General features: G+C 41.2%; 1 protein-coding gene across 1 annotated transcript; it reads right to left on the reverse strand.

Moving 5' to 3' along the window:
• Positions 1–18,463: 18,463 nt before the first annotated feature.
• Positions 18,464–58,423, reverse strand: fbxl16 (F-box and leucine-rich repeat protein 16). Its single transcript, XM_088344816.1, has 7 exons — positions 57,925–58,423; positions 37,606–38,329; positions 35,000–35,242; positions 31,824–32,089; positions 27,814–27,898; positions 27,659–27,722; positions 18,464–27,107 (listed from the first exon to the last, which is right to left on the reverse strand). The coding sequence occupies exons 2-7, from the start codon at positions 38,320–38,322 to the stop codon at positions 26,959–26,961; spliced, it is 1,524 nt and encodes a 507-aa protein (XP_088200942.1). The 5' UTR covers positions 38,323–38,329; positions 57,925–58,423; the 3' UTR covers positions 18,464–26,958.
• Positions 58,424–70,008: the final 11,585 nt, after the last annotated feature.

Raw genomic sequence — 70,008 nt, forward strand, 5'->3', positions numbered from 1 at the left:
AATCTAAGACTCGGGACTTGACTTGTGACTTGACTTGCCCAAGAAAAAAATACTTGGGACTTACTTGGGACTTGAAGGTGAAGACTTGAGACTTACTTGAGACTTGCACATGTGTGACTTGGTCCCATGTCTGGGACAAATGAAATCACAACCTCCCCATGGTTTTTGTGGAAAAGCAAAGAAGTAGTTTAGTCAGCTCTCAGTGTCTCAAGGAAGTGAAAAATTACTCATTGTTTGAAATTATTCAGCTTGCCTCATAATCTTTATTTCCTCTTTTATTCCTTTAGACTTGCAAACCAACAGACCACCAGATCGACAGACCGACAGCCAGCCAGACGGACAGACGGACAAATGGACAGACGGACGAATGGACGGATGGACAGATGTATAAGCCAGCAGACCGACAGACAGACCAGCGGTCTGACAGACCGACAGCCAGATGGATGGACGGACGGACAGACATACAAACAGGCGGACGGACTGGTAGACCGACAGAAGGACAGACGGCTAGACAAACAGACAGATAGACAGTTAGACAGACAGACAGGTAGACCGACGGACGGACGGACAGGTGGACGAACTGACAGACGTACAAAAAGGTGGACGGACCGACGGACAGTCAGAAGGACAGACGGCTAGACAAACAGAGAGACAGACAGAAAAACAGACAGACGGACGAACTGACGTACAGATGTACAAACAGGCGGACGGACCGATGGATAGTCAGAAATACAGACAGCTATACAAACAGACAGATGGACAGACCGACAAATACACACAGAGACAGACGGCTAGAAAGACAGACAGACAGACAGAAAGAAAGACAGCAGGACAGACGGCTATACTGACGGCTAGACAGATAGATATAAGGACCAACAGACTGCCAGACCGACGGATAGACAGACCAGCAGATGAATATATATATATATATATATATATATATATATATATATATATATATATATATATATATATATATATATATATATATATATATATACATACATACATACATATACACATATATACACAGTAGTTTGCGAAACTATTTGGCCCCCTTGAACTTTGTGACCTTTTGCCACATTTCAGACTTCAAACATCAAGATATAAAACTGTAATTTCTTGTGAAGCATCAACAATAAGTGGGACACAATCATTAAGTGGCACACCGTTTATTGGATATTTTAAACTTTAACAAATAAAAAACGAAAAAGTGGGTTTTATTTTTTAGCCACAGCATATTTCAACAAAATTCAACAAAACGGTGACGCTTGATGATTTAATAAAATCTATGAAATAATAATAATGCCAGAGCCTGTTTTCCATTTCAAAATAAATATATCACTTAAAATTTGTCTCCCTCCTGCAGTTGAGAATTTTGAGGCTCAATTTTGTCCTAAATAATGATTTCAAAAACAAACTGCAAGCAAATACTTTTGCAAAAATATAAACCCAAAAAAATGCATTTTATTGCTCTTGGTGCTTTGCTGGAATTTTGGGATGTTTAAAGTTTGTTTTGTGGGTTTTCATCATAATGTGTCTCAACAGTGAACATAGATTGTTTAATGAGTTTTCATAAAAAGGATTCCTTAGTCAGGGTTGGGTAGGGTTACTTTAACTGGATTCCTTTCAATTACTTTTGGATTACTCTAATACCAATTATGCTAATAAAAGACAAAAGAAACTAAATATGAATACAATTATGACTCGCAACACGTGGTAAGCTTTCTCTCCTGGCTTTGATCTCTTTGATCTCCGTCAAAACTAACTTAAAGTGCGACAGAAACAAAATGAAAATAAATCCAAACAGCTTGCCAACATCATTTTTGCCGTTCCATGTATTCCGTTACTCCCCAAACCTGCACAAAATGAAGTCATTTTATTCATATTTAGTTTCTTTTGTCTTTTATTAGCATATTTGGTATTGGAGTAATCCAAAAGTAATTGAAAGTAATCCAGTTAAAGTAACCCTACCCAACCCTGTCCTTAGTAATGTAGTCAAAATCTGCTTTACATGTAGCAATACAGTAAATAACTGCATACGTTGTGTTTTTTCTTCGAGCCGGATGTACTCATGAAAAGAGCCATTAATGGCTCGCAAGCCATAGGTTCCCGACCCTGAGATTAGCCAAAAGCTGGTTAATGACATTCTGATGGTGTTCTCTAAAACATTTTGAAATAAACAGAAGTGACGTGGATAGGAACTAATGACACAGACCCACTAGCACAGTTGTGAGGTTGCCCAAGTGTTCCCCACGTGTATAGTTTGCAGTCAATGATCACGGTTCTCCAAAATACAATTGACGCTTCCGCTTTTTGTGTTGTTCCTCTAATGTAATCGTACTGAACAACACTGACAATACACAAGGTTAATCGAGGTGAGAAATTTTAAATGAGGACTATGCTTTTTTTTCACTCAATGTTCAAGTCTGTGTCATCCAGGCAAGATGGAAGCAAAGAGAAAAAGAAAGATGAATTATTAACAATACAGGCACATGCCTTGCTCGCTCCCTTTTATCCTCTTCCCTTGGCCTACATAGCGAGCACCCGATGCAGGCTTCCAAATAATCCTGTTGACATCCAGCTCAGTGTGTCTGTATTTTGTGGGAGTTTATGTATGACTTTCATTCTGTTACACGCATCAGGATGAGAGAAGAATATAAATGAGACAAAGTATAAAGAAGAACAAACATACACAAATGATAAGAGGCCATTTGAGAAGTCAACCATACTTGCTCTCATGTCTAACATCAAACTCTCACACATGCACAACTATACTCTCATGCAGACACCGCCATACTCATGCACAGATACTACTATTGTCACGATCCTGTCAGTTGCCCGCTGATTGCCTTCACCTGCGCCCCAGCTGCCAGTCGTTTCCTAATTATCCCTCACCCTATTTAAGCGCTTCCTCTCCAATCACTCTTTGTGAGTCCAACAGCAAACCTCGGCGCATACAAGGCAAGCACTTTTGACTCTAGCCTCCGGTTTTATTCCCACCTGTTCCTGCATTCTGCATCCTGCAACCTGCTCCGATAAACGGTCACGCTCTGCTCTCTGACTCCGGCTGTCCACCTCGCCACCTGTTACCGGCCACGAGAGCTTCCTGTTCCACATGCCCAGGGAGCACCAGATTGCTGTTTACTCCTCTCTCCCGGATTCCTCAATTCCTTAATAAAGTGTTGAGTGAACCTTACGCAGTTGGATCCCCCGTTTTTTCTGGTTGTGACAACTCTCTAATACATATTATTATACTCATCAAAACACACTACAATACACACGCATATTGTACACACAGTGCGGTGAAAAAGTATCTGCCGCTTCCTGATTTCTGTGGGGGGGTTTTCCGCATATTAATCACTCAAAACGTTTTCTGATCAAACCAAATTTAATATCAGAGAGGCACAAACCAAGGAAATACAAAAGGTAGTTTTGAAATCTTTATTAAGGCAGAGAAAAAAAACAAAATCTATCTGGCCTTATGTGAAAAAGTAATTTCCCTTGATTCTATTAACAAGTTGGGCCACCTTTGGCAGAAAAATCAAATGTTTACAATAAGTGTTCATGATTCTTTCACAACGCCGGGGAGAAATTTTGGTCCACGCTTATTTGCAAAATTGTTTTAAAACTGCCATATGGAGAATTTTCTTGCTTAAACTGCCTTTTTAAGGTTACACCACAGCATCCCAATTAGATTTGAATCCAAATTTTGACTTGACACTCCAGAACCTTCATCTTAGTATTTGTTTTAGCCATTCAGAGGTGGAATTGCTGGTGTGTTTCGGGACGTTGTCCTGCTGCATGATCCAAGAGCGCTTGAGTTTGAGGGCACAAACTGATGGCCGGACATTCTCACTCTGGGCTTTGCGAAGATATGGACTTTCCTACCCTCATTATGTACTTGTAACAGGATTAATCCTTTAACTAAATGACAGACCATGGCTCAGGGTAAAAAAACAAGTGATTGGGGGTTAGGTAGTAACCAGAGCACTTTCAACGTCATTTTTACTCAACAGCAAGTATCACGGGTGGTCGAACGGACCCAAATGCAAGACACATGGAGAAACAGTAAGTAAAACAGGGATGTGAGCCAATCCCATTAGGGAGTGTTTATTCAGTAAACAAAAAAGGAGTTCACTATAAATCAGGGAGAGTGGAACCGGGACTGCTGAGGAGGACTCGAGAGGAAATCTTAGGGGGGAGAAAGTCTGGAAAAGGAGATTTGGGAGAACCTTTTAAAAAATTCTGGTAAGGAAGGTTTTGGGACAAGAAGGGGACTGCTGAGGAGGGGATACTTGTGAGAATCTTGGTAACGTGGTCTTGGGGTGGCTAAGGTGTTGGAGAGGAGATGTGGGAGTACCTCTAAAAGATGGTTGGTGAAGAAGGTCTTGGGGGGAGAAGGGGACTGTGAAGGAGGAAAGACTTGTGAGAGAAACTTGAGAGGGAAACTTGAAAGGGAAATTTTGGGATTGAATGTCTTCAGGAATCATAACGATTTTGCCACGAGAGGTGGGAGCCCAGGGTATTTATGGTCAAAAATAATGAGAAAGCTAAGTTCAAAATTGTTTATGTATACTAGATATCATTGTTTAGAAAATATAAATACAGTGTATGGGTTTACTTTCTCTTTAATTATGTTGTTTACGATTGTGTACATTTGGGGTACAGAGAGTAAAAACGAGGGATATTCTCTGGTGCATTTTTTTCAGACCAATATCAATACAGAAACTCACTTCTTCATTAGTCATCAATTTAATTTAGTGTTACGCCTAGTACATTATGATTACCTGTTTTCGCCATAAAACCCTGATACCTCTAAATTTCAACATAATGTTTTTTTTTTAATATTCATCATTTTCCTAACGGGGTTCTCTTAGTACTCTTAATGAAAGTGTATTATTCCGTTATTGTCAGTCTTTTGTTTATTAAATACTGCGGCTGCTAAAGGGAAGGTGATACCGAGCGGCCACCATGGGAAGCTCCCTAAAAAAGGCTAGTATCTGCAATGATACTAATAACTAGTACTGTATCGGTTTTTGCTCATTATATTATTAAAAACCTTGATAGCTTAGACTTGGCCTTAAGTACTTTTACTCAACTGACAGGTCAACGAGCTATTGCATAAAAAGGCCTTTGGCTAAAGGTAACTTGTGCAGGGTCTCTTTACTTACTTGGAATTCAGGAACATCACATTGGTGATGGGCATTGCAAAGTAGCATCCATTTGAAGAATCCTGTTTCCATTCGAGATATCACTCTTATTTGCGGGAGATGCATTGAATCGTCATTCAATTAACATTGAGAGGTGCTTCCCAGAAAGGGGATTATATGTCCTGATTCCAACTTGGGAGCGCAAGTAGAGGGAAACGACACCATGAACAATTTCAGTGATGGAAAGCCTTCTTTCCCGTCTTTAGTGCATGCTCTCTTTCGCTCTCTGTATTTCTCTCTGCCCCCCTCCCTCTTTTTTCATTTCCCGGCTGTCGCTGCATCCTTTCATACCTCACCTTAATGAGTCTTTGTGAGGGACAGTAGCCTTTTAGTAGAAAGAAAAGTTAATAGCTTTGATGATGGCCGCGGCTAATGTCTTCAGGCTAATAGCCTTACCCCCGCCGATGATAAGCATGAAATAAATGACTTACATGACCGATAGCTTGCTGCTTTCACAATTGCGTTGTGGATCACGAAAGGATCTTAGTAAAAGAACAAGTCTACCTAAATGTTCCAGCATTGTGAAAGGTCAAGTCAGATCATGAGAAACTGGGCAATATATTCAATGAAACGAAACAACAAGCTGACTATGCCCTGCATTAGTCCTAAATAAATTTCAGATCTTCGCAGAGAGACACATTCACTCAGGGTTTACAAGTGGGAAACAGAAGCTCTTTACATGGTAGCGGGTGGTTGACTCGATTCAAATACCGATATTATCAATCCTAAACAAGTACTTTGATTGGATTCGATACTATTGTCCTGGGATTGATACTCCGCTCTTCCACCAATGCACTGCATCTCTATGTAAACAGCGCAGTCCGTCTGTCTCTCACCCAGCGCCCTTCGCAACTCGGTTTTCCACAACATGGTTCCAGCCTTCCTAGCCCTGCCTCACCTCTTTTGGTTTTCCATTATGAAAAATGTACCTAGTTCTAGGTCCCTGGTACCACCCTTCTTCGTAACTCCTCTGTCGAGGTTCCAAAACACGGTCCCGGGGCTTAAAATGTCATATGGGTCACTGACGACCACTGATTTGTCAGAATGGATCTTCCCGAGACCTGATCTAAAACAAAATCCTTCCATTGTCTGTCCGTGTATTATATTTACAATTTTTTTTCCAAGTTCTAGCTATCCGTAACTCTGCCAGTGGTAAGTTGGCAAAGGAGAGTTGGCGAAAAAAATCCAGCGGGAGGCCAATGGAACAAAATTGAAGTGGTTTCATCCATCCATCCAGCCAGCCATCCATTATCTGCATCACTTATCCTCAGTTGTGTCGCAGGGGTGCTATAGCCCATCCCAGCTATCTCCGGGCAGTGGGCATAGGACACCCTTATCTGGCTGCCAGCCTGCCGCAGGGCACACCTCCGAACAATTTGGAACGGCCAATTAACCAGTCATGGATGTTTTTAAAATGTGGGAGGAAACGGGAGGAATAAAGTGGTTTCAACTGCTGGATATTGAACTATAGAGTGAACTAATGCCCGTTGCTAATATTAGCATGTGTGCTCATTCATGGTAAACCATAAAAAAAAAAAACACTTAGCTTAGTATTCCTTTTTAGTGTTGAGATCCTCTTTGAATGTTTGCCGGATGTTTCATTTACATTTTTAAACACGGATGTGTTGCGATGCAGTGTAAACTATTTCCTGTTTTTTGAAAAAACATTAGTTTGTAAGTGCTTATTAACGGATAACATTTTCTGGTGTAACGTGACAATATAGATGGGTTCTTCAAACTTTTATGTAAAATTTCAAACCACATCCTCTGTTAAAAATGTTCGCAAGTGTATTCCCGGCACCAGTTTTTTAAGCTTAAACTATAAGGTCACTAAAGTTAGATCATAAAAAGTTTTTCTTTATATCATTTTGGTTCTCGATTTTACTGTAATTTTGGATTTTACTACATTTCAAACCTGTTTCTGTCAGAACATGAACAGACAGTGGACCCAGACGTGAAATGTTTTCACACAAGATTTATTTTATGGAAATGGGGCAGTCGTGCACATGAACACAAACGCCAGTGATTCGGCAATCGCTGGGCAGAAGAAATGAGACAGTTAGTCAGGCGCAGGACAACAGGAAGCCAGAGGCAGACGAGATTGAAATGGGACAGGACAGACGGAATTGATACTAAATACAGGATACATGAGTAGATACCAGACAGGACGGGACAGACAGGATCGATACCTGATACTGGATACACGAGCAAGATTCCGGAAAGGACGGGACAGATGGGATCGATACCGAATACACGAGCAAGATACCAGACAGGATCGATACTGGATACAGGGTACAACAGCAAGATACCGGACAGGACGGGAAATACAAGATCGATACCGGATACTTGTTACACGAGCAAGATACCTGACAGGACGGAACAGACGGGATTAAAACCGGATACTGGAGCAAGATACTGGACAGGACGGAACAGAAGGGATCAATACCGGATACAACAGCAAGATACCGAACAGACGAGATCGATACCGGATACTGGACACACGAGCAAGATACCGGACAGGGCAGGACAGACGGGATCGTAACCGGATACTGGATGCACGAGCAAGATACCGGACAGGATGGGACAGACGGGATCGATACCGGATACACGAGCAAGATACCGGACAGGACGGGACAGATATCGGATACTGGAGCAAGATACTGGACAGAGTCAAAATACATGTCTTGCAAGTGCAGAGGTTTGTTGACGGACTGACTAGGAGTGAATGAAAGCACGGAGTTTAAATAGGAGCGGAGCCAATCAGGCAACGAGCCGCAGCTGGCGCTAAACGGGCGGGCACAGGTGAGTGCAATGAGTAATCATGATAGGTACAATGTAAAAGCTTTTAACAGAAAATAAAGCAAACATACTTCACCTGCAAATGAAATACTTTTACTGTCCAAAATGTTTTAGAACCAAAATACAACTTTTATAGGACCATGAGAAAGTCAAGAACATTAAAAAAAAAAAATCTTCCTGCCTAGAAAATAATTGTTCCCCATTCCATTGTGGAAACTTCATACAAAAACAGGAAAAAGTGTATTGAAAGTCAAGTCAAGTCATGTTTATTTGTATAGCCCTTAATCACAAAGAGTCTCAAAGGGCTGCACAGATCAAAGACTATTTCAAACTATTGATACAGACTATTATGACACCATCCCTCATCTAAAACCTACATGAGGGCAGATAATGCACATATTATCAACATTAAATATAGATTATTCATATGCTATAGAGTAGAAGTGTGTTTCAAGCTTAGTTTCAAACATTTCCACTGAAAGCCAACTTGAAGAGAAAGGCTTAAGTGTCTCAAGCCGACGTCAGCCTTCTCGGTCAGCTGACCTACTTGCACCCATCTCGTGTTATCTTGAACCGAAAATAACAGTTTCTTATCATATCGTTCGCCTTTAAGATAACATTAGAACCTCGGGAAAAGTCCACGATTAATGAAATGCCTTCTGCACAAAGAGCTTGCGTTGGAGGGTCACACTGTGGCGGGAGGAAGAAGAGCTGAAATGATGAAGAGTTAAGTGTCCCGCAGAGGCTGAGCAGCCGGATGGAGACGCACCATTACGACGACATAAAGTCATTAGCCACCTCAGCTCTTTGCTGCCAGTGGCTGTTAGTATTCTCTCCGCATTAATGTGATACTTGTCATTCAGCAGAGATAGAAAGCTTATAAGCTATGCATCACTTATAGAGTCTGCTATGTAGCAGCCATGCCCTAATTTCTGCACTCACTCCGGCATTAAACGACACTCAATCTCTGCAAAGAATCCGCCTCCGTTCCTACAACCTCCCCCCTTAACACTCTATCACACCTCAGCGTCACTGATCATAACTCAACCGCGTTCTCAATCATTTCTCCCTCTTTCTTATCTACTTTGCCGCATCTCATTTTGTCACGTCTAACTCCGTGTTCGGATATAATGATTAAAAAAATACTCGGATATGAACATTCTGCTGTTGTGCGTATTTTGGATGAGTTTTATAGCGATTGGGTGGATATCACTGATCATTTGATGAAATCATGCATGAGGTTTTTTGGAGTCATTTTGGTATGTTAAAAAAAAAATGTTCATAACAACAGATATCAAGTAAAGAAGGAAGTCCTGATTGGAATATTAGGGCGATTGAGAAGGTATATTCTTTTCCTGGCCTAAAGCAGTGGTATAAGGTCAAGGTATAGTTTGTTCAACTATAGGCTTAAGTGTCTCATACCGACGTTATTCTTTAACATCCCACAGCCTTCTTTGTCAGCTGACCTACTTGCACCCATCTTGTGTTATTTTGAACCGAAAATAAAAATATGAACTGTATTATTTTATTGTAGCTCAATAGTTTGGAATTTTCAAGATATATCGTCTTTATTTGGTTACACTCCTTCCAGTAGTTTTAGTATAGAGTTCATATCCAAACAGATTTCCGCTAGCCCGTGTCGTCAGCCTGTATAAAATCTGCCCAAGTCCTTCAGGATCAACAGTGCTGGCGTCGGAGCACTGTAAGTGAATGGCGCATGCAGCTTATGGATAGTTGCATTGCAACAATAAGGCCAGCTAGAAGGCCTCATGTTGAACGTGACATGTCCGTGTCCTGTGATTGGATGATCACTTGAGTTTAGCGAAGGCAGCGCTATGCAGATCAACCAAGCTACAGGATAGGTTTTTTTTTTTTAAGTTAAAAATCCTAAAAACGTTCCATGTTAAAAATGCTAATCCACTACGGCTGAAGGAGATGACAACAAAAATTTGGTCACAGATATACTTGCAAAGCCATTTTCAGGACAGACCTTTCAAATGATCTTGTTTAGGAGGTACAACTTTGAGGACAATTAGTCTGAAATCCCTGATTTTTATTTTGTATAATTGATTATAGTGACACATTTTATTTGCTGACTAAGGTTTACTGATCTTTAAAGGCTCCGGAATGACCCTGCTTGTACACAATTAAGGCGATGTGACTCCTAGTCAAGAGCACGTGTGCTCCTGAGTCAGATTTCTCGAACCGTGATGCCATAAATGATGTTTGGATGGATATTTATTCAAGCTGGACTCAGTAGGACATTACTAAAGGCCTGGGTGTAATGCACAGACCTCCACTGTATTGTAGCTATCGGTATCGATCTCTAGAAACAAGATGGTATAGGTTACCCTTACTGGTCGGGGAAAAAACAGTTATAATGCATCCCTTATTTGAATTACCACCTCCAATTTAATCAAAGCAGACTTCTTATTCCCTTTAAAGGATGTGCAATGTCATCCTATATAAAGAAGTTTGGCAGCAATCGTGCATTTGTCGTTGGAGTATTGACACTATTATTTTAGCCAGAGACAATTTAAGCAGAGACCCTAATCCAGGGGTCAGGAAAGTATGGTTCGCTAGCCAAATATGGCTCTTTAACGAGTCCTTTTGGGTCTGAAAAAAATAAGGGTCAGCAATGTGAAAAGCCGTACGTTCGGTCCAAACTATATAAGGCAAAGTCTTTATAGAATACTTGATATGGAAGCAAATAAAACAATATATGTTAATTGTTGACACAGTTTATGATATAAACCAACGGAAAAAAAATGTACATACCTAAAAATGTCGGCCAAGCACCCACAGCAATTGGACTGGGTGAGTTGTAAGGGCATTCCCCTATATACATCCATGTTCTTCTTTTTTGCAGTATTTTGTGTCATTTTTACAAAAGAACACTGCACCTTGTTTCAAGACCATTATTTAGGACAACAATGATGAAAGGAGCCTCAACTCTCCACGTTGGGCGCCATTTAAATGTTGGAGAAATTGGAGGTCCGATAATCGAGAGAAAAGTCTTCTCATATGTGGATAAGGATGGACAGGAGCCAGCCCCGTTCGGAGGGAGATGTCACTTTATTGATTCGTCAATGGAGATCTCACAGAGCTAGGAACATGACAATGTATTTAAAGCTGGTAGTGACGATTAGGCTTCGATTGAGTACACCCCAAAAGGCGGTCCTGTATCACGTATCAAGTACAGAGCGTCCCGTCCCTTGCACGCTATCTTCAAGGAAACTTAATGTCTGCCAAGAGTATCTTCAAGGATGTCTACCCGACCTTTTCCCACTACTGTAAGCAAGTCTTTCTAAATTTCTACATGTATGCAAATCTATTCTACAAATGCAAGTGTATTTACCACAACACTTGCTGTGCCTCATTCCACCAGTGGACGCCAAACACATTTTGAACTGTGCTCAGGTGCGAAGTGATTGGACACACCTGTTCTCAATTAAAAGCACATGTTGTTGGGTCATTCACATTTTTTACATTTGCTGCTACCATGGTGACAGGTTTGTTTCCTTGTCCTGCTGAAAGACAATAATATATTTTAAATTTGATATTTTTTTTCCATTGCTTAGTAAAATACAAGTTTAATACCTAAAATATTGTTTTCCCACTTTTGCAAAGTAAAATTGTTGGAATGAACAAGTTTTAGATCAGGGGACGGTGTCAAGTAGACTGTAGTCTGTGCAGCCCTTTGAGAATTCTTGTGATTAAGGGTGTCACGAATAAACATGACTTGACTTGACCTACTTACTTTAACCCATGCATTTATCCAGTTCCGGGTTTGTTTTTAGTTTCTGGTTTCTTGTCTTTTGTTAGTTGCTTTTTGCCGGCTTGTTTGTTTGGTACTTTAGTCCTGTCATGATTACCGATGCGATTCACCTGTGCCCGCTCATTTGGCGCCAACTGCCGTGGGTGCTGATTGGCTCCCTGTCACTATTTGAACCCTGTCCTGTCAATCCCCTGTTGTCACTCTGTCTGTGAATCTCCTTTTTAACTAGGCAAGCCTTTTTCGACCCTGAATCCCACCTGTCCCGTTTTTGCTCCCGTTTGTCTCCGGCTACAACATGTTTTGATCCTGACCACGTCTGCTCTCCCGTCCCGGCTTATGACCCCTTTTTGTTCCTGACTACATCTACTCTCCCGTCCTGGCTTATGACCCCTTTTTGTTACTGACTACGTCTACTCTCCCGTTCTGGCTTACGACTCGTTTCCGACCCCGACCACGTCTTGCTCTCCCAGTCCCGGCTACCGACCAGTTTTCCGTCCCTGACACCGCCACCGCTCGCTACGGAAGATCCACTTCCGTGTTCGGATCACAATCCGAGTACAAGACTTGCTTCCCGCGCCCAGCAAACACTGAATTGTGGGTGCAGTTCTTCCTCCCTCTTTCAATAAAACTTGTGGTAAACGTCACACAAGTGGGTCCTGTTTCCGTTCCGGTCCTGACAAGTCCGGATTTTGCTCAATAGTACCATCTTTATTTTGAGCACCATTCACTTCAAACTTAACACTCAACGATTTTAAATAAGTGCGGGAGAGAGACTACTCTAATGTGGCATATCTGTTGAAATGGATAACAGGTTCTGAAATTATTGTTATTTATATTTTTTATCAAATCCTTAGATGGCAAACACAGAACTAAAATGTGGTGATGAATAAAATGAAAATATTTTGCTTTCATGTCTCTTGGAGTAAAAAAAAAAATCTTAGCCACTGCTCTAATCGAACACATCCAGACAGGTTTAGTGATGAGTGATAATGCCTTTGTTGATGTTGATCATCCTCTTATGCATCACATTACTATCCTAGGATCCCCACTTCCTGAGGGCATGTTTAAAATGGAGGTTAGACACAGTCATTTTTCTTTGAGTTCATCCCGTGGTTCTCTGCTGGTTTGCCCATCTGTCCTCATCCACATTCAACTCCTCACCCACCTCCTAATTCCCTGCTTCACATCGCGCCTTCTCAGCTGCGCAGGACAGAGAATCCATTTAGTCGGTGTGTGCCGACATGTGTGCATGTAAAACGCTCCTTCTGCATCCATTTTGAGAGGCGAGGTGCGATCAAGCGTGAAGGCTAGCCGTCAGTCCGGATTATTTTCACTCGCTGGACGCCGTGTGGGTGTCGTGAAACACAATGACGTGTATTTACTGATTAAAGGACTTCCATTAATCCCTGGCCGTGTTAATTACGTGTGCGTACGTTTCTGCTTCTTGCAAGATTGGAAAAAGTGTGTTGAAGCAACCGCTTTTCATTCACGCTTCGCTCATCAGACCGCGTGGACACGTCCGTCCTTGCACGCAACCAAGCACATGTTGATGCCATTCTTACACTTTAGCTACTTCTTGTTTTGCAGTTCCTCTGCAGCCACATGACCCAAGGTAACCTATCGCGCTGCAGTATTTTAAACATCTGTATATCCATATCCTTTCTAACAAATATTTCAGGTTCTTCTTTGTTTGGAAGCCAATTATTAGCTATGTTGCTGGAAATTTTGTTTATTACCAAAATCTGTTCATCTTATATGTCAAATAGTTGGAGTCACAGGCCAACATTAGCTTAAAATATTTGGCCATGGAGCCAATCCTGGAGACCTATCCAGTTATTTCATTTAGCATTAAATATACATACAGACATCTAGTCAATTTAAGTCATGTTCATTTGTATAGCCCTTAATCACAAAGATTCTCAAAGGGCTGCACAGATCAAAGACTATTGCAAACTACAGACTTTGATGATGGCATCAGCTGATCAAAAACCTGCTCAGCAAATAATACACAGATATTGTCAACATAAGCAAGGTCGCTCTGAACGCGGAAGTAGGACTTCCGCGGCGAGCGATGGCAGTGTTTTTAAACCAAATTGTGACCAGAGTGCAGTGGGAATTGACAGCTGGGTGGTAAATGTGAAGCAAAGGAGGCCGCCGCCGCAGGATGGAGTGTAAGCGTTGTCACAGGGCTGCGGTGGCAGAGTTCTCTCACCAGCCACTTCCTCAACCTTCTCACGCCATGAGGCTCACTGAGCTGTCAAGATCTCTCTGTGCAGACGAGCAAGTGTCTCTTCTTCATGTTTCCATCCTGCGATTGTTTCTTGAGAAGGGCAAGCAGTATGGTTTGAAACGATAAACGTGATACACTATATACTGTGTTCACAAAAAAATCCTGAAGAACTTGAAGAGACCTACCTAAAAGGGGAAATAAACTGTGATTAAATAGTGAAAGGTCGAACAAGTCTGAAGCAGGCAAGCCTTTGTCTACTACTCTCAGTCTATAGGTAAGCGCTTAAACCCAAGGCCAAACCTGACATGACCCAATCAAGATTTTGGGCCGATCCTGTCAATTATTATGTTTGGGCTGGGCCGAGCCTCTCTTGCGCTGACTTAACAAAAAATATTACTATACACCCATCATTGTTCTTCTTTGTCACTTGTATTCAGTGTTTAACTTAGGTCTTGTTACAAAAGACAGGCTTTACGCGTTGCATGTCTGGGGAGCGTGGGGCCCATTGCACCTCCAGTCCACGTTGCTGGCTCCCAATCGGACCACGCTAAGCAGCGGCAAAGTCGGAACCACATGGGAGTTGCGTGGCAGAGTCTGCTAAAAAATAAAACAGAAAATTCCACTTCTAAGAGCAGGCTCAGAGAATTAGTTAGTTCGAGAATGACACATCACTAATTCAGACTTGAACTGAAGGCCTAGGTGTAGAATGCACAGCCTGGCACTGTTTAAACTCTTAAATAGTAGGCGATAACTTCCTGCAAATCTGAGTTGACACCCGCCACAGAAAAAGACAGATAATGTTTGTTTACACATTTTGAGCATGGCAAAATGCAGAGAGTGGAGAAAATGATAAATGGATTTCATTATCTTCAAGTGAAGTGAAGCTTTTAATTTTTTTTTAAAGATGCTCCTAATTGACATTAAAAATTACCCATTCACACACACACTCACACACCGATAGCGGCACCATTAACCTGCTTATCAGGGGCATAAGGGGTTCAGTGTCTTGCCCAAAGACACTGAACATTTAACTGTGTGATTTCCAAGCAGCACGGCAGCGCAGTGGTTAGCGCGTCCACGGCACAGTTCCGAAGTTATGAGATCGAACTTTTTGGTTTGGAGTTTGCATGTTCTCCCTGTGCTTGCGTGGGTTCCCTCCAGGCACTCCGGTTTACTTCCAAATTCCCAAAACATGCATGTCAGGTTAATTGGCCGGTCCAAATTGTCCCTATGTGTGAAAGAGTGAGCGAATTGTCTGCCTCTGTGTGCCCTGTGATTGGCTGGCAACCAGTTCAGAATGTCCCCTGCCCACTGCCCGGAGATGGTTGGGATGGGCTCCAGCCCCCCCGCGACCCTAATAAGGATAAGCGGTACAGCTGATGAGATGAGATGAGAATGAGAAGGAAATTGTAAACTAATGTATCATGAGCTGCAACCTGAGAAATAATGATATGACAAAAGTTCAATTTAAAAAAAAAGCTTAAGGATATTATTGGCCTTTTCAGTGCAATTTTAGGATGTACTATAACCCAAAATCCACTCAAAGCTTCACAGGTTGACCTTATTTGAAGTATCTCTTTTTACGAAAATATGTTTAGAGAAGGTGGATTCAAGTTTACCTGCAGTATTTTTTGTAAATCCCCAAAATGTCAAATTGTATCCAAAAAATCTCTACCTTTTTGTAAACAGTTTATTACCATTGTGCCTGACGTTGAAGCTTACATTCACAGAGCTCTCTGTAGATTTTTCAGTGCAGTGGTGTCAAACTCATTTGAATTCTGGGGCCACATGATAGAACAAGCATTCTCTTTGGGGCCAGACTAGATAGATAGATAGATAGATAGATAGATAGATAGATACTTTATTCATCCCCGAAGGGAAATTCACTTTTCCAGCAGCATCCCTAAGCTGAGAACAATCGAAAATAACTGAGAACAATCGAAAATAGTAGATTTGAGAGAAATAAAAAGAAAGAGAAAGAAAAAGGAGACAGAAGGGGAGAGGGTGGGACAGAGAAAGGGAGATAGAGCTCTCTATCGAGAGACAGAAGAGAGAGAGAGAGAGAGAGAGAGAGAGAAAGAGAGAGAGAGAGAGAGAGAATGCATACACCATCTTTGTGAGAGGCACCTGGCTTTGGCAACATCAAGTGGATATATTTCAACCTGCAGCTCGTTTTTCTTTTGCGCTTCCCTCAGCATTGTTTCACGGGCCGGATTCAATCCCCTAGCGCACCGGATCAGGCCCGCGGGCCACATGTTTTACACCACTGCTCTAGCGTTTCTGTGGTATGTTTCTTTGTGAAAAGCAGAGGGGCTCAGTCAATACCAGGCATCTGGAATACTCCAAGACAAAAACACCACAGTCATTGTCATTGGTTTGCTGCCGGACATTCTTATTGATCAACACGGTTTACACCGCACAATCCTTTCATTTTATCCATTTAGGAAGTGAAAATGATTTCTTGGTTTGGATCACGGTTGTAATCATCAGGATGCACAGTAATGGTTTTTCCTGGAGTCAAACAATTTGAGAACCACTGAATTAGAGAATAACTGTACTAATACATATTTAAAAAATATATTTCAAAAACTGTCCTTTACTGCACTCTAGTGGTATTATTGCCATACGGCAATAATCATAGCTGAGCTTCGTCATTATCGTCCCTGTGTGTGTCTACTACAAAAATACTACTGAAGAAATCCTACAAAATTTACTATAAAACTAAAAGTTAAATCTGCCTTTTAAAACAGGGACCTAGTATATCAGTTTGCTTTAACTCTGAAAAAAATAAAGAAATCCTAAATAAATGGTACAAAAGTAGTTCAGTTAGATTATACTGAATTACTACAGAAATACTACTATATAAATACTTCAAACATTCTACTTCAGTAAGACAACGGAAATCCTACAAAATTATAATACAGAAACACAACAAAACTGGATATTGAATTGAGTGCTTAAAACAGGGACCTGTATCATTTTGCTTTAATTTTGAGCCTTCAAAACCCATTTGGTCAAACTGATACATTTTTAAAAGAATATTTTAAAAATATACAACTTGTAAATGTCTGCGTGTACAGTTATTCATTCATACAAATGAAAATAAATAAGATGGGTTTCCAGGCCTGGGCTCGTTTCCTGAGTTGTTCCCCTCCTATTCAAACACATCACTCTCATTCACTCCTTGTCAGTCCGTCTGCGAACCTCAGCGCATGCAAGGCAAGCACTTTTGACTCTGGCTCCCGTTTTGATCTCGATCTGTTTCCTGCATTGATCCCCGATCCAAGCTCCGTTCTTCTGTCCCAGCTACCCATATCCTGATTCTGTTTCCTGTATCGATCCAAGCTCCGTTCGCCTGTCCCGGCTACCCGTATCCATGTATTGATCCCCGATCCCTGACTTCCTGCTCGTCCCGGCTACCCGACTTGTTCCGATCCCCGATCCAAGCTCCGTTCTCCTATCCCGGTTGCCCGACATGTTCCGGTCTCCGATCACACTCCCCGCTCCTCCTGCCCAGCGAGCACAAGATTGCTGTCTTTTTCCTCTCGCCCTGACTTCCCAGATCCCTTAATAAAGCATTGTGTGAAACGTTTCGCATTTGGGTCCCCTAATTGTACCGCTCGTGACACCCTAGACAATCTTTTACCCCAATGTTGTCCCGCGACTTCAAAAGTTTTTTGAGGTAATTAATATCTACCCTCTGTCCTTTAATAAAGAGCAATACACACGTGTAATGGTTTTTTAATGATTTGGTTCAATTCTATTTGCAAAAAATATCCCAATTGTGTGAATGTAAATTATATGGGGGTGCAAAAAAACATCCTGGAGGAGGATAGTCACCTTTAGGCTGTACTTGACCAAGACACACCACAGGAAGTAGCGCTCCAGCGACCCAGGCAGTTAAGGGATACGTGAACTGTGTTACCATTAGAATAGTCTTTATTATCATATGACCCTAACCTAACCCTAAAACCTAGCCCTTAACCCTTAACCCTAACCCCTAACCCTTACCTTAACCATCTAACCCTAACACTCTAACCCTTAAGATCTCACGCTAACAATCCAACCATAACCCTGTAACCCTAAACCTAACCCCTAACCGCTACCCATAACAATAACCTAACCCTCAAACTCTTGCCCTCGGTAACCCCTTTCGCTCACTCTTTATCTCTCTCTCTCAAATACTACTGTTATTGTCATTTACTGTAACCATTGTTGCCATGCTTGGGTGTGAAAAAAATATTAAAATACAATTTTAAACTTGTGAGTCCTGACATTATTGCGTGGTCATGGAAGGATTTTAACAACACTTTTTCTTTGTTTGGGTTTTCTTTCAATTTATCCATAAGCAGTTTACGATGCTAGTCTATTTCTGCTCAAATATCCTAAGAAATGTTATTTACTGCAAAATGTAAGTGAAAAGTACACACATTATGCCATTAGTGCCATTATCAGTAAACCGTATATATTTATTTGAATGTTTCAAGTTGTGCTATACAAGGGTTGTAACAAAATGGTGACAGACATATACAAAGACTGTAGACAGCAGTAGAAGTGACAGGTAAAATGCTTTTCCTTGGAAATGTTCCTTTAATGTACCGTGGACTTGAGATTCAAAATTCCTGACTGTACATGTTGAGTTATGGGATGTAAACTTACGCCTGACACCTGTGGAAGCTCATTACAGACAATGTTGGGTTCGGCTAAAATCGATACGGTGTGAATTAAATTCGGGATTTTTTTTAGACATCTAGAAATTTTGTCTGCCTGTATTAAGTATTACGAACAGTTCGACATAATAACTTCATTAAAAACAACAAATACATAAGTTTCTTTAATGCTTTAATAAATGTTGTGCCATCAATGAAGGCATTATAAACATACACAACAGCCTATTTCTGGGCAATATTTAACATTTCGTTGTTGATGTCAATTAATAAGCTTCCATAGATATCCTTTTGCACAACCAAAACGTAAATGTTGCCCTCAAACATTTAAGTAGTGGTATAGCGCAAACATTTTTTTAGCCATGACACAGTTATATGTCAGACATATTTTTTTGCCATATTTAAGCTAATGACAATAAGTATTAAGTCAGCGCTGAGTCAAATGCTTTTTCGAGGTGATGAAATGTTGGTGGGGAGGAGAACCAAATCCAAAACAGCAATCATTGCAAATTTGAAGCAACATCTCTCAATAAATAAAACCATATACTGTAAGTGAGGCCTAAATTAATTGAAATAAATAGATAAATAAATATGTACAACGAACAGATGAAGGACAAACTTCCTTCTTGAAATACAGAAAGGAGCGACTGAAAACATGCATTGTCACAATTTGGCACAATCTAATGCCGGCTGTGGCTCAGACACTCCTTTCAGTTGGCAGTAAGCACGTCTGACCCCATAAAATAAAAAAAATAGAAAAATAAAAAGTCACAGCATAGCATCCAAAACTCCCTTTAATATCAAACCAATGCTATAAAAAAATGTTTGCCGTCAAATGAGTCATACAAATTACTCGATATGTTTTGTTTGTTCTGTTAACTTGTCGCATTTTACCTTAATTTCTCCACATTGTGACTGCGAGGCTCACTTTAAATTGAACAAAGCCACACAAAGCCTTGAAATTTGAGTTATGAACGCCTTTTTCAACATATCATTTCCCAGATAATTCTTTGAATAAGGAGCAATACAGGATGTTCCAAAAGTCTTGGGCACATTTTGACATTAAATATCTCAGAAACTATGGAAGATATAAAAACAACCTGGTAAAATCACCAAATTTCCATCTTAATTTTTACATGGAATGTTCCAAGATGTTCAATGTGAGCGCCATTGTGTCAAGAACAGGAACAGGATCAGGACCCAAATGCGTGACGTTTCTCACACAAGCCTTTTATTTTACGGGAAATGGGGAGTCATGCACGTTATGCAGCAGTCAGGCGTGGAATGATAGAAAGCCAGACGCCGACGAGATCGATACCAATTGTCCGAGTAGATATCAGACAGATGGGGTTGATACCGGACAGGACGGGACAGACAGGATTTATATCAAAACAGGATATCGAAATTAAACAGGACAAACTAGATGGGAACGAAACAGGAAACCGATATTAAACAGGACAAAATAAACGGGAACCATACCGGACAGGAAATACCAACAGGATATAGGACCGAGTCGAAACCCACTTCTTGCGGGGCAGAGGTTCGTTGACCGACTGACAAAGGAAGATTGAGAGCACTGAGATTAAATACCGGTAGATGGAAACCCAATCTGTCAACGAGCCGCAGCTGGTGCCACACGAGCGGGGCCAATTGGGCGCCATGGCAACGTTGACACATTGTTTGCACGACCCACATCAAGCTGATAGTAAATTCTTTTGCCAAAGCATTGCATTGTCAATGGTTGAAACAACTCCTGTTATTTGTGCATTCAGCTCATCTACGTCTTTTGGAATAGGGAGCACATAGACTATATTTAAATCCCCAAAAAGGAAATCGCACGGTGTAAGATCCAGAGATCTGGGTGGCCAGGACATGAGATCATGATCATTCTGCCCAGATCGTCCAATCTATCTATCTGGCAGTGTTGTGTTCAGAAACTGTCTTAGCCTGAGGCTCCAGTGTGGTGTCACCCGATTCTGTAGGAAAATAAAGTCACCAGACTCTTTCTCACTTAATTCATCCATAAACCAGTTTTCAGCATGTTGAGATACATCTTAACGTTTGATTGTTTCTCTTTCAAAGAATGGTCCATGGACAGCATTCTACGACTCAGCACAAAACACTGTCACCTTTGGGAAATCGCGCTGATGCTCAAGAGGTTCATGTCCGTCTCAGTACCCCGTGTGTGAGAGTTATGTTTGCTAACATTGCCATTTACATAAAAAGTCAACTCAACGCTGGAAACAAGCTGGTCGTCAAATTTGTCATCTTCCATCTTCTGTCTTTTTGACTCATCATCTTCCCCAGAATGACGATCGACTCTTCTAGACCAGAATGACATTGGATATCATCACCATATTTTACAGGCAGTTGAGTAAGTTACCCTAGATGTGAGAAATGCCCAAAAAAAAGCCGACTCGGCATTTATTCAGTGCCCTTTGCAGCCCTTTGAGACTTCTTGTGATTGAGGACTATACAAATAAATATGACTTGACTTGTTGCATTGCAATGTAAAAGTCAAAATCAGCTGTTTTATCAGTGTCCTTCGCCTGGGACTAAGTGTAGCATGTACGGCGTCATGTTCAGTCTTCTGCTCAAGACACGTCCAAAAGTTCTTGTTGGACACTCAATTTCTCTACTAGCTCTTCTGATCGATTTATGGGGACTCTGATGATAAGCAGTTCGAACTTGTTCAATCACATTTTCTGAAGTTGAGGAGTGTCTTGTTCTTTTAGCTTGGCATAAGCACCCATCAGTTATGAATTTACCTTACCATCTCACTGTGGACTTCCTCCACAGTGGATCCTTTCTGAATTTTCCATGATTTCGGTTTTTGCAAATTCAAACACACAAAATGTCTTTTCTGGTTCAGTGAATGCTATTAATGGGTCTGAAAAGGAATTACAAAATGAATCAATAGCTTTACTATAAAACTTAATGTAATTAGCTTTAAAATGTCACCATTTTTATCTTATTACCCTTCATAGCACTTATAGGACTCCAAATCTACCAAAGACTTATGGAACACCCTGAGTTTTTCTCCCAATGTTTGGCAAATAAAACAAATACTGTCAAACTAATTACATAACAAAGCGAATCGAACATAATGTATTTAAAGCAACCAAAATATAACCTTAAATTTGTATATGGCATTTCCACAAAAAGCTGTAAACACTGAGCACACCTGAAAACCAACCCATTTCAGTCACATTTATGAACTTGTAACATGTTTAAATACAAACCCCCCACCCCACTCCCCTTTCAAGCGACAGTAACCTCACACTTGCAATGCTGTTTTCAAAACGTTTACAGAACGAGAGCTGTCTTTTTAATATTTTCAGCGACTATCTGTTTCTCTTTACTGTAGTACAGACGAGGATGATATATGAATTAAACTTTTCAATGATGTGCCTTAATACCACTTTTTCTTTTTTTTTGGTAAAATGAACGTGTACCAGCTGACAGAACAAAAAAAAAAACTTCTCGGCAGGGTTATTAAATCCTATATTAAATACTCTGATATTTTTTAAATGAATTTGACCCTGACTGCAAATACAGGTAGAAACAATAAATCATAGACCTGTTTCGGACACAGTCTGATATTAAGTTCCAAAATTCAACATCCGTCCATTGTAGAAATAAGTTCAAATAGGCGTTCTGTCACCGGACTTCAACATTTCAAGGCAAGGCACAGCCTTGCAGTTTTGCAAGCATGAAGCCTTTCAAGGCAAAAGCACTTAAACATTAGCAAAAATTCTCCGGAAAATAAAAAAAGGAATATTCTGTCCTCACAAACTTCCACCAATTCTCCGTTTAGACCAGGCATGTCAAACTCAGTTTGGCTCGAGGGCCAGATCCAGACTTAATGTTTTCAGGTGGGCCAACGTCAAATATTTAGCTTTGTTTTATAGTACCATGCTTTATCAGTACCCTACATATGAGAATCACGGATACTATGTGATCTTTTTTAAGCACAACACATTAAATATGTTAACAAGTTGTTTATTTTAATAGTTGACTGTGGCTTTTTACACTGGAACCAACTCACAACAAACGTAAACAAACTCAGTAACAACAAATGATTGCCTCAGTTGTCATACTGCTTTGAAATGAATCAATAAAAGCAAGTTTTAGCAGTAAACGGGCAATGACATCAGATCAAACTACAGTACTAACATGAAAGCACAACATCTCTGCTGCTCTCTAGCGGCGGGAATGGTGAATGGACAGCATTTATATAGCGCTTTAACGAGTCACTGAGGATCTCCAAAGCGCTTTAAAATGCATTTCACACTTTACCCCCACACACACACTAACACACTGTCCGCCATTCAAGTCGTCTACCTGCTTATTGGAGGCATTGGGGGTTCAGTGTCTTGCCCAAAGAAACTTCCACAGTTTTACTCAGAGGGACCAAGAATCGAACCTGTGACTTCTTTGGTCTACTGTGCTACTGCCAGTGAAGGAGCAGTACAAAAAAACATAATTATTTATGTGAAATGCGAAGGATAGTTGAATGACTGATATCGAACTGGCTAACCTAAGCTCCCAGGTGGCCTGATGGGGCCAGCAGGAGGGCCAAGGTGTGATGGAACCAGGGTTGGGTAGGGTTACTTTAACTGGATTACTTTCAACTTTTACTTTTGGATTACTCCAATACCAAATATGCTAATAAAAGACAAAATAAACTAAATATGAATAAAATTACTAAATTTTGTGCAGGCTCGGGGAGTAACGGAATACATGAAACTGCAAAAATGATGTTGGCAAGCTGTTTAGATTTATTTTCATTTTGTTTCTGTCGCATTTTATGTTAGTTTTGCCGGAGATCAAAGAGATCAAAGCCAGGGGAGAAAGCTTACCACATGTTGTGAGTCATAATTTTATTCATATTTAGTTTCTTTTGTCTTTTATTAGCATATTTGGTATTGGAGTAATCCAAAAGTAATTGAAAGTAATCCAGTTAAAGTAACCCGACCCAACCCTGGGTGGAACCATATGAGTTAACCAGTGTATGCTGTCGGGGCGCTCTGCTGATGAAGATTTGCAACTCACCCCTTATTGTGCTGTGGGCTAAATGTTCGGTGTCATGTTGGAAAGAGCGAAGTGGAGTGAATGTTTGGCGAATTGAAGTGTGTTCTTGACTCTAGCCACCTCCCACTAAGGGGATATGGCTTTGGTATATACAGTAGATAGCAATGAGCTACATATGAGCTTTTTTTCCACATATGCAATCATTTACTGCGGATGGATTAAATCATCCAATGGGCTGGATCCGGCCCGCGGGCCATATGTCTGACATGCCTGATCTAACAGTAAGGACACAAAAGCGATTGCGTTTAACAGCGTTCTTATCTAAAGTTAGATTTTCACCATCTTGCAAAAAAAGGGACGAGATGTGAACCAGTGCATCAATCAAGTGAGCAATTTCAACAAAAAAGGACAATTCATGTAAACATTTCGAATGTCTAACCATGTTTTTTAACTTCTGATGAGAATCGAAAACTGATAAAGCGTGTGAGGGGTTTACTGTAGTCCTAAAAACCAACAACTTCATGACACTTACAAGAAAAACAGAAGTTCCTTCCGACAACTTGTCGGACGTCATTACCGGCTGGTTAGTGTCAGAACAAGAAATCACTGAACCTTAAATAAAACAGATGCGTATACTGTATTTTCACGACCATAGGGCGCACAATGTTAAAAGGCGCAGTCTCCGTAGCTGGTTCTATTTCTGTATTTAGAGAGGGGCGCACCCGATTTTTGGGCGCGGACGCCCTCTGCTGCCGCCGGCTTACCATAACACAGACAAGCATAGAAGTGTGCGTATTTTAAATTTCAGCGGGAGCAAAACTGAGTTTGGTTGTGGTTTGTTTAAGTATTGATTAAAAAGTAAAACACACGAATAAAAACTTGTCAGGGTTTGTTTTCGGCTTCCTCCACTTGCGAACCATTGATTCATTAATCTTAAATTTTCCCGCGACCGCTCGGTTTCCATATTCTTCCGCGTAGCGGAAAGATCAACACACCAACACAGAAAGCATTCAATAGGGGGAAAGTGAGGTTTTGGCTTTAATTAATATTACAGGGCCAACTATCTTCTACCTCCGGTAGAACAATAAGTTTGAAATTGCTAGAAACGCTACAGCGTTAGCATCCAAGAGTACATCCGCAAACAATAGACGCATCGCTTGTGACGTGACAGGTCTTCTTAGCACAAGCAGGACACTCGTCCCGTTCATACAGGAGACTCATAGAAGTCAAAGGAGATCACATACAAGTTGGAAATCTGAATGATCTCACAAAAATATTGGATCTCACCAAAAATCTGGGCTTGCTCACCACTGCTTTAGAGAATAAATCACCATAGTAACAGCAGTGTGAACCTAGCCTTATACAAAAGCTAGAGCAGGGGTCGACAACATGGTTCCCGCGGGCACCTCCTGAGGACAGCTGAAGTGCCCTCGGACCTGTTCTGAAAATAGGTCACCAGTCCTGGATCAAGCTACCTAGCAAACCATCTAGCTCAGGGGTGGCGAACACGTGGCTCAAGAGCCAATAAGAATGCCGCTCTTTGCCTCATTATATTTTCTATATACTGTGACTCTTTGCCTTGTTTCATGTTTATTTTTTTTGTGTGTATTGAGGGTGGACACTTTACTTGAAATCAACACAAGAACAATACTTGTTGTATTGTAAGGAGAGGAGTGTGTTATGGGAAATAATAGTTTTTTTTATTGTGTGTGTTTGTGTGTGTCTGTCATGGCAGGTCAGTGCGTAGTGTGGCTCGTTGACTCCCACAGTTAAAAATTTCAGCTCTTTGTGTCAAACTTCCCCAGCCCTGATCTAGCTAAATTGCTATTTTAGAAATGCATATCAAACTGGGGTCCCTTTGCGCTAATTCATAAAAAAGGTAGCTCTAGGCTTATAAAGGTTGGAGACCACTGCTCTTGTGGTAAGATCTTGGGCTTGGGCCGGGTCCAGGCACAAAATTTCATCAAGTCAGGAGTCTCTCTGGGTTTTTCGTGGAGGATCTGCACAGTTGTTTGGCGCACTTACTCAAGTAATTATTTAGACGATTACTTTTTACTTGGGTAATATTGTTATGAAGTAACAGTACTTTTTCTTGAGTAACACATTTTTTCACCGCATTTCGGCACCAAAGTTTTATTATTCCGGTAATTCTATTATTCAGAACATACTTACTATCAACTCCAAATCATTAAATCCAAATAGATTTTTATCCTCGATGTCACGTTAAAAAAATGCGCAGCTTACTCTTTCCACCTCTACATCCCTCACGTCAGACGACATTTCCTGCTTCTCACTAATAGCTTACAAGATTACTAAACTTTCTTTCTGCTTTGCGGACAAATATTTCACTATTTGCATCATGGTATATGCAGAATATGATTTTTTGGGTGCCATTTTGAGTAACACACGACGTTCGTGCGGCAGCGAAGCGCACACTTGATTTAAAGGACCAAGCCCGAAGTAAACCCGAAGTTGCGTGGTGTGCACCTCACCGGCGAAATGCGGACTTTGGCGGGCCAGGCTGGATTTTTTAGGCCCAATCTTACCTCTAATACACGCCCACACTCCATCTTTTAGCAGCTTCATGGTGTCCTCAGCTACATCTGCTGCTTTACATCATGCACAATAGAGCGCGCTGCAGAATTTCAAGAAAAGCTGGGACTTTATGTGCGCCTTATGGTCTAGAAAATACAGTACATACAGTGGTTAAGAAAACAAACACACACAAAAATGTTTGTATTTACCGTCTTGGTTCACCGCCATGTCCACGATGTGTGTGAGTGTGGTTAAAGTGATTAAGCACAATAGGTGAGTTTCACCAGAACAGTAACACAAAAATCAGTATTTGTGTTTTTCTAATACCACTTTGTCGCAGACGGATCCGGGCATGGACCCGACTCTCTTCGGGAAATCTCCCCTGCTTATTGTCTGAAAACCTCTGGCGCCTTTCCGAAACAAAATGAGTGGCCAGACAAGACGTCAAACCGAGCTTTCCACTTCTTTGCCAAAAATCGGCACGTGGCGTTCGCTGCCTTCCGTCCTCTCTGTCCTCCTGCTGGTCTGCGGACTCAACGGAGTGTGGAGGGAGACGAGGGGATGGGTAGGAATGGAGGTGGTTGGGATGGGCCAGCAGATGAGAAGTTAAGTTCTTCATCCTGGCCGGAAGAAGGAAGAAAGGCGACGAGGACTTTGGGAGTATTGCGGCGGGTTGTTGAGGGCGGAACGTAGATGGCGCTCTTATTCGATAACCATGCAGCGCGAAAGATGTTGCGAGTAATATTTGAAGAGCTCAGCAGTTGCTCCCGGGCAGTTGGTCAGCTCTAACTCCTCCAGATCCTGCAGCTGAATCAGCCCTGATAGCCCCGTGGTGGTCAGCAGGGGGCAACCTAAGGAGGGACATACTCATTTTAATGATGGATGGATGAATAAATGGTCTTTATGACAAGTACAGCAAAATTATATATTAGTTTAGGTTGCTTAGTCGTCTAAATGAGTCAAAAGTTGACGGCAGAGGAAAAAAAAAAATGTTGTTCTATTTTAGTAGAATAATGGATTATTATATTATTTTGTGGAAAAGATCGACGGGTCTAATCTAAACTACTTTATGATTTGTGTGTGTGTGTTTGTATGTGATTTATAGGCTCCAAAACAGATGAACCGGTTTTTGTGAAAATTTACTCAGTTGTACTTAAGGTCTTTGCGAGTGTCTTTAGCTCATTTTCGTGTCAAGGCAATCCCAATAAATACCAACAAAATCAATAAACATACCCTGGCAAAATGCACGTTTATATTGCAGTATTTTTTATTTTTATTTACATGATTTCATTTAATAAATGATTTGTTTTTACCTCATGGAGGCACAAAATAAAAATACACTTTCCCCTAAAATACTGCTTCAAATTATTTATGATTTTCCAGAGATCTTAGCTTAAAGTACCTGCTAGAGAGAGTAAACGAAGGCTCCTCATGCCAAACAAATGCTGCAGTCCAAAATCCTGCACCTGAACGTGCCACACACAATAAGAAACAGCTATGAAAAATAATCAGGTCAGTTTATAATCTTTGTTTAACATGCCAGGTATACTTTGTTACCTGACAACACCAACGCAGATAGAGGCTCCTCAATGAGGACATTGTGGACAAGTAGCCCAAGCCGGTGTCTGTGATCCGTACACACCTGAAAGCAAAAACAAGATGTATTCCACTTTAATATATTTGAGTATGCGAAAATTATAGCATAACACGATGTAGACCAGGGGTCGGTAACCTTTTTGACCCAAAGAGCCATTTAAGAAAAATATTATAATTCTTCTTTAGCCTCACCATATATTTTAAGAATAAATAACACAAAACTGCCAACCACGCTGTCCCGTCAAAAGCTAATTCTATTCAACCCACCAGAGCAGGCACGTTGGCTCCATTTTCACCGTATTTTTTTCTTTTTTTTCTTCATTTATTGCATAGTCTAGAGAATCAGACTGCCAAGAAACATGACATTAACATCAATTTCAAGCAGATTCAAGCACATCACCCAAAATTCAAGCATTTTCCTGACCTTAAAAACACAACGTGAAAATTCAAGTATTTTCAAGGATTTCAAGCACCTGTACAAACCCCACGAAGTTGACCATTCTCTAAGCTGATTGGCTGTAATTGCCTCCACTACTGCGAACCACACTGATTCTATTTCAAACGTAACACCTTAAAGCACGGTTGTAGTTTAGTCTGAAAAGTCCTGTGTAAGTGAAACAACAATAGGTAAAAAAGATCTAACCTATTTTTCTTTCTGCGCGTTCCAAAAGCAAACTACCCACGGCCCTGTAGCGGACTGCGGCTTGGGGGTTGCTCCCCACTGCTCTAGGGAAAAAATCACCATAGTAACCGAGCGGAGCTATATTTATAATGCTTTCATGCAACTGATTATAGGTTAAATTCAGCCTAGATAGTAAACATATCCTGGCTTAATACCTTATCTTGGTTTCGTGCAATAACCCCTAGCTTAATATCCACAGCAAGCCAATGAACAAGTCATGAAAACAACCCAACGTTTTTGTGTGTGAACACTCCAACTCATCGACGGGCGTGACAGCACGCATGAATAGTTGTTTGTGTACATTCGGCCTGTGATTGGCTGCGGACCAGCCAAACGTGTCCCAGGCCTCTCGCCTAACGTCAGCTTGGGTGGCCTTCAGCTCACCGGTGACACAGCGAAAAAAAAGCTGCATAGAATTTGAATGTCCGCTTGCATGTTTACTATACAGTAATCCCTCCTTTTTTGCAAGGGTTGCGTTCCAAAAAAGGTCCAGCGATAGTGAAAACCCAGGAAGTATAAATCTTTATTTAGTTATTTATTGAATATTTTTAGAAGTATTTATTGAAACCAAAGAACTGACTCAATTTACAGGCTCAAACATTTGTACTGTAATTTATAAACGTTTTATTTGTATTGTATTATTTGTAACACGGAGGTGGCTCTTCCGTAGCGAACAATGGCGGTGTCAGGGGCGGAAAACTGGTCGGTAGCCGGGACTGAGAGAGCAAGACGTGGACGGGGTCGGAAATGAGTCGTAAGCCAGAACAGGAGAGAAGACGTAGTTGGGAACAAAAAGGGGTCGTAAGCTGGGACGGGAGAGCAGACATGATTGGGATCAAAATGGGTTGTAGCCGGAGAGAAACGAGAGCAAAAACGGGACAGGCGGGGGTCAGGGTCGAAAAAGGCTTGCCTTTTATACATGAAGATTCGCAGACGAACTGACAACAGGGGATTGACAGGAATCGGTTCAAATAATGACAGGGAGCCAATCAGAACGCGCGGCAGTTGGCACCAAATGAGCGGGCACAGGTGATTCACATCTGTAGTCATGACAGCTTTTACCCTACTTTTCCTTTTATTTCAGTTTTACTTTTTTGCTCATTTTTTTCTTTCCTTCTTCTCTGTTTTGCATTCCTTTTGTAAATAATCGTTTTCCCTTCTTTTTGTCTTTCTATATGAAGGGCTTGGTAAAAATGAGAAGAAAAGGGGTGCTCTTCACTAACTTCTCCGTAGTTTGCAGTTTTCCTTGGACTAAATTTTGGTTGAACTACACATTAGAACGACATCTAGTGGAGAAATAAAAAACACTGTCCTTTTAAGAATAGTTGAATGTTTTTATCAGCTCTGTTTTTGTGGAAAACCACATATGGCCCGAACTCTGAAAGTTCATTTGATGCGTCTGCTGTTTTAAAGCGGCACTCAGCAGAATATCAACAGCTTTGGTCTCACTCGGATATTTTGCCTCTCAACCACTTCCCGGCCACAGGACGCTCTGTTGTAATGACAACCAATCTATTGTCGGGTCATCCTTTGTGTGTGTCTGTGTGTGCATATCTAGCTACTGGAAGTATGAGTTAGTCACTCAATTATAAAAGGCCATTGGGCCGGACGTAATGTATTATAGCTACTACATACATTAGTCACCCATGTCAACAAAATAAAATGATGACAAAGAGTGCTGATACTATTTCAATTTTACAGGAAGTTATTTGGAGAAATACATATAGAAGTAATACAAGCTATTAGGATTGTGCAAAAAGGTAGGTACATAGTATAGAATGGAACTTTTAAAATCATACATGTCAAAACTCAAATATATAGTCAAACTTAAATCTTTTTTAGTATATACTAAATGTCATGATGACTGATTAGGATCACCTGTTGCCGCTCGTTTGGCGCCAGCCGCTGCAGGCAACCTGATTGGTTCGCTGTCCTTTTTAAGCCCAGTCCTTTCACTAGCCTGTTGTCAGTCCGCCAGCGAACCTCTGTTTCTACAAGGCAAGCGCTTTGACACTGACTCCCGTCGGTCCCGCGTTTTGCACCCATTTTCCACCCGTCCGTTCCTGATTTCCCCGTTTGTCTCCGGCTACGACCTGTTTTTTGACGCCGACCATGTTTTACTCTCCCGTCTCGACTTACGACCCGTTTTTGATCCCGACCATGTTTTGGCTCTCCTGTCCTGGCCATCGACCTGTTTTTTTTCGTCTTCGACACCACGATCTCCCGCTTCGGGAGATCCACTTCCGCATTCAGAACATGTTCCGATTCTGTGAACGGCTTTCATCCAGCGTCCTGCGAGCACCGGATTGCGGGCGCTGCCTTTCCTCTTTTTCTCAATATACTTGTGAGAAACGTTACGCGATTGGGTCTACCCTTTGTTCTGGATGTGACACTAAAGCATTAACTGCAGAGACAACCTCAAAACGGGTTACTCTACAGAGAAGATACACATGATCTAAGGCAGGGGTCTCCAACCTGGGTGCCCCTAAAGTACAACTGAGGTGCCCACGGACCTGTTCTGAAAACAGCCCACCACTGCTGCGTTATTGTTATTTTCTGGTAAGATGATTTTTTTAGTGGTTGACTGAGTCTATCCAACCTGACTTTTAATAGGAAGGATCAGGTGCTCGAACACCACCTAGTTGCTTTTTATGTATGTGCCTGTAGCATGCTTCTCAAAAACTGAGGATAAGCGGTGTAGATAATTGATGGAAGAATATAAAATAAGAATGATGCCAGAGCCCATGTCCCATATCAATATAAATATACCAATTAAAATTTATTTCCTACCCTCAGTTACTTGAGGGTCATTTTGACTGTCATTTCTGTCCTAAATAATCAAAACAAGGTGCAAGCAAAGTTGTTCTGTAAAAATGTCCCACAATATTGCAAACGATAAAGATTTTGGCGTAATTACTTTCGGCGCAGACTGCAATGAGCCAGAGAGAGAGAAAAGTGCCTTGCGCTGTTGGAGAGATGCACCTACCTCTACCGCTCATTTATTTACAGTTTGATCTGTGGTTTTTCCATCATAAAGTGTCTCAACATACATAGTTTAATGAGCTTCCGGTTAAAGAGTTGCTCAGCGACCAACTGCCAAAACGTGGTACGTTGGTGTGACACCGTGATTGTATTTGAAAATGTGTTTACACGTTTTTAACCGTTTGTGTGTGTTTTTTTTCTGGTGTGTGAAAGGACTTGGTCAGTAATTTAAAAGGAAACTAGAATAGTTGTTCATGGCTACATAAACAAAATTAACTGTAAACAAATCATATATATACACACTAACCTGTCGAGAACGAGCTCCTCCAACTTATGCAGGTCACAGGCGATGTACTCCAGAGCCATGTCCGTGATTCGGGGGCACCACGACAAGTCCAAGCTGCGGAGTTTGCGCAGGTTCTCCGCCACTAGCTCCACACCGTCATCAGTAATTTTCGAGCAGCCAGAAAGGCTGAGTGCTGTCAAGTTGGGAAGGCTGTGCACCATATTTACTACGCCGTGATTGGTAATCTCCCAGCATGAGTGAAGCCGCAGAGTGTGTGTTGTGTAGCCCTGCAAGGGGTTGAGATGTTGGTTATAATTTCATGTGACAAAAGTTGATGTTATGGGAGAAGTCATGCTTGTTTGAGTATGCTGCATTCGTTTAAGTACGATCAACCAACCAAGAGTAAGGTCTTCCTGTTACTAAGTTACTTAAGATGTTAACGCATCCTTTAATCGCCTGGGTCGTCGGGGTACCACTTCCTGTGGTATGTCTTGGGCAAGTACAGTCCGGCGATGCCAATCCCTCCGAAGGACGGTTTTTGGGATTGGGGTTTGTTCCCTCAAATAGAACTGGTTTCCGTGGTTACCACCAGTGATGGACTAACACGTTACTGGAACGCAATTACTTTTCTCGATAATTAGTACTATAACGCTAATTACAGATCATGAATTGGAAGCTTGCAGTTATGCTATATAGAGAAGCAAAAAGATACTGAACTATGGAAACGGATGTAGAGATATTATGATTGAATACAGAAACCCCCCCTTCGAAAGAAACTTTGCCCCCGTTTACAGGTTTAAGTGCCCTTTTGTTCTAACTGGTCGTCTTACTCTTTTTGATTGAATTACTGGAGCCGACTAACAAAGTTTCCATTCTAATTAAATCAATCTATGGCTGTGTTTTCGCAAGGGAGGGGGACATGGGCTTAGATCCCGTGGGCCCGCAAATGCTTCCTGCCGCGTGCCAAGACATGATTCACAAACCCGGCCTCATTCATCAAGGTAACTTGGGCACAAAACATAAAATATGCTGCCTGGTTTTTGGGTAGCCATTAAGCTTAGAACACATTTGTTTAGAACATTTCTCAAATTAGGCACAACAATACAGAATCCTGCATTCTACAAGAAATTACAACGTTGTCATTTTTACTCAACTCCTTTTTTCCCCACATGGTTTCTGCTTTCCTTGTTAGAAATGCAGATTTCTCTTGCCAACAATGTCCTTTCTTTTTTGGTTTGATTAAACTTTCCTTGGCATGTAAAAAAAAACGTAGTTTGTTAGTATCAAACCACGTGCATTCATCATTTGTGTCGATATTTTTTTCTTTCTGGACTGAGCAATCATCCATATCAATGAATTATCCATCCATCCATTATCTGCACCGCTTATCCTCAGTAAGGTCACAAGGGGTGCCGGAGCCCATTCCAGCTATCTTCAGGCAGTGGGCAGGGGACACCCTGAACCGGTTACCAGACAGTCGCAGGTCACACAGAGACAGACAACTCACTCACTCATTCACACTTAGAAACAATCAGTACCGGCCAATTAACCTGACATGCATGTTTTTGGAATGTGGGAGGAAACCGGAGTGCCCGGAGGAAACCCACACAAGCATGGGGAGAACATCCAAAATCCACACAGGAGGTTCGATCTCATGACCACAGAATTGTGCCGCACACGCGCTAACCACTGCACCGCCGTGCTGGCCATCATCTCATCTCATCTCATCTCATCAGCCGTACCGCTTATCCTCATTAGGGTCGCGGGGGGGCTGGAGCCCATCCCAGCCATCTCCGGGCAGTGGGCAGGAGACACCCTGAACTGGTTGCCAGCCAATCGCAGGGCACACAGGGACAGACAACTCATTCGCTCATTCACACCTAGGGACAATTTGGACCGGCCAATTCACCTGAAATGCATGTTTTTGGAACGTGGGAGGAAACCGGAGTGCCCGGAGGAAACCCACGCAAGCACGGGGAGAACATACAAACTCCGCGCAGGAAGTCTGGAGCTGGATTTGAACCCACGACAGGTTCCCATGACATGAACTGTGCCGCACAAGCGCTAACCATCAATCAACTAAAAAAAATGAATAATTTAAATCTAGTAATGAAATGTATTAAATGTATTGCTTCCGTCATGGTAAATGCTGGACACAATATGAGGCTACCTGCCAGTAGAATCGGAAACTATCAAATCAGATTCTGAACCAAATAAATAAAATTTAAAACAGTTTTCCCTACACAAAGCCTGCATCTATAAAGAATGGATTAATTCATTTATCAAACATTACTTCAATGATGTATGTATTTGTTGATTGAGTCATGTTTAGGACTTAATAATCTGGTCGTTTTAATGTTTAATTGTTTTATTATTATACTTAATTTAGGCAGAAAAAAAAATATCGCTTCAAAACAATGAAAATAAGTCTGTGTAAAGCTTATAAAGCAGAGTAAATAAGATTTTCCCCTAAAAAAAACTTAAAATATAGCCATCAATAACTAAACCCCTGGCAACAAAAGTGAGTACACCCCAAAGACACTGCATCCCTATATGTCCAAACAAGGCAATGCTTGTCATTTTCTCTTCAAAAATCAATAAAATGAAATGATCTGCATTTATATAGCATGACTTGTTACTCTTACTAGCAAGCAGGTGTGATCAATTTGTAGTAAACCCTTTCATATTGGCCCCTGAAACTGCCAAGATGGCACACAATGGCAAAAAAGAATCTCTGGGGACTATAAAAAGGTTTGTGGAAATACATAAGGCTGACCAAGGCTACAGAATGATTGTGAACACTCCAAAGTTGAGCTGCAGTACAGTGGCAAGATTCACATCCAAATGCTATCTAAGAAAGATAGGGGCAGGAGTGGTGTCAACATTGTTGCAGAGATCTAAGAGGTGGGGGGTCAGTCTGGAAGTACTCACACCGTACACTTTAGGGTCGTTCAATTAAACATTATGATGAAGATAGGGGAGGGGGAGTACACACTGATGTGACATACTGTATCTGCATGAAACTACACATTCTGTGGTTAATTAAAAATAGAAATAGAATTGTATAATCCTTTTAAAGAATAGGCAATGGTAATTGATGTATTGCACGCAATTGTGTCACTCTAAGCCTTTTTTTGAAATTGGTTTGAACCAGTTAGGTTTTTAACATTTTTGCTTGTCTAGTTTTTCAGCCCTACCTGTTTGGCAGTGAAGTAGGCCATGGCCGTGTCAGTCACGTGGTAGGCCTGCAGGCTCAGTTCGGATAGGTTGGGCAAGAGCTGTGAGATGGCAGCGATGGCATCATCGGCCACATTAATGCAGTCGCTGACGCTGAGTGAGGTTAAGCGAGCGTTTAGACTGGACCACAGGCCGGCTTCCGTGAAGTCGTTGCAACCTGACAGTTCCAGATGCATCAAACCCTGCATCTGCTCTAACATGACCTGCAATACAAAGGCAACATATTGACAATAATACATATGATATGCATTGTCTGGAGTGACGCGTTACAAATGTAGTTCTCGTAGTGGAGATTCTAATAACTACAATAATCAATCTTAGCAATTAAAAGGATGCTCCCTCAAGTTTGTTTTACTTTCGAATCTACGTCTCACGGTCTATGGGCTGCAGTTGACTATTCTCTCCCCTCGTTGGCCACAACCTCAGAAATTATATTTAATTCATCCCTTGCTGTATCATCCACAGACGGTAATCCTTACTTTTAACCATAACATAATGGATTTCACTTCAAACGTACTTCCTCTTCACTCTCTATGAAATCTTACAACCCCCAACCCCCATTAAAACATCTCTCCCTTGATCTACATTATTAATGTAGGTTAGAGGTAAGTCTGGGCCTGAAAATTCCAGCCCCGCCCGACCCAGGTCCGCATGTATTAAAGCTAGACCCAGCCCGAGCCCAACAAATCAGCTTGATTTGAGAGACCAAGCCCGAATTTTCATATTTCATTTGTGAGGACTCGGTGGACAAGGGCTTCACCCTCGCTGACTTTTTATGAAAAACTGTCCACCCGTCATTGTTCTTTATTTTTGTTTGTGTAAAATCCGTGCGATAGATTCCCTCCCTGTCTCGTGTCACCGAGCACGCAGACGCGCCGAGCTCGCCAACGAGCACGCGGACGCAAGCTAGTGGGGATGGAATCCATTGTGCGGACCCTCTGCAAAGAAAAAGAAACAGAGAACAATGACAGGTGGGTAATTATTTTTTAAGTCAGAGAGAGAAAAGCCCAGCCTGGCCTGAACCCAAACGTAATGGTTGTCATTTTCGGGTCAGATGTCACCCATTTTGACTTCAAAACGGGAAATTTCACCCAAAGGGGAGAGATTTTTCATGCCTGCATTAACTTAATTGTAAATATTCTTAGTTGGTTTCACTCTGACCCCAACACAAGCAATTATTTTGATAGAGGTAAACATAACAGCATCCACAACAAGATGGGCCTTATATACTGTTGATCGTACAGTCAACAGTGGCGGCGTTCACCATGGCAACTATCCACTCGTCCTAGAATAGCAGCCTTGCCTAGCAGGTAGGAAAAGCTATGTGTGAAACACTCACGGGTTTCTGTTCATAGCAATGCAATACGATAACACAAGACAAGAACTATAATGAGAAGGAAGCACTTATCTCTTGACACTCCATCAATGATGAAACATACTATCTTAACTATTATTGTAATAACCACATGAATTCGCCTCCTTTGTGTACTTGCCTCAAATTGCCTTTTGGAGTTTTCTTGAATGCTTTTTGCTACAGGCACCACTTGTCAACCAAATTAAGTGTTTTTTTGTTGTTGATTTTTTGGGGTGTTTTGTTTTAGTGATACAACTTACCCAATTAATTTATTCACAGTCTTTGGTTTGCCTGTACAATATGATGACATCCTTTTGAGTATTGTTATTCACAAACATTACTTAATTACTGTGTGTGAATGCCCGATTGTGGCTTGATATCAATTAATATAGCTTTCTTTTTTCCTATGTAAACCTGTTAATGAGATTATTGCTATGGTTAATTCAATAATTAAACTTGATTTGCACGTGGCTTGTTTGCATTGAAATGTAATTACAGTCATTAACATTTGAAGCATATTTTAGAACGGTGTTTTTTGCTAAGAAAAAAATATGTTTTGGGGAAAAAAATACTGTAATGCACAGATCTTGAAGGAAGAAAAAGAAAAGTGGATTAAGTTATGGTCAGAAAAAGTCAGAAGAGTATATAAGATTATATAAAAATTCTAACGATAAAAATCTTTAGTACGGTGTCACAATCCTGCACTCTGGTTCCCTCTCAATCACTATTTACTTACCCTTTCTTCTCTCTCCAATATCTCTTTACCATACTTTATTTGGCCAGGTTCAATTTACCTCCTCACAGCTACAGTAGCTTGCCTTGATTTTCCCTCCTATCACGGCACTACCTCGTCACCATTTTAACCTTGTCTCTGTGCTAGTGTGTTGTCTTTCATGCAACTCCCCAAGAAGTCTCAGTTCTATGCACACTGTTATTCTAGTGTACTGAAACCTTGCCAACCCTTCTAAATCACAAGTACTACCTCACAAAATAATAGACTGTCGACCTCGTTGTTTGGATTTATGGAACTCTAACCCCTTGCCTGCATCTTGGACTCTGTTCGCTTGCTACCTTGACTTGCTGTGTAGCCTACCTGAATAACACCTGTTTGCTCTACTGTCTCTGCACTTTGCTTTCGCACCTCCCTGAATGGTTCCTTGACATACAGTGTAGCTTTAAAAAAAAAACAGCCAAGTAAAAAAGAACACCTACCTCTAATCCGGCATCCGTAATGGTTGATCTCTTGAGGCTCACAGAACCTACGCCTTTCTTGGAAAGTGGGTAGTTATCAATAAACTCACAAATGTCCAGATCTGACACTCCCACTAAGCAAAAAGACTTAAACCCACGCAGGGCAAAGGCCTGAAGACTAACAAACTCCTTGTCTCCGTTGGGCAAAAGGGTATAAAGCTCCTTGGCATGCAGAATGGGTGTGACACCCTCCCAGAACTTGGGCTGGTACAGCACCTTTCGCCACGTCTTGCACACCTGTGCCAGGACACACTTTTCAGCTGTGGTGAAGTACCAGAGCAGTCGGTTTAGCAGCTTCTCATCCAGGACAAGCTGGCGCTCCAGCAGAACTGGTTTAGGCAGAGTGAGCGGGGGTAATTGGCGAAGGGATGGCTTCAGGCCTACCAGTTGCTTCCCGGGTTCCAGGTCACAGCCCAAGATGGAGGCGGCTGAATGTGGCATAATTGTGTTGTCCAGGTGATGGTGATGGTGGTGGTGGAGGTAAGCAAGGGAGGATGGTGGAGGAGGCAGAATTGAGGGAACCGAGGAGGATTGGCACAGGCGGTTTTTGGCAGCAGGGGTGCCCTTGGTGATGCTGGCACTACCGAGACCGTTGGGTTGGCTTGGGGGAAGCTTCACCATGCCGTTGCGGGTCACGCAGGTAGACTTCAGCTCACTGGGGGTGGACATGTTCAACATTGGGAACCTGGGGTAAAAAAAACATCCATTGTTAAAGGAACCATAATTACTGGTAGTTAAATCAAAAAGCATATTCTTGCACTCCATCTAGCAATCTCGTGAAAACAGCGACAGCAACATTTGGGACCAGAGGTAAGATGTTCAGCTTGAGCCCGACCGATTTTTTTTCCCAGTTTTCGCAGCTAATGGGAACCACAAGCATATGGGAAAAGTGAAAATCCATGAAATAACGTTGCTACTTCATAAAATTTACTTTGAAATGGCGTTATTACCGACTGAGAGTATACACCTGTAACAAAATAATAATTCTGGAGCTACAAAGAACATAGAACAGCTAATTGCAGTTGAATGAATTGTTTTATTGTCATTACACAAAACAAAATTGGAGGGCTTTTCCTTTCAGGGTAAAAAAGCAATTTAAAGAGCGGCTGGCCATAATAAAAATAAAACCATCCAGAAGGTAGCGATTTCCCCTAAATTGCAGCACGAGGTCATCCATTTCATGAATAATGGATCTGGCGTTGGCAATATACAAGGTCCGCAGTGGTGGCTTAGCAGAGTTGTTATCCTACCCATAACACGAGTCCAATTTAATTGATTAATTTATTTTCAATGTAACGAGCCACTAAAAAGTATCAGTAGCTATGCTTCTCAGTTTGTTTACGGATGCAGCGTCCGCCCCCAATTTGATTGACAGCATGCACAAGCCACCATGTACACACGGACAGTCATACCAGCCTATAGCAGTCGCACACAGTCTCACCCACCCAACACAGAGCAAACTTACCTAATCTGTCTCTGCTGTCTAACAAAACACAATTCACGATACAATGATGTCAAAGACAATAAAGACTAAATGTATTCAATTCAAAATCCGCAAAGGACTGAAGAAGCAATAATCAAACCGCTAAGTAGCAAGGGATCTCTGTATTATGCGCAAGTCATGGTCTTTTGGTCTTTCTTTCTCACTTTATAAAGTGCTGCACTGGAATGTTAAGGACGTACTGCTGTTGTGGTATGTGGCCCAATTTTCAAAATTAGACAGGCTTGAAATGATCAATGATCGTAAATTGTCGGTTAATGTCACCTCTGCAGACACAGAAATATAAAAGATGCGAGAGTTTATGAATTCTTATTTAGTTTTGATTTCGTTACAAAAGACAGGCTTTAATTTGTCAGCATACCAGCTCAGTAGCCTAGATGGTAAGGCGCCCGCTTTGAGACTGGGAGGTCGGTGGTTCGCGCCCCGGCCGAGTCATTCCTAAGACTTAAAAAGTGGTCGGCGGCGCCCTCTGTTGGCTGCGGCTGCATCGGCTCGCTACAACGGGTCAGGTGCAATCGACATTTCGTTCTGTGTACATTGTTACACAGAATGACAATACAAGGAAATTATTATTATTATTATTATTATTATAACATCTCTTCCGTGAGCCGCGTTTGATTTCTGTGGTTGTGTGTTTTTCCAAGATGGCACGAAAATAACTTTTTTTTAGTAGTAGTCTTTATTTACCATTCTATATATTATCAGGGTATTCTTTAATCATTTTTGGCCGGATTAAGTAGGCATATAGGCTGCATGTGGCCCACGGGCCGTGGTTTGCCCATCCATCTTATATAATTTTCAAACAGACACAACAACCAAAGTTCAGTAGGTTATATTTCTCCTTCACTATTTTTTTTCTATACTTTTTGTATACACAAACAAGATTAAGTTTGACATAAAATTACCATTTTAGTATTCATCTCATTCATAATAGACTGACTACAAAATGTTTTTACAAATCAAATTTGCTGCATTTTCAGTATTATAAACATTTTCTGGCTCGTAACTGTAAAAAATAGACATGATGCAGTAATGAATTCTGCTGTTTGAATAAATAGGCTACAAATAACCTGTGGCTTTGAACACAAGTCTTCCCACACACCATCTATAAATCTCTTTTTTGTTCTTCCTGTTTTCCCTCCATAACAGCTTCATGTCCAACAATTGATGGTTTAATACACTTACATAAGCTACTGTTTGTGTATAAAATGAGGTTGATCTACCAAAGTTCCTCTTTCAACAATAATCTATCTATCTATCTATCTATCTATCTATCTATCTATCTATCTATCTATCTATCTATCTATCTATCTATCTATCTATCTATCTATCTATCTATCTATCTATCTATCTATCTATCTATCTATCTATCTATCTATCTATCTATCTATCTATCTATCTATCTATCTATCTATCTATCTATCTATCTATCTATCTATCTATCTATCTATCTATCTATCTATCTATCTATCTATCTATCTATCTATCTATCTATCTATCTATCTATCTATCTATCTATCTACCGACCATCATCCATTCTCTCCATATGTCCAAATCATCTCAGAATATTTTCATCAACCCTCTCAGCAAGCTCTCTCAACCAAAACCAGTTATTTTCCTTACTTCTTCATTCCTTAACCTATTTAGTCCTGTCACCACACGCATTCTAGACAAACATCTAATTTCAAAAACAATTACCTTATTTCGCTCATTTACTCCCAAACTCCTCGCCTCTGGACCACTCATCACTGTTGGTACCACCAAACCTTTATACAATCTTCGCCTTGCATCCATTCGTGGATCTCTACATTTGAACAATCCGTTCTGCACACCCATTGCCTTGCATCTTTCACCCACTCTCTTCTTCACATCCTCCTCCAAACCGCCACCTGCTGCCACACACGAACCCAAATAAGTAAACCATCTACTTCCTGCAACATTACACTTCTTAACAAACTGTCTAATCCACCTACCACACCACCTCTCCAACACCTCATTACCTTACTCTTGTCTGCATTCACCTTCAGCGTCCTTCTCTTACACACACTATCAAACTCAACTACCAAAGCACTCAGTCCTGCTGGAGAGTCAGCCACCAAAGAAGTGTAAAGAATCAAACAACAGCTGACTTACATGCAACCCATCTAGACTTCAAACTCAAAGCTAAATCAACTGAAAATATTTGCGAAGAATCAAACACATGTGAGACACAATCGTAAGGCGGAACCAAATTATATCAACATTTTATGTTATATCTACAACAGAAAAACTGAAAAGTAAGTGTTGCAAAAACATTGGCCTCCTGTTTCCCCAGCTCAGCCGACTGACTGCAGAACTTCCCAGATAACTTCTGAATGATCCAATGTCGACCAAAATGATGAACAATGACTAACAGTGTGTACCTGCGTGTCATTAAGTCTCAGTTTTAATGTACCTTCTCTGTGATGGACTCAGAAGTCTGTTAAAGATGACAGACCGTATCATGAAGACCAAAGAAAATATCAGGCAGATGAGAGATAAAGTTGTGGAAAAGGTCAAAGTGTCACGGGATGTCTGACAGACCCAAGTTCCGGACACAAGGTGCAAACTTTAATAAGTGCCATGTATTCAAGAAAAAATAAACACCACTAATGATAAGGAAGAGTGGAACCAGGACTGCTGCGTAGGTGACACTTGGGAAGAGTTCTGCCGGTCTTGATGTGCAAGATCTTAGAATGAGTTTAGAACAGAAGACAAATGTCTTGGGAGAGTAGCTAGTCGTCTTAAGCAGGAATCAAAACTATCAGCAAAGTGAGGTGGGAGCCTGGACTATATATAGCAGAGTTAGCTAATTGTCTGATTGAAACCACCTGGGGAGCACCAAGGCAGAGGAATTGTAAGGGGACCTAGAATATGGGATAATGCTGCCATCTCTCGGAGAAGGAGAAGGACTACAGAGGCCAAACCATGACACAAAGCAGGAATTTGATACAAGAAGATTTTTCAGATTTCATGTCTATTATAGAAAAGAGCTCAAGCTTTTTTTTTTTAATGTATTGGCCCTTCTTACTGTATCTCTCTGAATTGATTGCCAAAAGCCTCCGCTCAGAAAATGCTGGTCTTCTTGTGACTTCTTGACCCAAGAAGAAATCTGCAGACTGGAAAGCATTCGCCATTCTGGTGCTTTAAAATGCTCTTCCCTATGAGATAAGATCTGCAACCTCAGTGAAAGTGTTTAATTTTAGAGTTAAGAAACACTTATATTCTAAAGCTTATGATTGATGCTGACCTCATACTTTTATTTTGCTGTCATTTAAGGCTACTAGGATAATGGCAGAGTGAGGGAGAAGGATGAACCTGGATGAGCAGCTCATCATCTACATTGACCAGCTGGCTGAGATGAAAAGCTGCGTCGCTGTCTTAGACTTTATAACAATTTTACGTATTACTGGTTTATTGTTGATGTTGACTACAATTTGTGTAATTGTACTCAATTCAACATCTATTGCAGCCTGCTCATCATCTTGTGTGGCCAATTCTCAAGGTTTCTTATTTTCCTCATGCTGAGGTTTTTGAGTCATTTATTGCCCGCATGTAGGTTTCAGATCACAGAAGGTTGTGATTGTGACCTGTACAGTCCTTTGACAGGTTTTGTTATTAAGGGTGACACAAATAAATGTGACTTAACTTGACTAGCAATAAACCCAGGTGCTATTTTTAATTGTGTGTTATAAATACGGGTAAGTGCAATCATTCTGCTTTAACAGCACTTCGTGACTTCTATTATAAGTAAATAAACATATGTATGTTTCCTCAAATGTCCTCAGTTTGATAAATGGTAGTCAGCAAATAAAGCTATGGGAGTGGCGGTTTGCTTTGGTTACATCCAGTGGACATATTTAAAAATACAGGTTTTTGTTGGACGTGATACGGACTCATTTTTCTTTTGTGCTTCTTTCAGCTTTGTCTCACAGGCCGGATCAAATACGCTGGCAGGACTGATCCAGCCCACGGGCTGTAGTTTGCCGACCCCTGATGTAAATTATCTGTGTGCCATGGCCTTGTCTTGCCGGTTGTCCCTCATCTGAGTGTGTCAGTTGCAGGAAGGAGGCGAACAGGCTACAACTGATCAGTTATGTAACACCCTGACTTTACAGCTTCACACAAAGCACAGACACTCAACCTTATGTTGCCAAAATGACTCCCCGTACGTAAACTCAATCTAAGTCCCCATACGTTAAGATGACATGTTTTCACGCTAACGATTCACTAGCATGAGCCCATTTTAACCTTTGAAAAATATTTGCCGGCCCTTTAGCAGATGGAGTCTTGCTTCTGCCTTGCAGCATTACCAGATTCTTCTATTACGCAATACGATTCTTTTAGCTATACAGGCCTCAGACTCAGTCATGTTTCAGAGTAATGGCATGCTATCACTTATTTCACATTCTGAAATGACACATATACACGCACCCTTATAAATGCTATTGTGAAATCCACAGTTAAAGAAGAGTACTTTTGGTACAAAATTAAAAGGGCTACGAAAACAAGGCAGACAACAAGAATACACAGTGTGTCTGGAAAATGTATACATATTTTAGCACCTGATACAACTTTGGATGGTTTACTTGCTGTGACAGTCTGTTAAGACAAGCATTACAAAAGAATTTGAAAGAGTGGATTTTATTTTCAACAAGTTAGGGGACACCCTGAAATGGTTTCCAGCCAGTCGCAGGTCACACAGGGACAGACAGCCCACTCACTCATTTACACCTAGGGACAATTAACCTAACATACATATTTTTGGAATGTGGGAGGAAACCGGAGTGCCCGGAGGAAACGCACACAAGCACAGAAAAAACATGCAAACTCCGGACAGGAGGGCTAGTTGCTGTTTTTGATCCTATGACCTCAGAACTGTGCTATGGACGCCGTGCCGCCATTTAGTAAAAGACAAATGGGCAAATATTTACAAAGTATTGCTTGGAGACTGGGCCTGTATTGTAAATGCATTAGTATTGGAAGTGCATCAGAACAATAGTGAATATTTTATATATATTAAATATTTTCTATATTAAGTATGCATTGAAGTTATATACTATTTTATACACTGTTTTATCTTACTTAAAGTCAAAGATACTTGTCCTAAAAATGACTTCAGCGTTAGAGTACGAACTCTGGCAGAAGGGTGTCGTAAACCCCGCTTTGCGTTGGAATGTGCCTTTTCTTCCATTTTGTGCAGATAACAATGACTTATCACCTCACCTGGGGGGTTGGAGTGTGTGTCTGGCACCATTCTGTCTGTAGGGCCATGACCTATCACCCCTCCTCCCATTCTTCAAGAATGGGATTGGGAAATTTGCATCGGCGACAGCGCGGACCAATCGGCAGTGGCTTGGTCATGGGGCGTGAACATTTCATCGGCATGTGTTATAACATGGGAGAACCCTGGAGCCCCCGGGTCTTCTCCACACGATTGTAATTTGGCACGGCAGAAAGATACGATCTGTTCAACTCTTTGATTAGGCTAAATTAATTAATATATGGACTATGCTCGCCGCTCGGCTTAATAATTTCTCCGACTTCTGGACATGCTCCAACTGTAAGGGTTTAGACAAGACACGTGAAGTGTCTTCAGAGTCAGATTTCAGGCTAATAAATGTTAAAACCTTACAGCGTTAACGACGCCCAACTAAGTTCAAAAGAGCCCTTATGCTTTATTTTCCACCACACCTATCTGCTTTCACTTTTAGCAAAGCTGTTTTAGGGCGGAACACAATAGGTGAGAGGACTGAGGGGTGGAGGAAGTGCTTGAGAGTGACATCAAGCTCAACCCTGGAGATTTTTTGGGTCATTTTTGTTAAGTGTAGCATAAAGATGTCAAAAGTAAGAAGAGGCCTTCTTCAAGTACAGTCCAAATGCCAACCCATACACCGAGAAAGATGAAAAAATAAGTTTACTCAAGCGGATCTAAGAAATGCACATACTTGCACGCAATGAGGGCCCAATGGTGGCAGAGAGTAAAAAAGTTCCAAATTACTGACTGCTGCCTTAAGGAAGAGACATTTTCTTCATAATCACAAGCTCACTTCACATGAACGTCTTGAGTTTATCACTTTCCATTTTAGCCAGAAACAAGATTTACGAAACAAAAACTTGGGTCATTGTATGTAAATTGGATATAGAAGAAAAACATTTGGTTGATGTAAGGCAGCATTTTTTTATTAATGTATTATAGCATGACCATTTCAAGTACTTTCACGGCACATGTTTGTAACGACAGAAAATGTCAATCAAAACAAACATATGACTAATCGGAAACTCCAACAGTCAGTCTCAGGGAACACCTTTTTCATGGCCAAATTCAAGCACTTTTTAGTTTTTCAAAGCCAATTTTTCAATTTCTCCAGTTCCCTTCAAATAAGAAATCCTGTGTGAATCGTGTATTTTGCAGATACATCTGCGATTTACATATGTGATTTTTAATCTTGCGTGTGCATTTATCGAGACATAACATTTCTGGATATTACTCTAAGGAAATCACAGGATTTGAGCAATACGTGTGTAAATATTTTTGAGACAAATCTTTCCCTATAAGGGTGTTAGGTAAAATTGATGCTAATATGTTGCTAACAGGGGCAGCACGGGGGCGCAGTGGTTAGCACGTGTGCGGCACAGTTCTAAGGTCTTGGGAACCTCCTTTGTGGGTTCAAATCCAGCTACCGGACTTACTGTGCGGAGTTTGTATGTTCTCCCCGTGCTTGCGTGGGTTTCCTCCGGGCACTCCGGTTTCCTCCCACATTCCAAAGACATGCATTTCAGGTTGATTGGCCGGTCCAAATTGTCCCTAGGTGTGAATGAGCGAGCGAGTTGTCTGTCCCTGTGTGCCCTGCGATTGGCTGGCAACCAGTTCAGGGTGTCCCCTGCCCACTGCCCGATGATTGCTGGGATGGGCTCCAGCACCCCCGCGACCCTACAGAGGATAAGCGGTGCAGCTAATGAGATGAGAGATGAGATGTTGCTAACATTTTCAATTTCAGAAAGTTCTTCCTAATATAATTTCCTATTGGGAAACGCTACCTTCATATTTTTGCATTGCCCATAAGAAATGTCCATAATTGATACGTAATCCTAATACACGTTTCATAGTGCCCTGTTTAGCTGTAGGATGCACCTGTCCTTTTTGGTGCGACCTATAAGACGCTAAATGGGAAAATGGCGTAAAACTAATGCCAGGTGCTTTTAACCACGAGGGAAATAGAAATGCAATAGAAAAGCGAGGCCAACAAATAACAGTATGGGTATCATTTTTATAAAGACTTTTTTTCTTCTTCATTTATTGCAGGGGTCTCAAACTTAACAATTGGGGCCCCCAGGATGATAGTCTGAGGCCCCCGCCATAATATGAAAGTGTCACGAGGCGTGGTGGCGTGGAAGGTGACCGGACCAGAACGGAGGCAGGAGGCATGAAGGGAGAACTCAAATGCGTTGACGATCCATAAGTTTTATTTAATAAAATAAAAGTCGCCCAATACTCCGGGGCAAAACAAAACAATACAGAGTTCCTCCGGCACGAACTCAACAGGACATGGCATAACAGACTAAAACATGACAAGGCATAACAGACTAAAACAGGACAAGCATAACAGACCGGGATTGTGTATAAGAGTAATGAACCAGCAACCGCAGAGCCCACAATGCAGCCTTAAATAGCAGACCCACAATTAGTGGAACTGCTTCAGCTGTTGCCCAGAGGGCGGGGCAGACTGGTCACCAAGGCGACCGTGACAGAGCCCCCCTCTTAAGGGACAGCTCCCGAGGTCTCAAACAGAAAAAATTACAACCTCACGCCCCGGAATGTTGACGCTCGCGATTGGGGCAACCCCGCTCCCTCCTCCGAACACACAGGAACGGGGAGAGGCAGGCGCCATCTGCGTCGGGCGGATCGGAATCGGCGCTCGGCAGGGAGGGGGTCTGGTGGGCAAACTGGACAGGGGATAACAGACAGGCAGAACCGACGAGAACAGGACAGGCAAAATCAGAACAGGTAAACAGGACAGGCAAAATCAGAACAGGTAAACAGGACAGGCCTCTACAGAAGAGTCGCACTCAGGACAGGCCTCTACAGAAGAGTCGCACTCAGGACAGGCCGATGCAGAAGAGTCGCACCCAGGTCAGGCCGATGCAGAAGAGTCGTACTCAGGTCAGGCCGATGCAGAAGAGTCGCACTCAGGTCAGGCCGATGCAGAAGAGTCGCACTCAGGGGGTTCAGGTTCAGAAGAGTCAGACTCTGGGGGTTCAGGTTCAGAAGAGTCAGACTCTGGGGGTTCAGGTTCAGAAGAGTCAGACTCTGGGGGTTCAGGTTCAGAAGAGTCAGACTCTGGGGGTTCAGGTTCAGAAGAGTCAGACTCTGGGGGTTCGGGTTCAGAAGAGTCAGACTCTGGGGGTTCAGGTTCAGAAGAGTCAGACTCTGGGGGTTCGGGTTCAGAAGAGTCAGACTCAGGGGGTTCGGGTTCAGAAGAGTCAGACTCAGGGGGTTCGGGTTCAGAAGAGTCAGACTCAGGGGGTTCGGGTTCAGAAGAGTCAGACTCAGGGGGTTCGGGTTCAGAAGAGTCAGACTCAGGGGGTTCGGGTTCAGAAGAGTCAGACTCAGGGGGTTCGGGTTCAGAGTGGCGATTCAGACAGGACAGGCGGAATCAGAACAGGCAAGACATGAGAGGGTCAAAATCAAAACAGACAAGACATGAGAGAGTCAAAATCAGAACAGACAAGACATGAGAGAGTCAAAATCAGAACAGACAAGACATGACAGAGTCAAAATCAGAACAGACAAGACATGAGAGAGTCAAAATCAGAACAGACAAGACATGAGAGAGTCAAAATCAGAACCGGCAAAACAGGAGGAGCGGAGTCGGACTGGCAGGCAGCGGAGTCGGAGTCGGCCCGACGGGCAGCGGAGTCGGAGTCGACCCGACGGGCAGCAGAGTCGGAGTCGGGCTGGCACGCAGGGGAGACGGAATAGCAGGCAATCGGCACGGGAGTCGGGCAGGCAGGCATGAGAGTCGAACAGGCATGCGTCAATTCCTCCCGGGACCCCATTCGAGGCACAGCAATGGCCACGACGGGCGGGGCCGTGGTTCGAACGGGCAGGGAAGGCCAACTCAGTAGGCGCCTGCCAAACTGCGCTCTCCCCAAGTCGCGCTGGGATCGTTCGCTGAGTTCAATTGTTGGCTGGTTCATTCTGTCACGAGGCGTGGTGGCGTGGAAGGTGACCGGACCAGAACGGAGGCAGGAGGCATGAAGGGAGAACTCAAATGCGTTGACGATCCATAAGTTTTATTTAATAAAATAAAAGTCGCCCAATACTCCGGGGCAAAACAGAACAATACAGAGTTCCTCCGGCACGAACTCAACAGGACATGGCATAACAGACTAAAACATGACAAGGCATAACAGACTAAAACAGGACAAGCATAACAGACCGGGATTGTGTATAAGAGTAATGAACCAGCAACCGCAGAGCCCACAATGCAGCCTTAAATAGCAGACCCACAATTAGTGGAACTGCTTCAGCTGTTGCCCAGAGGGCGGGGCAGACTGGTCACCAAGGCGACCGTGACAGAAAGTTAAGGGACAGTTAGTATTATTTTTCGCTGTATTCAAGTGCTAAAAAGCACAATAAAAAAACTAAATACAGAGACTCAAAGTGACCAAAAGGCAAAAAGAAATGTAAAAAAGAAAAGAAAAAAGGCCCAAAAAGAGAAAAAAACCTTGTTAATACCTTTCTTTTTCTCTATTTTCCTTTTTTTTTTGCATTATTTTCCCATACTTTTCTTTTTATTTCTGTTTTCCTTGTTTGCCTCTTTTTCTTGTTTGTTCTTCCCTATATTGTATTCCTTTTTAAGAAAAAACTTTATCCTGCCTTTTTGTCTTTCTTTGATAAAGGCTGGGTATGAAAATTAGAAGAAAAAGGGTGCTTTTTGCTCACTTTAAGTCTCCGTAGTTTGTTGTCTTCCTTGGACTTTGGGTTAAAGCCACATCTAGTGGGCACACATAAAACACGGTCCCTTTAAGAACAGCAGTGTGTTTTTATCAGTCCTGCTTTTGTGAAAAACCCCATTTGACACAACTTTAATCGGATCCTAGCTTCAGCGGCCCCCAACTCAGTTAAGTTTGAGACCCATGATTTGTTGCATGGTCTATCAGATCAGACGGCTAAGAAACACGGCAACAATTTCAAGTATTTATGAGCACTTTGCCCATAATTCAAGAACTTTGCTAACTTTGAAAATGCAGCATTAAAATTTATGTATTTTCAAGGATTTTAGGCACCCGAACAAAGCCTGTGTACAGTGCAAAGGTGGGTAGAGAATCCAAAAATGTTACCCAAGTAAAAGTACTGTTACTTCAGAGTAATATTACACAAGGAGAAGTAAAAGTAGTCATCCAAATACTAGTAAAAATAAAAAAGTACTTGGTGAAAAATTTACTCAAGTACTGAGTAACTGTAGCAACGTCGTATTAATTGTTTTTTTTAAATAGCCAATGAGATCATCAAATCATCAAAGCCCATCCACTCAACAAAATAATACATTTAATTCAAAAGTAGATTAAAATAATCAATGTCAATTCTAGTGCTTTAATAAAGTCAAGTCAAGTAAAGTCATTTTTATTTGTATAGCCCTTAAACACTGCACAGACCACAGATTATTGCAAACCACAGACTAATTATCACACCACCCCCTGATCTAAAACCTACATGGGCAAGAAACTCAAAAACCTAAACATGAGGAAAATGAAGAAACCTTGAAAAGGGACCGCACATGTGGTAATCCCCCTTCCACGATGACCAGGCTGCAATGGATGTAGCAATAACAAATAATAAACAGATATTGTCAACATAAAATATAGGTTATTCATATGCTATAGAATAGAAGTGTGTTTTAAGCCTAGATTCAAACAGTTCCACTGAGGTTGCAGATCAAATCTCAAGGGGAAGAGCATTCCACAGCACCGGGGCCTGAACGGAGAATGCTCTTGAACCTGCGGTTCTCCTCTTATAATACAATAAAGATAGTATAAATCAAATGAATTAAGCACAAGTAGCACATTTGAAGCCACAATATGTCATGATTTGGCCATTGCTCTCACCTGCGCTCACCCGTTTAGCCCCAGCTGCCGCTCGTTTTCTGATTTGTTCCCCTCCTATTCAAACATGTCCTTGTCAGTCCATCACCGAACCTCCGCACATGCAAGGCAAGCACTTTTTGACTCTAGCTCCCGTCTGTCCCGTCCTGTCCTCTTTCCTGCTCGTCCGTCACTGGCTTCCTGATCGTCTCCGGTTACCTGACTTGTCTCATCCTCCAGCCACGCTCTAATCTTCCGTCCCGGCTGCCCGACTTGCTTCTCTCCTCCGACCACGTTCCGTTCTCCCGTCCCGGCTGCCCGACTTGCTTCTGATCTCCGACCATGCTTCGTTCCCGAGGGATTCCTGCTCCTCCTGCCCAGCGAACACCGGATCGTTGTTGTTTGTTTACCCGCGCCTGACTTCCTTGATGCCCCAATAAAGCCTTGTGTGAAACATTACGCGTTCGGGTCTACTGCCTGTTCTGGTTCTGACACAATACTTAACAGGCTCTGCAAGCAGATCAACAAGCTAGCCCATTAACTCGAACAAAGGAGACATTGCATATTGTTGCTGGTGTTTGGCACCCTTTTTAAGGAGAACATGCTTTTGGCAAAAGTAAAAGTATTGGTATTTAGATGTACAAAATGTCCTAAAACTTACTCAAGTAAAAGTAAAGGAGTAAATGTACTCCATTATTAACCACCTCTGGTACAGTGTTTTTAAAAAATTTGAATGAATTTATCCCTGTGATACTCAACCATTCTGGCATGTGATGTATTTTTGTGTTCTAGCTTTACTAATGAGTTCATTGGGCCTTTCGTGTGTGTAAAGTGATTATGTAAAACGTGTAAAAATATGTTATGCACTACCAAGCTAAAGAATATCTGTTAAACTCGAGTAGTTCTGCAAAGGCAATAAAGTTACTCACAATGGCTTTCTCAGCAGCCTGTGTAATAACCCAAAAAACCCTACAAACAGCTTTGATGCTATGCCGAAATTGTAAAATAGAGAACCATATTGATTCAAAAATGTGCAAAAAGACAGACCACCAACTTTTATTGTATTTAAAAATTTGAAATTATTCCATGATATTGAAATTTTTGTCATGACTACCGATGTGATGCACCTGTGCCCACTCCTTTGGCGCCAACTGCCTCGGACTCTGATTGGCTCCCTGTCACTATTTAAACCCACGCCTATCTGTCACCTGTTGTCAGTCCGTCTGCGAACCTGAGTGTACTCTAGGCAAGCTTTTTCGACCCTGACTCCCACCTGTTTTGCTCCCATCTGTTTCCCGGCTTCAACCCGTTTTTTGATACTGTCCTCTCCTGGCTTTCGACTTGTTTCTGATCCCGACCACGTTTTTTGCTCTCCTGTCCCGGCTACTGACTCGTTTTTCTGTTCCCGACACCGCCATCGCTCGCCACGGAAGTCCCACTTCCGCATTCAGAGCGACCTGCTTCCTGCGACCAGCGATCACCGTATCGTGGGTGAAACGCTTTCATTTCTTACAATGAAACTGAGAGAAACGTAACGCAAGTGGGTTCTGTCTCCGTTCTAGTCCTGACAATTTTGTATTTTTAGCATGTGTGTATTATTAGATACTCTATTGTTTTAGATCAGTATAACTTTACTATTACAGTAGAATTCAGTTAATAATCCCTTCAATCCAATATCCAAAAATTCACAATATTTTACTTCCTCAAGCCGCTAACACTGGTTAGTTGACAACAACACCCTGAGGATTGACCACCTCAAATCACTTCAGTTAATGAAAATCACAAGTACTAATCTTCTATAACCATTTATTTTCATATAGCATGTACTGTGAAAAAACACTATGGTTTTCTGACGATTCAAATGCACTAAAAAAAATTTTTTTTTTAATTGCTTGAGTGAATTCAGCTCTACTGTACGTTTATTTCCAAAAATGTGTTGACCTGCCTCACTGAGATAAAAGAATGGATGTCACTCAACTTCTTGCGCTTTAAGACCAAAATTTTAGTACTTGGTCCATCTAAATGCCATGACTTGTTCTCAAAAACTCCTTTGAACATTGACAAATGTAATCTCACCCAGAGTGGGTCAGTCAAAAAATTAGGTGTCATATTTGACCCCAATCTGTCCTTTCAAACAAACGTTAAGAATATTACTAGAACAGCTTTTTTCCATCTTCGTAACGTTGCTAAAATTCGCCCTATGCCGGCTTGTTACCTCCCGTCTTGATTACTGTAATGCACTATTCTCCGGCCTCCCGAAGTCCAAAATCAAGAGCCTTCAGCTGGTACAAAATGCTGGAGCGAGGCTTTTAACTAAGACAAGAAAGTTTGATCACATTACCCCGATTTTAGCTAACCTGCATTGGCTCCCTGTTAGCTTAAGATGTGATTTTAAGGTTCTGTTGGTAGTTTACAAAATCATGTATGGACTTGCTCCCTCATATCTTTCAGAATTAATTTCCCCCTATGTTCCGGTCTGGAGCCTTCGCTATGAAAACGCTGTTGTACTAGTGATCTTAAGAGCCAAGAAGAGAACCGCAGGTTCGAGACCATTCTCCATTTGGGCCCCGGTGCTGTGGAATACTCTTCCCCCTGGATTCGATCAGCAACCTCAGTGGAACTGTTTGAATCTAGGCTTAAAACACATGTTCTATAGCATATGAATAACCTATATTTTATGTTGACAATATCTGTGTATTGTTTGTTATTACAACATCCGTTGCAGCTTCGTCATCCTGGAAGAGGGATTACCTCATGAGGAGTCCCTTCTCAAGGTTTCTTCATTTTTCTCATGTAAAAGTTTTTCAGTTTTTCCTTGCCCTCATGTAGGTTTTAGATCAGGGGATGGTGTAATAATAGTCAGTGGTTTGCAATAATCTGTGGTCTGTGCAGCCCTTTGAGACTCCTTGTGATTAAGGACTACACAAATAAACATGACTTGACTTGACTTAACCATTAACTGCTGGGACAAAGGTGATACCCCTCTATTCTTTAAGATAGGAGGGCAGGGTGAACAAGCTAAAGAAGTCAAGTCATGTTTATTTGTACAGCGCTTTATCACAAGGAGTCTCAAAGGGCAGCACAGACCACAGATTATTGCAAACCACTGACTATTATTAAACCATCCCCTGATCTAAAACCTACACGAGGGCAAGGAAAAACTCAAAAACCAAAACATGAGGAAAATGAAGAAACCTTGAGAAGGAACTGCACATGAGGTAATCCCCCTTCCAGGATGATGACCAGGATGAGGAAAGAATGAGCACGGAATGGGGTGAGGAAAATGTGGCTATATTCCTAAATAAGCTTGCATCCATAAAGAAGAATTGTTGCAAGAAAAAACATAAAGACAACAATGGAATTACAGCGCGGAATGTTGCCACTATGAAAAAATACCCAACGAGTTTCCACCAAAATTCGAATACCTAAGCTTGTCTTCGACAATGAGGAACACCAGGACAAGGCATGAGTGGCTGGGGAAGTGCTAAGGGCCCAGCTAAAAGGAAAATATGGACTCAAATAATCTATTAAATAAATGTTTAAAAAATTAAAAAGGAAAGGATAAAACGGTATCAATTGAATGACAACCAGATGGACCAAAACACAGATAAGGAACTTATTAGACAATTATGCATTAAAATTTCACATTACATAAATGGATTAAGCTGTGCCGCCTGACCCTGAGGGTTGCAAACCTGTCAATAACTTTTTGGTGTTGCACGTCTTTGGTGTGGTGAGCGGTGCTAGGGATAAAATGGACTGAACCATTTCAAGGCAGTGGAGTATTTCGCAGGCTGCGTTGTTCACATTATGTTTTGTTTTACTTTTGACATTTTTTTTTATCTAGCATTTTTTTGGTTATGATATTTAAGCTTATCATTTATTAAGGACAAGAGTTTTTAAAACGCTGCAATTTTGGGGGGTGCTTGTCTTTTGGGCTTTTGACTTATTATCAGTTTGGAGGAATTCTTGCGAGGTTTTTTGTTAGTGTAGCCTCAAAATGCTAAGAGTAAGAAAAGGCCTGTTTTCAAATATAGTCCAAACTCGTTCTCGGCTCATTTTACAACTAGCTTTAAGTTTGCGACATAGAGATTTCAGTCTTTCTTTGAGTTGTTGATGAAGGTTCCTGTGATCCTAGAAATGTTGAACAGTTTCAGACAACCTGGTGTCTATTAGTTGGCCATTAGGCTTTGGTGGAGACCAATGACAGAGTCAACCGGTTGCGGAAGGAGTCATTTCCTTTAGAGGACTGTCTCACCAACATTAAGTCGTTATTCATTGGTTCCCTGAGGTTAAAAGCTGGTTCATCTGTGCTTCTAGGCATTTAATGAGTGAATTTTGCTTCAATTGCTGTAGGCAAGAATAATTTGGGATCATGTTGTGTCATCTTCATCACTTTTGCTTTAGTTGATGCCACTTTTATGAATATTCTTTTTTGTTGCGGGATGTTGCTGTGCTTTGCTCGTACGTTTGCCATTCTTTCGACAGATATTTTTAGGTAAAGGTTAGTGTAAAAGAGTTGATCCTAGACAATATGCTGTAATGTCGGAGTAGGGTCAGGGGAGCTCTAAAACGTGGAAGGACTTTGGGCCTCAAGAATAACAGTTCGAGACATATTACTTAAAGCTCCTTTTGTAACATAATTTGTGGCATGTTTCTTTAATGCAGTCAGTGTACATGAAAAACACATCAAGCCATACAACTTGATTAACTTGCCTTTCCTAAAAATAATGCATAATAACTATAATCCAACTTTTTGATTTCTTCCTACAACCTCTCCTTTACTTCACTGCTAAGACCTATGACCTTCTTGTAGCAGTGGGAACAACTGCTGAAAATGAAATAACACCCATTGATCTAACCTCTGGGGATACTGGACAAGAAGCAATACTTGCTTTTTTTTTAAATTGCTTCTAAGGCCAGAACACAGTAAACGAAAATCAAGTTTCAAGTACCTTATTTCAGATACGGAAATTGAATACAGCAGAGGTGGGCAACCTCTGCTGCGTTCAGGACACATAGCCTGCATGTTTTTGGTGGGTCCACTTCCCCAACTCAGTTGATTCAAATTATCAGCAAACTGTGTAAAAGCTTGATAAAAATCCTGGTATTACAATTTTTTTCGTTTTTGGAGCAGCAAAATCCTAAAACATGCAAGACATGCAGCCCCAAAAGAACCAGGTTTGCCCACCTCGGTATGCAGCATTCTGCATAACTTTGCACAACCATTTACAGTATACCCAGTGTTTGAAAGAGTGCATTAAGACAAAGCCACGGTAAACTGTTTTTTTTTAATTAAAATCCTGAAAGACTCATTACATCCCAGCAACTTCCTTTTTAAATTGTTAGCGCCAGGCCGAAAGTTCAGATCCCACAAGGCGCGAATAAACAGACTGAGGAAACAGACTGAGGGGCTTTATATTATTCCACTTAATATTTTTTTATATTGTATATTTTGCCAACTGAAGTGCAACCCAAATTGCATTGAAGCAACACAGTGATAAAAAAGGAGATTCTGATTCTGATATGATTATGTTCTGTAAGTAAATTCATATGACTCCTTTTAAAAATGGCATGTACATTGCATGGAAAATACTTAATAGCTGGTGTGGTGGACTAGGCAACAAGGAATCTTTGGTTCAACTGGACTTTCCGGGCAAGAGAAGTACATTATTAGGCAAGGGCTAAACACTGCATTGTTTATGTCAAGAAAATCTGATTAGACCTTATGACTGCAACGAGCCTTTAATGCAAAGTTACTTACTCTAGTTGACTAGTCAACCAGGGTTTAATGGGGGATTTAGGAGGATTTAGACTTGACAAGTGGATCTAATGCTGATAATGCCATTAAAGTGCATCCTCGACAGGTTGCTGCTTCATGTTTATTATTTGTTTTCCCCTCACATGTAAACATACATATGACTCAACAAACAAGCATAACATAGCTTGCTCGAGTACTCTTCAACATTGTTTCCTAGCAGTGACGATCAATCCCACAACCGTTATTTAGTATGATTAACACTTCACCAGTGAGCCACGACTATCAAAGTGATCCATTGTTATATAAAAACTTCCTGTTAAATGAACTGTGAAATCAATATTTACCATTGCTAAGGTGACACAAACAACTGTTTGATCGTTATTAGCACCGACATTCCGATCACACTTTGGATTGAATATTGTTATATTATATGAAATCCATTGCCTATGTCCCTAAAGATATTCTGATAATCTTCCTATATATATATATATATATATATATATATATATATATATATGTATGTATGATAGAATAGAATAGAAAATAGACTAGAACAGAATAGTCTTTATTGTCATAGATAGATATGTATGCAATAGGCCAAAGAATGGGTGTGTTGGTTTGGTCTCAAAAGAGTGGGAGAGGAGGATGCTCATGCATTATACCCATGCACAACTTGTTTGTACATAAATCAAACTGAAACTGTATTAAATGGATTTTATCTCGCTTACCTGTTCATAAGGCAGTGTTTTTTCATTTTTTACAAACACATGCTGCTTTTATTTCAATCTTTTTGAATTTTTTTTGTGCGAACCCTTAAAAATAAATAACATCAAGTCATGTTTATTTGTTTAGCCCGCAATAAAAAGAGGTTTCAATAGGCTGTACATACTAATATTACACCATACCCTGATCTGAAACCTACATGAGGGCAAGGAAAAACTCAAAAACCTCAGCATGGGGAAATGAAGAAACCTTGAGAAGGGGGCACACATTCGACAATTCCAGGATGACCAGGCTGCAAAGGATCATGCAAATGCATGCACGGACAAAATTGGATTTCTTTATTGAATTCCTTTAATTTGATCAAAGCAATGAAACATACTGTAGTTCATTAATATTTTAATGAAGTTAAACATGTAGCGGTATCCTACAACAGAGTAGTCACGTGTGGCATCATTCTCCACAGGATGCACTGCATCCAATTTATTGGTTTTCATAGTAGGCTATCATAGCTTACATACATACAACATGTGTTGCATTCATTATTACGCTTATAGAAGGCTTTTAAATGTTTGCGGCTCCAGACAAATATGTGTTTTGTTTTGTTTTTGGTCCAATATGGCTCTTTCAACATTCACATTTGCTGATGCTTAAGTTTCTAACTGATGAATAATTGTTTAAAGCGCTTTGGGAGGTCTTCATTGACTTGAAAAGCGCTATATAAATGCAGACCATTTACCATTTGAACAGTTACCAATGAATAAACAAAAACCTGTTGTTTAACACTTACTGTTGTGACAACAAAACCATCCATTGACCGCTCACCCAAAACACAGAAATAAGGCTGGATAAAACAACAACACAACGCATAGAAAAGCAAAGCAGTTACGTCACTCACAGACGTTGACGTCATTCCGTGAGTTAATAATCTGCTGCTCGATGCGGCTGATCAGGTTCGTCTTCCCGAGGTTGGATGCATATAAACGAAGCACCCTTGAAATCGAAGCACCCTGTGGCGAGCATCCCCCACCCACGCTTCCGTCCCGTTGCTTGCTCTCCTCCGCCTCGTGGGAGCGGAGGACCGCAGTGTGGAGCAAGGATGCTGCTGCTGCCATAACCAAACACTGCTTCACCCATCACGGCCACACGCACACACGCCACTCGCTCTACTCTGCATCCACGCAATATTTACCTTTCAGATGAACATTCGCTCGTCTTTTAATCCATGATCCGAACGCTTAACTCTCGATTTCGTTTCTCCTGGCGAAACAAATAAAAACCGGGAGGCCTTCCTGCCCGCTGTTTCCTCTATGAAGAGAGCAGCGATGCACCCACGGAGCCCATAGACACGACAGAGGAGCAGCCGGGTCCAAAAGTGAGATGCATTCACACGCAGGTGGAGAACAGCTTCTTTCTTCTTGTTTTTCCTTTTTTACCCGATTAAAGGTGAGGGGAATGGCGTCCTTGTTGTGCTTTCGATCGTCCCCCGACACAACAAGGCAGCACCCGCGTATTTTTTTCCTCCTAACACGCGCACGCACGCATGCACATGCACGCAAAGGCGCGCAGAGCTGCACAGCTCCGTGTCATTTAAAGAGATAGGATGGGGCAGCCTTGCCCACAGCCTCTCCCTCTCCCTTTTCTTATGTAACCCAAAGCAGCAGCTTCTGGTGATGCCTAGAAAATACAAGCAGACGCTCACTGACTGTGAAACACAGGTAAGCTTACTGCACGTTACTGGGGGGTAAAAGTTATTAGTTACAGTTACAAGCACGGGCGTTACCAGGGGGCAGGGGTGTGCACAAAGAAAATTGGATGAGAGCGGTATAATAAAAAAAAAAGAAAAAAGACAAACAAAAGAAGAAGAAAATAAAATGGAAAAGTAAAAGAGAGAAAAAAGAAGACAAGGAAAAGGAAACAGAATCACAAAAAGAAACAAGAAAAAGAGAAAATTAAAGTAGGAAAACAGCAAAAAAAGAGGAACAAGCAATAAAAAGATAGGAAAAAATAAACAGAAGAAAAAAACATAAGAGAAAAGGGAAACAGAACGAGTGAAAAAAACAATGAAAAGTGAAAAGCTCGATAAAAAAAGAATAAAAAAGGAGAGAAAGAAAAGATGGAGAAAAATAGCAGGAAAAAAAGAAATATAAAAATAAATTATAAAGCTATGAAAAATGATAAAAAGAAAACAAAATAAAAGGAAAATAGGAAAAAAGGGAAAAAATAAATAAATAAGAAGAAAAAAAGCTGAGGTTTTGGGGTCATTTTGTTCAGTATATTACTCATAATATTGTAATATTCTGCACAAAACAGATTAATACGTTTTTTAAAAATCTATTATGCAACTTAAGTATCATTTTTTTTCTCTGCCTTGATCTTTTAACTCATTCAAACTTTTTTTTATATTAAGCAACTAAAAAGGTGAAGTCCCAGCATGATGCAACAAAAATTCAATTAAATAAACTGTACACTTTTAAAAACACTAATCGTGAAACACATCCTCAAAAAAAACTTGAACTGTGCTGTGCAAAATAACTTGGGGGTAATAATAGCTGTGCCCAACCACTAAATCACACCTATCTGCTTTTGTTTTACTTTTATCATCGGTGTTCTGACCACAGAGTGCATCAAGCAGAAGGAAAGGATGCACAGGGAAACTAGGAAGAGAGTGCTCGTAGTTTTTTTTTGTTCCATCTCTCTTCTCTCTCTGTCCCTTTCTCGAGTCAGTGGTTAAAAATTATGGGGGACTCAATTCGTCTATAGGTGCTTTATGTATTTGTAAATATAGTTTTTTTTTTAAATTATAATCCTGCAAAATAATCATTATTTTAACTAAATGTACATGTAATTTGAATACATCTATTTTACTGTAACTCTAACTGAATACAATTACATTTTCTGTATATTATTTATGTAACACCATTACATGTATTCCATTACAGGGGTGGTGAATGATTTCATGCTCGTTCCCGGGTGTTCTGTTAGAGTAGCCTGAAAACTGTAAAAGTAAGAAAATGCCTGTTTTAAATACAATCCAAAAACTGAAAAAGCAGGAGTTTATTAGTATTTGAGGAATGAGTTGACTGAGGCTGCAATCTTGACTTTAAGCTACGAAAGGCATGGCACCCAAGGTTAGCAAAATTTCAAGTTGCTGACACCACCTTTAAAGACATGGGGGAAAAAAATATAACATTGGATAATAGAATATATAGGCAACGTTTACAAGGTAATGCTTGTAGACAGGCCTAAGATGAAAGTCCATCAGAAAATTGAGCAATATATATAGCAGCAACAAGATGCGAAAATAAAAGTAAAGAAAAGGAATATGAATATTGATTTGTCAATATTTTCCGTGCTTCTTGTGTGCTTATATTATAAACAATTGGATGTGCAAAATCAAATATATGTGAGATGTTTTAATGAATGGCTCCCTGTCAGTTTAAGATTCGATTTCAAAGTTTTGATGGTATTATACAAAATTTAGCATGGATTTTATGATTTAATGTCCCCCTATTGTTCAGCTCGGAGCTTTTGCCTCAGTCCATCGGAGGGCGCCTTATCGGTTTTTTACTATGACAGGTGTGTCCAATCATCGCACACCTGTCCCTAATTATCCTGAACCTTCATTTTGGACAGTATCCAGTGTCGGGTAGTTTTTTTTTTCCATCGTCAGAATCCCCATCACCATTTTTCAGTTTCATCCTGATTTGTGAGGTTTGTTTTTTTGTTTCTGGTTCTGGAAGTTTTAGTGTTTTTGACCGTTTGTCACTTTATTGATGATTATATTTTTAAACGCCATCTGTTTTTGAGCACCTTGCCTTTCCCTGCTTTCTGCGGTTGGGTCCACTGCAAAATCACTGATCAGTGCAAAGGGACTCCATTAGTTGACAGAGAAATAAAAATTGTGCTCACGTTATATATAGGTTGTATAGTTTTATTACCGTATATTTGTTTTATTATCATAGTAATGTATTGTACACTACTACTACACTTCCCTCCATTCAGGACATTGGCCAGAAGCACTGCCTATCCCATGCAAAAAACATTACCGGGGACCCCTCTCACCCCCATCATGGACTGTTCACTCTGCTAGCCTCTGGGAAGAGGTACTGCAGTGTGCGGTGCAGGACCACCAGGCTCCGCAATAGTCTAGTCCCCCTGGCCATTAGACTGTTAAATGGTCAATCTAACATATAGTTAACTTAAATCTAAACGGCTGCTAATCTGACTTTTGCACTACTGGCAGTTTTTTTTATAGCTTGCCACTCCTTGCACATTGCTCTCTGCACTATTGTAATTACAGCGTTATTGTTACAGTGTTAATGTTACTGTGTACCTGACTTGTTAACCTGACTGCCCATTTTGCACATCTGGTTAGCTACTCTTCTTGCACTATCGGCACTATGGTAAAATACTACACGTAGCCAAAATACAATACAACATTATTTATATCTGTACATTCAAGGAAACTTTGGGGGTCAGATGCATCGACATTTCGTTCTGTATACACGTGTACTAGAATGACAATAAAGTAGATCTGAATCTGAATCTGAATCTGAATTGTAATGTCATTACTACGTCTAGGGGTAGCAGTTAGATAACTCAGCTAAGCTGACCTGTGCAAAAAAAGGTATCACAAAAATTCGATGGGGGACATTTTCAGCTAAATAAAATTTTTTGAGCTTTTGGCCATTCTCTGATGCCAATTTATTTCTCAAACAAAAACAATGTGGTGTTTTGGTCCCACTACCTTACTTGGGGAATTCCAGCTCAACATTGTGCTCCAACAAGCATCTCATGAAAACCACTTGGGTACCTTTTCTTTGTAAAAGTGTTGGGACGCTTCACTCTAAGCTGGTGAGACAAAAAAAGGGAAAATATTAAAGGACAATACACCAGGATTAGTATGTATGCCTCACAGTTCAGAGGCCCCGGGTTCAATTCTAGCCACCAGCCCCCATTTGTGGAGTGTGCATGTTCTTTCCGAGCCTGCATTGGTTTTCTTCAAGCATTCCGATTTCCTTACCTCATTCCAAAAATATGCATGGCATATCAATTGCTGGGTCCAAATTGTCCTTTGATATGAATAAGCGTTTGAATGAGCTGTCTCCGTGTGTCCTGCGACTGGCTGGCAACCAGTTCAGGGTTACCCCTGGTCGTTACCCAATGTCCGCTGAGATGGGATCCAGCAGACCTGCAACCAGAAACGGAGACAGGACCCAGTAGCATTCGTTTACCCAGTTTTATTGATAAAGAGGGAGAGCAGGGCTTGCTTCCACAATCCAATGATCGACGGATACGGGTAGAAGGTGGCGGGAACGCGGAAGTGGCACTTCTGTGTCGAGCGAGGATAATCGTACACTGAAGGGATACTGGTCACTAGCTGGGACGGGAGACCAAGGGCGGCATCGAGTTCAGAAAAGAGGTCGGCAACAGGTATCAGGCAGGAAACAGGGCAAAACAGATCGGTGGTCGGGATGGCAGATCAGGGCAAAAACGGGTTCAGAAACAGGTCGGCAACAGGTATCAGGCAGGGCAGAAAAATGTCGGACGGAATGAGCTTGCCTCGCTGGGAGAAAAGGTTCGCAACGATCTGATGGCTTCCTCTTAAAAGCCGGGGGTTTAAAAGGAGTATCTAAACAAATCAGCTCTCAGGGCTGTTGGCGCCAACGGGGCAGCCGCGGGTGCCCCGAATCAGTAATCATGACAGTACTTTTGCGGGGCTTGGAACAGTTAGCGCATTTACATTCAAAATGCATCCCTACCTTTTATGGTTACCAAATTACTCCCAGAACTAATTAAATTCGTAAGTAAAGGTGCCACTGTCCTGTCTCCAAGTGTTGAACAGACCCAAATGCAGGACTACTATATTTAATAATAATAATAACGGAAAAAATACTTTACTCAGGAGAAGGGAGTGTGGTACCGTAACTGCTGAAGAGAAAAACATAAAAGTGAGTCTTGAAGTGGTGAAAATCTTAAAAGGGAGATTTGGGAGTACTGAAGAAGGAGGTCTGAGAGGAGAAGCTTTGAATCTTGAAAGAGATACGTATTTGGGAGTACCTTTCAAAAGGTGGTTGGAGTGGGAGGTCTTGGAATGGGTTAACTTGAAACGAGGAGGGAACTTAAGAAAGTTGTGGGAGGAGAAGCTTGCAGTCTTGGTGGGGAATATGTTCAGAAATAAAAACCAATGATCAACGTGAGGTGGGCACCCGGGCTATTTATAGTAGAGATAGCTAATAGTCTAATTGGAATCACCTGGGGAGAGGAAAAGTGAGAGGAACTAGAAAATGGGCTAATGCTGGCAAATCTGGAAAAGGGGAGGGACTGCAAGTGCCAAACCTTGACACATACAGCGTAAAGTGGCGTAGAGACGTCACTTTACGGCTATTGGAGTCGACAGGCACTGTGGGAAATGGTAATCTTGGTCAAAGCATTTTTTGACCCATTTATAATTAGATGCTCAGACAATTTGGGCTCTCACGTGCCACATGAAATGATGTGGCGGGCTACATTCGGCCTGCGGGCTTTTAGTTTGACACATGCGTTTTGCACAGATATGACTTCATTAATTGGATCACTTGACAGACAACGGAATTTGATTAATACATTTGTATTTCATTGTTATTCTGCCTTGAAGAGTAATACCTGAAGTAGTGCAAAAAACAATTCAACTAAAAACATGCCTTCCTTTTTCAGAGTAAAAACCCGCGCAGAAAATGATAGAAGTAATTGCCTCTTTAGAGCAACTAATGATACAATCCACCCAAATATATACAAGTTTTCTTCTACAGGTATGTATTTATACAAAGTTGCAAGATCATAAAAAACTATGCATGATTGAAAGAGTTTTAGTTTGCAGTTCATCCAAAAAAAAACCTGTTCCTCTGGCGCTTTATATAACAACAAGTGTGTTTATGCAAAACACTCAGTTGTCTTCAAGCTTTTCATCTCAATCTATGGTTGTCTCCTTTTATGGGCAACACCTTCTTGAGGAAGTGACACCCAAGTTCAGCACCTTCCCTCCTCTGCTCATTCTGAATTTGCATGTTATTTTTCCCTCCTCCATCTGTCTTTCTTCTATCCTTCTTCCCTTCCCATTCGTTTTCTCTCCGAAGCCAATGCAAGAGCTGAGAGGGAGCTGTAGGTTTCTATTTATAAACCGATACCCACCCGCTCAGCCTCCCACCCTCTTTGACACAAAGAGATACACCCACACAGACTCTCACAAAGCACCCGTGGAATGGACAAAGCCCGCACACACAGCGAGTGAATTCATGCATTCACAGTGTAAATACAGAAGCGCAGTGTGCACAATTGACGTGATCCAGGCAGAAAATGTCGAGTGCAAGGCAAAGCCAAATAAAAGCCAACATGCACCCGACTCACAGTGCACATACTACAGCATCAATAATGCAGGGATATTTGGAGGAGGAAAGGGAACACTCCCCTGTAATGGATATGGGGGTGGGGGATTGTGCACATGTCTATCTGCGCAGCAGATATTACTGATGCTATGGGCATGAATCTGCTTACAAAGTCACATTGTGAGAGCTTGTGTCTCTTTTGGTGATGGGAAACACAAATCATTCTGTTTTAGCCAAACTTTAATTTTGGGAACAAGCAAGGGGATAGAACGGGATGAATTGTGCACTCCTTCAATTGAATAATTGTGAGTAATACTGTAATTATGTAAAGTTTTAGCATAAAATCCAAATCTGAATCAGCTTTACTGTCATTGTGTTGCTACAAGGAAATTGGGAACTCACTCCAGTTTGCAAAATAAACAAGAGAAATATAAATATAAAGAACCGTAAATTCCGGACTATAAGGCGCACCTGATTATAAGCCGCACCCACCGCAATTCGGGAGGAAAACCGACTTTGTACATACACAAGCCGCACCGGTATATTAGCCGCATGCGTCCTCATTAAATAATCAATTAATTTTGATTGAACAATTTTATTGACGGGGGGGATTTTGTATAGGTTTATTATTCTACAAACTTAATCAATTACACATTATCAATTTTCAGTCAATTAGTGATATATTTCAAAGCCAATATGCTGAGACGCTTGCCCCCAGCCAGGGAACTGAGTCAAGGTCCTAGCCAAAGCATCAAGAATCTACGAGTGTATCTGCATCGTTCCCGGGGGTACTGCTATTCCAGGCCGATACTTGGAGTGAACAGAGCAAGGTAGTTATCATTTGATGCAGACCTGCAGAGTCGGGGTACCCATTGAAAGTAATCCAAGGGAAAAAAAGTGTGTATTTCCAAAGGTAAGGGTGGGAAAAATATATATCCACTATTGTCTCCCGCGTTCACAAACACTCACCTTTACCCATCCCCAGTTCCCATCAGCCCGCGTTTGCTCCCCCCCTTCTTTCTTATTCGCCCGTGAAAATCAGCATGTGTCTCAAATAAATACAGATAAATACATTACAAAAATATACAGTTGCATACATGGTTACACATATTTACAAAGAAAGACGGTACACCGAGAGAGTTTTCAAAGCTTTAATAATAGTAATATAACTTTCATTCCAAACCGTGCCTTTGAAAGGTACCAACACACCAATATGAATACGCTCGCAAAGCATTAAACGTATCTGTAAAATAAGCATACCGTAATTGTTAAATTCACGGTATAGCGTCTTCATCTTCCTCCCTATAACTGTCGCTGTAAGAGGCATCTTCTCGCCATCTGAAAGAATCTTGGTAATACTGGTATAGACAGTTTTTGCATAAATTAAGAAGTTGAAGTCCTCGACGCACATGTTCCACCGGTCTAAATCATAAGCGGCCGCTAGAAAAGTTACATAAATTGGCCGCTTCACTGGATAAGCCGCAGGGCTGAACATTTGGGGAAAAGGTAGCGGCTTATAGTCCGGAATTTACGGTATATGGGATATTGCACATGAAACCGGGATATTGCACTTAAAACAGCAATATTGCACTTAGAATTGGGATATTGCAATTAAAGCTGTGTTCCAAAACTATGGTTAAGTGTGTTGATAGCTTTGGGGAAGAAGCTATTCCTCAGTCTGGGCCTTGTGGAGTCTGAACCACTGGCCTAATGGTAACAGTTACTAGGGTTTTATGAGTCTTTGAGGATGTGTTCAGCTCAGCTGAGGTAACAAGAGCTCATAATGTCCTCTAGGCTGGGTAGGGGTAGCCAGTGATTTTTTTGGGACGTGTTTGTAATCCTCTGTTGGACTTTCTTGTCCGCTGAAGAGCACCCTGTGTGCCACGCCACAGTGCGTTATGTGAGGATGCTCTCTATGGTGATGCTGTAGAATTAACCAACAGCTTCTCCTTCAAATAGTTCCTCCTGAGCACTCTTGATGAGGTGTCACAGCTGGAAAAGACCACTCCTAAGGTCATCAGGAACATTAATGGATAAGAATGCTCTTCCCCCTGAGATCCGATCTGCAACCTCAGTGGAAATGTTTAAATCGAAGCTTAAAACTCACTTCTACTCTATAGCATATGAATAACGTAAACTGCTCATGTGTAATAACCTGTGAAGCCCTTTGAGACTCTTTGTGATTAAGGGCTAAACAAATAAAAATGACTTGACTTGACTTGACTTGAAAATGCAAAAATGTGTTTTTAAAAAACATGACATTCCATAAAAAATAAAGGCCACTGGTAGATGTCTGCAGTTCAGTGAGCATTACATGTCCAGTTTTATTTGGTCAATTCAGAATACTTCCTTAATGGTGGACCACACAGCCACTTCTAAACAGTCAAGTCAAGTAGTGTTTATTTGTATAGCCCTTATTCACAAAAAGTCTCAAAGGGCTGTACAGGCTACAGACTATTATTATACCATCTGATCTGAAACCTACATGAGGGCAAGGAAAAACTCAAAACCTCAGCATGAGGAAATTAAGAAACCTTGAGAAGGGGCCTCAAATGAGGTAATCTCCCTTCCAGGTTCACTGAGCTGCAATGGATGTTGCAAGGGTATTAACAAACAATATAAAACGTCATCAACATAAAATATAGGTCATTCATAAGCTATATAATATAAGTTGGTTTTAACCCTAGAATTTAACAGTTCCACTGAGGTTGTAGATCAAAACTCAGGGGGCAGAGCATTCCACAGCACCAGTGCCCTAATGGAGAACGCTCTCAAACCTGCAGATTTTCTCTTGGGATCACATACAGACCAGCATTTTCCGAGCGAAGGCTCTGAGCAGGAACATAAGGGGGAAATTAAATCTGAAATATATGAAGAGGCAAGTCCATGCATAATTTTGTATATTACCCACGAAACATCTTGAACTGACAGAGAGCCATTGTCGCTCAAACAAAATCGGGGTAATGTGATCAAACTTTCCTTTCTTAGTTGAAGCCTCACTGTTCTATTTGGTATTAGGAGAGGAAAAGTCACAAAAAGGCCAAAACCCAGTTATCATGGGGTTGGGCAAATGAATGAAAAGTATTATTGGTGTAGCTTCAATGTTAAAATACATGATTTTAATTTCTATATGCAGGGCATTCAATAACACTGGAGGTGCAATAGTATACGTGTATGTACTAAAATCGCCTACTTCTGTCATGATTACTGATGCGGGGCACCTGAGTGCTTGGCGCCAACGCTGATTGGTTGCTTCCTTTTTTAAACCCCCGCTTTCCTGACAACACTCGTCGGATCGTTTGTGAACCTACGCTACACGCTAGGGAAACTTTTGTGACTCCTGACTCTATCTTGCCCTGTTCTCGGTCTGATTCCCGTTGCCTACCTTTTTCCGAACCCGTTTACGTTTTTGCTGGTTCCCAGCGATCTGCTACCCGTGACCGATGATCCCCGGATCATGGGTGCAAATCCTTTCCTCCTTCTAAATAAAACTAAGTAAAACGAACGCAATTCGTCCCGTCTCCGTTCCTGATTCGTGACAACTTCATTAAGTTTGTAAAATAGATAAATAGATGTTATCTCTCAACATCAATAATATATTATAATTTGGTTACTTTAAATATATACTTTAATGTTGTACTTATTTAGCAGGATAGGAAGGTGTTTGGCCATTCACTATTTAATATGTATTTTATGATTGAAATTATTTTCATTGTAAAAAAAATCTCTATAGAATTTTTGGAATACAGAACTCTAATCGTGTGCTATTTTTAGATCATAGTGTGAACTGGAAGGAGGTCAAAATTACTATGTTGACTCCCCGGGGGCTTCAACAGGACCCATGCTAGACAGTGATACTTGTTTCCTCCCTTTGTCAAAGACGTTAGACAAGCAGATACCACAGAAAAAAAGTATGGTTTAATGGCATGTTAGTCTGCTAAGGAACAAAGCTGCCAAGAGTTTACCGTTAGTTTTCGCACACAAAGTTATCAGCGCACGTCAAGGTGGGGCTACAGTCATGGTATTCAATTTTAAGTGCAACTCAAAAAATGTGAAGTAACTTATGTTTACATCAAGTGAGTGAAGTACAAAAAAAAAATTGGTTTCACAACAATAATTACTCACACAACCTTTAAATGCAATTAAAGGTATTAACTACTTCTAAAACGTGCAAATGTGAGGAAACAGTACCTTAATTTCTAGACTAATAAGTGCACCTGATTTTAAGCCTCACCCACTACATTATTAAAGCAAAAAACATTTTGTACATACATAAGCCACACCTGTCTATAAGCCACATGTCCCCACATTTAAACGTGAAATATTTACGAAAAAAGGCAGTACACAGAAAGAGTTTTCCAGTTTTGATAATATACCGTATTTTCCGCACTATAAGGCGCACCTAAAAGTCTTATTTTTTTTCAAAAGCTGACCATGCGCCTTATAACACAGTGCGCCTTATATATGGCTCAATATTAAATTCGCAAGGTCTCGCAACTACGAGAAACAGCCGCCGACTCCATTTTTCGCGCTGTGCATACTGGGAAATATTAAACGATTGGTTGTTGCCGGGGCTCGTGTTGTATTTGTTTACTAAGTGGCAAAATGGCTACCCCATTAAACTGCTTAATTCATATTCAACAAATACAGTATTTGTCTGAATCCAGGGTTATGACTGGTGAAGATGTAAAGCACAATTTACCTTAAACAAACGCAGAATTATTCAGAATGTCACGTTTGAGAGAGAGAGAGAGCGAGAGAGAGAGAGAGAGCGAGATTCTCTTTCATACGTGCATTTGTATAAGAAAATGGCTCCTGTTAAGAGACACGCGTACAACGCCGAGTTTAAACTCAAAGCGATCAGTCACGCAGCACAACACGGCAATAGAGCGGCAGCGAGAGAGTTAAACTTAAATGAATCGATGGTACGGAAGTGGAGAAAGGATGAAGATAAGCTCCGCCAAGTAAGGAAAACTCAACAAAGTTTCCGTGGCAATAAAGCAAGATGGCCAGAGTTAGAGGAGACACTTGAACAGTGGGTTGTTCAACAAAGAGCGGCAAGCAGAAGTGTCAGTACGATAACTATACGTATGAAGGCAACAGCGCTGGCACAAAAACACCGGACGTGTTGGATGGCCCATTCACTGAGATATGGTCAATTCGAACACAGCAGAAGAAGAATTCGAGGGATTCGTCGATGAGGAGCTTATAGAGTGATCTTTGTTTTTCTTTTGTGTGTTTACGTTTTACATTTTACAGTTATTATGTTATTGCTTTGCACTCGTTGTTTTTGCACATTACGAGTGTCACTTTATTGCGATTGCACTAACGTTTCATTTAAAATAACAGTATCAGACGTTTTTTTCTTTGCGTGTTGACTAAATGGACAAAAAAATAAAATGATATGTCGATGTTGTTCAAAGATGTGTCACGAAAATGCTTTACCTCAGAGAAAATAATAAAACGGCTGTTTATTTATTTTGGGAGTGAATGGAGTTGTGGAAAGCTTGTTTGTTAATAAAGTTTGACCTTTTTGGATGTTTTGTTGACATTCCCTTGAGCGTGGCAACATCTAGAGGTTGCATAAAGTAACTACATTCTCTACTGTAGTCAAGTCGTCACATTTATTTACCGTAAATAGCCCTTAATCCCAAAAAAGTCTCGAAGGACTGCACAGGATTACAATTACAAAATTGCACAATTACCTGATCTTAAACCAGCATGCACTTATAGCGCCTTATAATGGGATGCGTCTTATGTATGGCATAAGTTTTAAAATATATCATTCATTGAAGGTGCGCCTTATAACATGGTGCGCCATATAGTGCGGAAAATACGGTACCTTAAGTTTCATTTCCAAACAGTCATGATTGCTGATTGAGGTCACCTGTGACTGCCCAATTAGCGCC

The sequence above is a fragment of the Urocampus carinirostris genome, chromosome 1 (assembly GCF_059441175.1).
Source record: "Urocampus carinirostris isolate Australia breed hairy pipefish chromosome 1, RoL_Ucar_1.0, whole genome shotgun sequence".
In the NCBI taxonomy this organism is placed as follows: Eukaryota; Metazoa; Chordata; class Actinopteri; order Syngnathiformes; family Syngnathidae; genus Urocampus; species Urocampus carinirostris.

Coding starts and splice junctions, on each gene's coding strand:
- fbxl16 (XM_088344816.1), bottom strand. CDS start 38,322: ATGTTGAACATGTCCACCCCCAGTGAGCTGAAGTCTACCTGCGTGACC. Junction 27,899..31,823: donor GAGGAGCTCGTTCTCGACAG/GTTAGTGTGTAT, acceptor TTTTGCTTTCAG/GTGTGTACGGATCACAGACA. Junction 27,723..27,813: donor ATCTGCGTTGGTGTTGTCAG/GTAACAAAGTAT, acceptor TGGCACGTTCAG/GTGCAGGATTTTGGACTGCA.